Genomic DNA, 60,948 nt, shown 5'->3' with positions numbered 1-60,948 from the left:
TGATTAAGGTCTGTGTGGAGATAAACTTTAACCAAAAGTATGCTTTATGGAGATCGAGAAGCAATAAGAGCTTTTGGGAATGGCGCAGCAATTAATTTGGAGTCGCCATCTTGCCAAAGGATTTATAGCCGGGAGGAAGAATGGACTTGTTTTCAGACTGCATTCCTAGTGAATCTCCTCAGAGGTTTTGAGAAAGGAGGCAGATTGGTGAAGATTAATGATGCTAAGACTGTTTTGATGTATGGAAGTGATGTTATATGGAAAATGTCTGGATATGGCTACTGGATAAAAAAAAATATATCCACGCAGGATTACAAACTGTTCTAACCAGCTTGCGGAGATTATCAGAGGTCACAAAGAGAAAGGAAAAATATATGAAAATAACAACAAGAGATGTGGAAAGGACTGGATAGTACTGTGAACATCATAAGGTTAGATTTGTGGACATTAAAACAGCAGTAAGAAGCAAGAAGTTGATTGGATCCCCTTCGGAACTTGAAATATGGGTACCCCCAACAAAAATTTAAAATTCCACTGTGTAATTTGGAATATATGTAATTTGGTTTGATTTGATGTGATTGGTCGGTTAATAAAAAATTATTCTTAAAAAAGAAAGAACGAAAGAAATGCTTCTCCAAAAGTCTCAGGCACTTTTCTTTCCTAGCTCTACTTACCTGAGATTCTGTTACCTGGAGCAACCAGGGATGTAACCTTTTATACATGAAGCATTTCGTCTCACTTTGATTTAGGTTCGATATAAGACAGGCAATAATTAGATCCCTAGCACAGATCTAAAATTACCTCAGTTGACTTCCTGCTTTCTTTCATCAACCGCAAAACAGACCACAAAAAGATGACAATTTCTTTGGTGGTTTTGGTGAGGCTACATTGACAGAATAAACCAAAGTTTGCCAACATCTACTGTGCCATTACCACAACTATTTCCTGTTTTAAGGACAAAAGGAAGTCATGGTGTCTTGTCACACAACACCACTTTGTAGAAAGAGCTGGCAAACGCTTAATTAGTGGCAGCTGCATGCTAAGTCTTCCTGGCCAATAAATTACTAATATACGTTGATCCTGAAAAATATCCTTATTTATGGTCTGAATGATCAATGTAATAATAATAATGATTTTTTTATTTATACCCCGCCTATCTGGCTGGGTTTCCCTAGCCCCTGTGGCCGGCTTACAACATATGCGTGTTTTTAGATGCCCAGCTTCCTAAATAATCTATTCATCTCGGCAGTTATCCATTAGGTTGGATTCAGCATAAATACTCCAGAACCCTGGACAGGATTGTGTTTGCTGTCTTAATTCTCAAAGGGTGCAGACTGAAAGTGTGTCATGGGGGGGGGGGGGAATGAACCTTCCCTGCCCATCCTTGCCTCTTACAACCAATTTTCAAAAGCTTTTTCTCGTGAGGCTCCCTGACCAAAAATGAAGTAAGCCCTATTGGGAGAACAACGGCTTTTAAAAAAGTGGACAGTGAGAAGAGGGTTCATCTCACTCACTCACTCTGAACCCCTCTCCTATTATTATTATTTTGTGGGAGGGACTCTTTTACGTCTGAGGCCTACATTCCCTTCTGAGCAACTTTCCACAGCTAGACATAAAAGTGGACCAAGCAATGAATATCTGTTTTACTTTTGTATACTAGGCTATTTTCTGCATGCAATCACACACACACACACGGTCATCTCTAGTCTAAGCAAGCGAGAGGCATTATTAGAGTTAAAGGACACATTCAAGCCACACAAAAAAAGCTTCAAAGCAGGGGCAGTGAGGCCTGTGGCCTGTGGCCTGGAGACCCATTTGTGTCCTCTGGAGACAGCTGGGAGCCAGATAGGTTTAGAGGGGCAACATCCAGCCCCTGCATCTGAGGCGCCACATCCCTATTACAGAGAACCAGGTGAAGCCAGATGTGGCTCACTGTTGCTGAGTTGGAAAGCCGCGACAACCTCCTTCCCAGTGACTTCACGCGACTCCTCTCCCAAGGGCTCTTTCTTGTGCCGCTCAATCCCATTTTTCAGTCCCCTCCCCTTTTCATTCCACACATATACCCACCCGCTGCCAACTGGAAGTAACTCCTGGACTCTCCTCTCCTCCTACAGGAGTACAGTGAAGTAGTACATAGCAAAGAAAATGGCTCCAAGTTGCAAGAAAGGAGATTCTGACTAAGGAAGAACTTTCTGACGGTAAGAGACGTTTTACAGTGGGACGGCCTCCCTCGGAAGGCGTGGACTCTCCTACTTTGGAGGTTTTCAAGCAGAGGTTGGGTGGCCATAAATATAAATATAAATATAAATATAAATATAAATATAAATATAAATATAAATATAAATATAGGTCAATTAGACAGGTAAAACTTTTGTGGAATTAAGCACTTGTTGCTACTTCCTCTGAGCATTTTTAAAAACACAGTTATGACCTTCCCAACATTTGGAGACAAGCTGTCTGGATAGCCACTGAAAAGAGATAACTAATATAATTTACTCTCACTTTTCAAGTGCTGGTATTTAGATTCTTCTTGTTCACAAGGAATCAAAATGTTCATAGCTTTGAAAAGGAAGATCAGTCCTACATAGGGACAGAGATAGGGATTATTAAGGTTTGATTCTATTGGCCTATTGACACTATAATTATATAGCTCTAAATCCACCTCTCAAGTACCATTTTTTTCTCCACAGCGTGGGGATAATCCCATCATCACAACCTTGTGAATTAGGATAGACTGAGAGGTTCAGTTTTATACTGCTTTAACTCTTTTAGATGCCTCCCCAGGACCTTTTTGGTGAAGTGGCAAAAATGTATGTTACCCAAAATTATGTCTTAAAGGTACCTGTACTTTAATTTCTTTTCAGCAGAGCCAATTGCACTTCTCCAAATGTTGTGATGCAGTTCACCAACCATAAAATGCACACAAAATACACACATATTAGAGTAAAGTGCACTAAAAATGTGCATTGGTGAAAATAGCATACAAAGGTGTGTTGTATTAGGGGAAATTACTTGCAAAGGTGCAAATATTAGGCAACACTGGATTCAAAGACGTGTAAATTAGGAGTAGAAATGTGAGTGAAAATAACATACAAAATGCTGTGTGGTTTTCTTATTTATAAAGTCACAAGCTAATGAGGAAATGGAGAGAAGACTGGAAGAACAAGAAACAGAGAGAAACCAAAACTGACAAATTTGTCCTTCCCTTGAGTTCAGTGGGGCCTACTCCCAAGTGTGTTGCCTGCACATATCAGTGTGCCCAGTCTCAGTAAATACCTCCTCAAAAACTGACTATACATGAGAGACTGTTTGATCCTCCAGCTCCATTCCTGTCTGACGCTTAATGGGGTGGGTGGCAAGGAGGTATGACCGTTTTGTGGCCCTGTCTGCTCTTGCGGATGTGGCAGCCATTTTGTGTTTTGCTAATCACCCCACGGCAGCCATGTTGTGACTGCCGCAAATGACACTTTCTCAAAACTCTAAATATGTCTACTGGCCCAAAAAGGTCAGTGACACCTGGCATATAGGATTGCAGGATAAAGTTGCAAAGCTTTGGACAATTACTTGGGAATCCCATTGAACACGGCAGAACTCCTGAGCTACACTGCTCTTGCAAGTAGCCTGCTTTTCTGAGCGGTTTTAGGCATCTTGGCCACAGGGTCATATTTTCAGAACCAGCTGCTGACTCTGGAACAGGAGCATTAGCTCTAACAGGCTTTTTTAACCTCTGAAGATCACATCTTGGTTTCCATAGGATGAAACACAGCTGCTGCTGTGGGGTCCCCCCCCCTCCATTCATTGGCTATTAACAACCTGCAGTTAATGTAAACTTGGTTCATGTTGTTTTTTAGAACGTAGGCCCCTAAAAAAGTAGCCTGAATTTCATATCAGGCAGTCAACTGGGTTAGAATAATATTGCCGCAGCAGGCCACTGCTGACTAAGAATGCTTTGCTTAGCAGGGCCCCAGGTTGTTCCCATCTCAGTGATGTCATTTGTTATCCTGTGTGTTTTTATCTTAATTATTTGCCTTCTTCTCCTGTTGCCTCCTGCCCCCAACTCCACATTTCTGTGTGTATTGTACCGTCAATCATTCCTGGCAAACTCTGGCAGGCAAGCGTGCTTTTCAGGATAATAAATGAATATATTTTTAATGATATTAACTGGAAATAAGATAATGAAACCAGAGCCCCAGTTCACAAGCAACATTTTCCCTTTGCTCAGTCTGTCTTTGCTTACATCAAACAAGGCAGCAGTCTTGCTCTGGAATGCGGTCGTAACTGTACATGCTTGGAAGTAAGCCCAAGACCCTCTGAGAGATCTCTGGGGCCCTGCTCCTCCTTTGCTGTTTCTGCCTCTTTACTCGCCCTCTCAAGCATGTGAGTAGTGAACAGAACAAGGAGAAAGAGCAGATGCTCCTGCTTCCCTTTGTATATTCTTTTGGATAGTGATGCAGATGGGCCTGGCCCTACCATTAGGCAAAGTGAGGCAACTGCCTTAGGTGACACATTATGTAGGGGATGGGGGGGGGCAGCAGTTCCTGCCTGTTTCTCCTAGGCCTTGCCTGCTATTGCTGTGTTGCCAATAGGGATTGGGGAGAAATTTAATTCAGTTCACATTAAAACATGAATCTATCAAATTCATACTTTCTGAAGCACAGCCATCCTTAGAAATTCATGCTCATCTGAATTTTGTGGTGCAGTTTTTCAACCAATGTTTACAAAAAGTGTGCACAAAAATGAGTATCTCAGTGAAAATGCATTAATTTAGCAAAATCTCTTGTAAAAAGATGTACATTAGTCAAACAACATACCAAAATGTGTTTCTCACACTAAAATGTTGATCCTTTTGATGAGGGGGGATTCTTTAAAAATTTGCAAATTTCTGCAGAAATTTGGAGAGCTGAATTTAAGGTGGGGGGGGGATGAGAATCTGGCAGACCTGAAATTGGCAGATCCTTCTATCTCTAGTTACCAAATAGCTTGCCTTTGGCCACCTAGTCTGGCCTGCTGCCCCAGATATCTCATAGGTCTCTCATAGACTCATAGAGTTGGAAGGGACCCTGAGGATCATATAGTCCAACCCGCTGCAATGCAGCTGTCCCTTAAAGGGATTGAAGCTGTAACCTTGGTGCTGTCAGCATCACAATCGAATGCAGAGGAGGGTTCTATCCTTTCATTAGTGCTCAGCCCAGCCAGCTTGTTTATGTGGAATGGGAATGGGGCACCAGCTTGTCCCTTGCTTTAGGCAGTAAAATGGCCAGCCCTGGGTGCAGATTGGTCCCACGACGGGAGTGTAAGCAAATGAGCATGTGAGACTGTGGCAAAGAGATGGGCCCATTGAGCAAGGTGCATTTATTACAGTGCATGTACAGCCACAGTGCAAAAGCCATTCATGTTTTTTAAAGCACTCAGTCTAGATAGGAGATTGTTTTTAACTCTTCCTGGTATGTTGTCCAACTCTTTTTTCTAACACCGGGTCCCTTTCTGATATTTTCCTGCCTCAGAAATGTCTGTCCTGTATTTCTCCACAAAATGTTTTCCTGCAGTACTCTCCACAGTCCCATTACTGGTCCCTGTCTTCTGAAGATTTGTTGCCACGGCAATTCTTCCTTCATAAGGCCACTTTGAGCAGACAAGCAAATTACTAGCTGCCCAGGTCCAACAAATTGCTGATTTAATGATTGAACTGAATGTTCTTTGGTTCATGGCTTCTATTGAAATATCCTCAGCACACATGCTTATTTTGCATTCTATGTCCTCAATTGCTATGCCTTTTGCAAATTTGTAGTATTATTATTGTTTTAAAATAAAATTGTCATGTTATTGTTTTCTCCAAACTGGCTGGGAGGGTATAAAATAAAGCCTTCGTGTCACATGTAATCAGTGTTGAAATCATACACTGATAAGAAAAGTATAAACATATTTTGAACAAGACCAAATCAATTTCCATGAATTTTGCAAAAACACCAAATACCCCACTGGTTATATAATGCTGCTGTTTATCACCCAGGAGTGAGCTCATCATTCCAATTAAAGGAAACATCTTGTTTTGCTCTGCTATGTTCCACTACAACTGCTTAAATGCACACGTGAACAGTATTTTCCACAGCTCAGAAGCATTGTGATTTCATAAGGCTTGGACAGAATAAGATGCTCTGGACTGGGTCTTCCTGGACCAAAGATGATGAAGGCATTTCAAGTTTGTTCTTCATTTCTTAAAATATACATGTTTAAAAACACACCATAAGCTTTCAGTCCTTTCTAGCCCCCAAATTACATGACGGACAATCAGCCACCCCCTCAGGGTTCCAAAGAAATAGCCTAAGTTACTCTACTAATGCCAAACTTGCAACAAATAAGCATGTAAATACAAGAAAAAGGGGAGTGCACATCAGATACATAAAGAGGAGGCAGGAAAGAGATGGTAGTGGAAGCAAAACGTAATTATCGGCATATGGCCAAACAAGGCATTGCAAGGGAAACACAGAATTCCCAGCCCCATATTTCTTTCCCAACACTAATGAAGAGGCTGGGGGCATATTAGCAAAGAAGGATTTGATGAGCAAAATGAGGGTGCTGAACTCTTTACCACAACTGCTTATTCTTCCCTGCAAATGCCCTTCTTGGTCCCGTGGAAGTGAGCATCACTAAGAAAATAATGGGCTCAGGGCAGGGTACCTGCAAGGGGAAATCGGCAGGCATGGAAAGGGTTAACTACCTCCACCCTAATTCCTTCGTTCCTTCACCCACTTGCTGGTCCTTTTCTGTAAGTGCCTACACATTCCTATTATCTCGACAAACACAGGATTGGGATTGCACATGTGCCCAAGTAATGTCTGCAGGTTGACTCATAGTTTCCTTCCAGAGACTGTCGCTATTTTTTAGCGGGATCCATCCCAGTTGCACAATTAAAGCTGATTTGGAGCTCTTGTGAAACAAGCCCGTTTCCCGGTGTGGATGGGTGGGGGGAATTGACATTTTGCAATAAGGGAAATGCACTGGAAAATGTTAGGATAATTTGTGTGGCAACGTCATCTAACCTCCCCAAACAAATCAGAATGAATGCTCACTAAACAGCCAACATTGTCTAACCTCCCTGCAAACCAATCGGAATGAATGTTCAATAAAGAAGTCATCTGTAGGAACCCATAGACAGACAACTAAAAAGGTGTAGGGCTGCCTGTCTCCAGGTAGACAATTTGGCCTTTAAGGACTGAGCCTAAGGGCTCCAGAACCACTTGGGGCAGAGGAAGTGGAGGCATAACCAGTAAGAGTAAGAGAAGAGAAGAGTATATGGATAGAGAAACTGCCACCAAGTCCTTTGTGTCATCACAGGGGGCTGTGAGACTTATACACAGAGCAAAAACATGATGAGGGCATTGGCACTTCATTAGGGGCGCTGGATCAGGACCTTTCCAGTCTTTCCAGCCTTTGGTGCTAGTCCTGCTTGGGTGTTTACCTATGACCAAATAAAACCACAGCCTCATACGAAACAGGAATATTCACTGGAAGCCTCAAATACCGAAGTCCTCTTTCTACGGTTATTAAATTCATTCCTTCACCATGTTCAGCCATTGGAAGCAACTCACTTTGCAGACACCAATACATAATCCACAGAATTTCAATAAATGCAAACCAACAATGTGTGTTAGGCTGCCATCCTAACCCCACATACCTGGGAGTAAGTGCCCCTGAATTCAATAGGACTTACTTGGTTAGGATGGCACTACTGAGGAAATATCTACTGCTCTCTGCTGGCAAATGGAGGGGATTGAGTTTTAGCAGCTGTTGTGTGAAGGCCTTTCCAGACTTTCTAGGCATGATAAATGGGCTGCTGTTGTCCATTTGGGGCTTACAGTCCAGATGTCTTCCTTTAAATTTGCATGGTGGTATTGGTAGCACTGAATGCTCTGTTTTGTTTATTAAGCTAGGAACATTTTATTCTTCCCCCAAATGTTGTATTCTTCCCCAAGCTTAGTGTTGTGGTGGTGCTGTGAAATGTGGCTCCCTGTCATGGGAAACTTTTAACTATGCCCAGAAGTGAGACAGCTCCCTGATCTATGTTTGTATATTAAAATATTAATTTTTATATTCATTTGATACCCCACCCTTCCTCCTGAAGGAGCCCAGGGCTACAAACACACAAGAGATTAGACAATCAATGCATGTTTAAGCTGTTGGAAAAAGAGGCAGAGGGCATTTGTGCCCTTTTAGTTAATGCACATCTCCTCCCTCAAATAATCCTGACTCTGGTTTGTTAAGGGTTGCTAGGAATTGTAAGGAGTAAACTACAGTACCCAGAATTATTTGGGGTAGGGTGGGAAAACATGCTTCAAATGTGTTTGAATGGTATTGTGTATGTGTACCCAACTTTATCGGGACACGGGTGGCACTGTGGGTTAAACCACAGAACCTAGGACTTGCCGATCAGAAGGTCGGCGATTCGAATCCCCGCAACGGGGTGAGCTCCCATTGCTTGGTCCCTGCTCCTGTGCATAGGTACTGCTCCAGCAAGAAGGTAAACGGTGTTTCCATGTGCTGCTCTGGTTCGCCAGAAGCGGCTTAGTCATGCTGGCCACATGACCCGAAAGCTGTATGCTGGCTCCCTCGGCCAAAAAGCGAGATGCGTGCTGCAACCTGAGTCGGCCACGACTGGACCTAATGGTCAGGGGTCCCTTTACCCTTTACCTTTACCCAATTTTATACTACCAGATTACCCAAGCAAATGGCTTTCATTGGCTAACTACTCTCAGGAAAAGTTTCTCACATCTTACACCATTAGGCTGCTGGTCCATCTGCCAACTGAATACTGCTCTCCAAGACTTCTGCCCCAACCATAGTTGAGAGATGGAGAAACACTGAGGATAATCTCATGAGGCAAAGATAACTAGTACAGATGGGAGCTGTAGTGTAAGCCATCTGGATGGCACCAGGTTGATGAAAGCCACCTCAAACTAAATTTATTTTGAGCCTCAGAAATTAGTTCTGTTACTCACAGAGTATATATTTAAAAGGGACGCGGGTGGTGCTGTCTGTTAAACCACAGAGCCTAGGACTTGCCAATCAGAAAGTCAGCGGTTCGAATCCCCGCAATGGGGTGAGCTCCCGTTGCTCGGTCCCTGCTCCTGCCAACCTAGCAGTTTGAGAGCACATCAAAGTGCAAGTAGATAATAGGTACCGCTCCGGCGGGAAGGTAAATGGCATTTCCGTGCACTGCTCTGGTTCGCCAGAAGTGGCTTAGTCATGCTGGCCACATGACCCGGAAGCTGTACGCCGGCTTCCTCGGCAACCCCAGAGTCGGTCACGACTGCACCTAATGATCCGGGGTCCCTTTAACTTTTACCAAATATTTAAAATGTGTTGCTTTTCCCCTAAGGAAAGCATCCACTATTCAATAACATATTTATTCAATTTATATAATAATATATTTAATTGATGACATTTTAGTACTGCTTTTTCAGTTCCTTTTTCCAGTGCCATTTTGGCGCTTGCTTCTTCCTGCTGCCCTTTCCCCCATAAAGTGGTTTACAGAAAAATGGGTATTGTTGAAAACAGACCTGGTTTTTATTTTATTTTTTGCACTGATGTTGATTCTGTCCTATTTCTTTAACAGTAGTAAGAACCACAGTGTTTTGGATCCAGATCTCCAGTCTCATCCCCGACTGACAAACTGCATCTGCTCTCCAGAAACGGCCCTGAAATGTGGACATTCTGTACTTTAGGGCCCAGGGAGAGCCGCCTGTTGCCAAACAGGTGCATGTTGTCTTCTCCTATCTTGACAATGCTGTCTTGTGCATGGAACTGTTTGCAAGGAAAGACAGAAAAATCCTAGGCAAAAGCTGCTGCGCTCACCACTGGCAGAGGACACTGTGCTTTGCTAGAAGCAAATATTTTTCTTATTAACAAGTCAACGAGAAGATTTATTATTGTTGTTATTTCATGCAAGTTCAATTAGACAGAGGACAAGGCTATCAACTGCTACTAGCCAAAAGGGTTAAGCACAGCATGCAGATGAAGTAGTTGCCCATTCTGTGGGTCATTCTATGTGGCTGAACGGGCCATCTTGTATCTAGAGCCCAGATGCATGCATTCCTGCCACATAATTAGCAGTGGATAATGTTTTGCTACCCTAAGCAATTCATCTTCACAGCAACCCTAAGAGGTAGGTAACAGCATCCTGTTTAGGAATTGTGTGTTGAAGAACTTTGCTGCTCCTTGACAATTTATCTGGGGTTCCTCAATGAGAAGATCAGATAGTAAATAGCTAAAATATTTATTTCAAGGGCTATGGATGGCTAGAACAGGGTTTCCAGCTGTTCTTGGACTACAGTTCCCATCACCCCTGGTCCTTCTAGCTAGGGATGATGGGAGTTATAGTCCAAAAACAGCTGGAGACCAATGTTTGGGAAACCTTGGGCCAAGAGGGTCCTTTCTTGAATGAGCATTGATCAGTTTGTTGCCAAGCCGAATAGATGTCGTAAAACCAATGGTGACTTGCAGAGCAGGTTTGATGTGGGACACTTCGAGTAGTAAAGGATCCTTGAGGCTAGCCCAAGATAAAATGGTGAATTAGCACAACATGTATGTGTGACATTCTTTTAATAATGATCAGCATGTATCAAACATCTGGGGAGAGAATGCAGCCAGAGGTCAGTGTGTTAAGAGCCATTATTCCACAATCTGTGCACAATCTGGGTGTAATGCTTGGTTGGGGATTATGTGAATGTATGTTGCATCCAAAATACATGCCTTTTTGAGCTCTGTAAGTGCAACACACTAAGGGTGTGTTCACATTATCGCCTTAGAACGCAGTGTTGTCATCCCCTCCCCAAGCGTAACTTGCCAACTCTTTCCCCTCTAGCTGTTCATGTCATAAGTTAGGAATGGCTTAAGGACTCCAATTGGTGTGAAACTGCTTTGAGAAACGGCAGTATTTCGTATCAAAGTACATATAAATATTCATTTTTTGATAACGTCACGTGAACGTGGGTTTTAAAAACATGTACTGGAAACACAGTGATTGCACTGTATGAACAAAGAGCAGATAAGCTCTGAAATCAAAGCAGCATTTGGGAATCGGTACATATATTGAGGAGAATCAAGTAGTAAAATGGTTCCTGTACTGTACCTGCTGCAGGTGGGAAACCTGCATTAAAAAAAAAAAGTTCCACACAAACCTTACCACCTACATAGAGCTGGCCCTACTGTTTGACAAAGTGAGGCAACCACCCCAGGCAGCAGATGCTGGTGGATAGCAGCAGCAGCTGCCCTTGGCTGTTTCTCCTAAGTCTCCCTAAGCATTCTCCTCTGTTGCCTCTCTTGAGCCTCCTATTGTGGACTCTGTAATTGACTGCTAATCTGAACTCTCTTGCTCCAAAACTAGCCAGTGGTTCTGACCTGGAGAAGCTCACATGTATGGCTGAGGTTTTCTGATGAATGTGTTCATTGTTCCAAAACCCAACAGGGGCAACTCAACTTCCCAATTTCTAAACCAAGAATTGAAGCTCAAGTCTATACACTCTCATGTTCTTCTCTGCCTGCCATGCACTGCATTATTATACATTATAACTGCCTGCCATGCTTCGGAACTTGATGCAGAGTGCATTAGTAAAACTGCTCATAACAACTGCCCATAATAATTTCCTTAAAAAGCAAAAAGCACCTTAAAGGTAAAGGTAAAGGGACCCCTGACCATTAGGCCCAGTCGTGGCCAACTCTGGGGTTGCGGCGCTCATCTCGCTTTACTGGCCGAGGGAGCCGGCGTACAGCTTCCAGGTCATGTGGCCAGCATGACTAAGCTGCTTCTGGCAAACCAGAGCAGTGCACGGAAACGCCGTTTACCTTCCCGCCGCAGCGGTACCTATTTAACTACTTGCACTTTTACATGCTTTTGAACTGCTAGGTTGGCAGGAGCAGAGACCAAGCAATGGGAGCTCACCCTGTCGCGGGGATTTGAACCGCCGACCTTCTGATCGGCAAGTCCTAGGCTCTGTGGTTTAACCCACAGCACCACCCGCATCCCAAAAAGCACCTTAGCAATGTTTAATAGAATGTTCTATATCATAATGGATCTAGTTGTGTATTAGAGAATTGCAGTCATTCAAACACATCCAGTTACATTTCATATTTGTGTGGGGGAGGTTATTGGGGTTTTTTGGTCATTATGGTAAGTTTTTTATATTTAGGTATATCATAAATTGTCCTGTGATCTTCGGATGAAAGGTGGTATAGAAATTTAGTTATTATTAATAATGATTGATCCAGCTGTCCCCCAAATCAATAAAAATCAATAAAAATACATAGAAAACTGAGATTCTGCCCCCCCCACAAAAGGCCTGCCTTCCCTAACAAAAAACCTGGCTATGCCCATGCAGAATGGGCTAGCCTTTGTAGGATTGCCCCTATTTTATTGGCCCTGTTTCTAGGCTTTTAAGATCAGCCTGATACATAGAGATACCTATTTATTTATATATAATTCTCTAACCAGTGTTTTTAAGTGGTGACTAAAAAATTCTAAATTGCAAGCCTGTCCTCTGAAAGTGAGCCTGATTCAATTGAATTACTTCTGAGTAGACATGTTTAAGGACTGAGCTATAAAATGTTGCATTTTTCCTTAGGCAATCTTATGTGCATACTTATTTCTGGTTGTAAGCCCACTGAATTTAGTAGGACTTCTATGCACGGCCCAGCTGTATCACTAAAAAGAGATGTTTGATAAACATACAAAATATTAAGATAAATGTTGCTTGAGAGGAATGCTTGGTAAAACTTTGCTTACCAAGACCTTGGGATTAGGTTACTGACAGCTGTATTCCCAATTACACCCACATTAACACCCAACCAATCCATTTGTGACTCAGTTGCTGGCACTGCCTCATGTTACGAGAATTCAAGATTGGCTCCAGAGTTATGTAAGTCAATCATTCTGTCTTGTAGTACAACGCTTCAACCAAATACTTAGGGTATAAGCATAAGAGCAGAATCAAGCAGATAAGCGATTCATTTGCGGAGGGAAATCACTTCAGGAGGACAAAATTCCAAAAGGATTACCTACTACTCTGTTCCAGTTGTGCATGTTTCTTTGCAAATTGCTATGCTCTGAAAGGGCAAGCCATGTTCCAGCAGCTGTTTGACAGTGGCTGATCCTTTGGCGCCACCTGCTGATATAAGGAGGCTTGGGCTGTGTACACATTACCAATTGCTCTGGCGCACTAACAGAGAGTTTGAAGCAGTCTGCACATGACATTAGCCACAACCCTTATCTATCCGGTAATTTCTTAATACTGCTGTTGTGCATGTTCAAGGAAAAATGCGTCCTTTTCCATCCAATCTGAAAACATAAGCCACATTCCCTTTGCAATTAAGCTGAGGTGTGCACGTTGGAAAGTCATTGCACATGTGCAGACAATAACTTAATGAACAGGAGAAGTCTGGTGGGGAAGCCAAACAGGCAATGTACATCAGGTGAAGCTATCCCCACCCTTGCTCTGGTGTGGACAGCAACATGCAAATGTGAGTTGCGACAGTGCAGGAGAAAACAACCTGGCAGCCTTTTAAGCTACCAACATGTAAATAGCAGAGATGGTTAACCTGGTGCCTCCAGATGTTGGACCCCGACTCCCATCAGCCACCGCCAGAATGGCCAGGGATAACGGAAGTTGACAGCTGTGGTCCAACACCTGCAAGTTAAAGGCTTTAATAGGAATTCAGGCTGAGGATGCTGAACATCATGTAGGTTGATCACTCCTTGAAATCATTGTTCGAAATGCACATAATTCTAAACACTTTGGCACACCCTGTTTTGATCCCCTCTGACTGAGTCTGCAACCCCATGCATACTATGTGGGACTGAACTCCATGGGACTTTTGAATAACCATGCAAGGGACCCAACGGATTAGGTTCCGCCCCGCCCCCCATTGACAAATAAGGAGCCGTTTCTTCTGTCCTAATTGCAGGTCTATGGAAGGTTCCAGGGTGTCTATGGAGATGAAAACACCCTCTTGGCAGTGTGCTACCTGGCAACAAGGGCCTGGTAGCAGCTGGTGTTTTGGTCTGTTCACCCAGCAGCAGAATCTGTAGCTCTGGGCTCTTTCTGAGCAGGAGTAGCAAACTTGGTGGGGGGCAGTGATGTGAAATGAGAGAGGTTATTGTGCTTCCTTTCCATCCATCAGTAGAAGAAGAAGAGGAGGAGGAGGAGTTTGGATTTGATATCCCGCCTTTCACTCCCTTTAAGGAGTCTCAAAGCGGCTAACATTCTCCTTTCTCTTCCTCCCCCACAACAAACACTCTGTGGGGTGAGTGGGGCTGAGAGACTTCAAAGAAGTGTGACTGGCCCAAGGTCACCCAGCAGCTGCATGTGGAGGAGCGGAGATGTGAACCCGGTTCCCCAGATTATGAGACTACCGCTCTTAACCACTACACCACACTGGCTCTCCAAAGAGGCACTCAGTTCACACCAATAGCCATAATCCATTGCCCTGACTTTATATTTAATGATGGCTACCATCAATACCATTTTTGACAGGCTAACCTGCAATCTTTCGAATTATGGTGCTGGAGGAGACTCGAGAGTCCCATGGACTGCAAGATCAAACCTATCCATTCTTAAGGAAATCAGCCCTGAGTGCTCACTGGAAGGACAGATCCTGAAGTGGAGGCTCCAATACTCTGGCCACCTCATGAGAAGACTCCCTGGAAAAGACCCTGATGTTGGGAAAGATGGAGGGCACAAGGAGAAGGGGATGACAGAGGACGAGATGGTTGGACGGTGTTCTCGAAGCTACCAGCATGAGTTTGACCAAACTGCGGGAGGCAGTGGAAGACAGGAGTGCCTGGCGTGCTCTGGTCCATGGGGTCACGAAGAGTCGGACACGACTAAATAAAAACCTGCAATCTGTATAGGAATACAGGGTGAAACTTTGGCTACTCCTTTAGCCTCTCCACTGTATCAAAACCTCTAGCTTATTTGTAAGGGTGAACTAAACAACAAAGTCTCTGAAATAATGGAGAAGGGCAGCATTTTTTTTAATTATGCAAGGACAAACTCCCATCCTATAACCCGACATTAAAATAATTCTAATATTCCATAAAATGGCACAAAATTCCAACATACCAAATCCTTACTTTTATCCAAGCTAGCTAACTTGTCCATTTCTAAAGATGGGGCTTTAGAAACATAATGCTACATAGTCAAAGTAATGGAGGTCACCTTCATGAGTCAGGAATGGATCCACTCCTGTGGTCAGGCTCTCAGCTGCTTGGCCTGGCACAGCTGTAGTAATGGCCTAGGCTCTTCAAAGCCCAACTCCAAAATATTCACAACTCTGACAAGCATCATCTTGACTTTTTTATATGAACAATCACCTATTTTTTGGGGGGGGTAGAGAAGAACCTTCTGCTACAGAGCATGCCTTCATGAATTAGCACTTTGCTAAACCAACCCAGACCATTTCCTCTGAGAGCAACGTCTCACGACTTGCTTAAGCAGGAACCAGGAGAGAGGTGATAAAATCTGTCATAGAAATGAATGGGTGACTAAGAGCCCATAGTCAGTCACCCAACCCAGGAAGGCAGCATTACAGGTTTAATCAGATTTGAGGTTTGGATCATCAAAAGACATTTACATTCCCAAAGGGGTGGTGTGTCTAGCTAATGCAGCACCACCTAAAACAAATAAGTGCTTTTATATCATATGGCTCTGAAACAGCAGCACGTCACAGAAACTCAGGCAATCTTCCAACAAGCGAAGGGAAGAAACAGCCATAGGGGTGGCTAGCCTGTGATCCTCTAACACAGCGGTTCTCAACCTGTGCGTCCCCAGATGGTGTTGGACAACTCCCATCATCCCTGAATTCTGGCCTTGCTAGCTAGGGGTGATGGGAGTTGTAGTTCAACATCATTTGGGGACCCACAGGTTAAGGCAGGCTGCTCTAACAGTTTGTTGGACCAACTCCCACCAGCTCCAGTCAACACGACTAATGGTCCAGGATGATGGAAGCTATAGTCCAGGCATTCCCAACCTTCAGCCCTCCAGATGTTTTGGACTACAATTCCCATCATCCCTGACCACGGGTCCTATTAGCTAGGGATCATGGGAGTTGTAGGCCAAAACATCTGGAGGGCCACAGGTTGGGGATGCCTGCTATAGTCCAACAACATGGGGGGGGGGCACAGGTTCAGCAATCCTGATTTTGGATGTCAACAACTACAAAAATGGACTTATGAGGGCTTTGTGCTGCTGACCTGCAATATGTGGCCAGTATTTGGAAAGCAGGACAATGGCAATAAACCTAGTAGAAGCAGCTGCTCTTGTACCTCTTTTCAAGCTATTTTTGCCTTTGTACTTAGAAAAGAAACTGACCATCACTTTTTACAAAAAGGTATTTAATGACCTTACACATACAAAAACGAACATGTAACAAAAATACCAGTTATTGATACTCGACCTAAGCCGAACAAGTTTAGATTGCTAGCATTTCAAATATACTTCAAAGAATGCAAGAACAATTGACCGGAGGTATCCTATTTGTTTTTAAATTAACCTTTCACTGCATGCACGAGCCTAGCGCAAATAGTATTTTCAACCTGCAGAGATACTACCTGCTATGGGAAAAACACTCACATCATAGAAGGGTATTCACATTTTATATACGGTAGTTACTGTAACAAATGCTCAGATTCAGCTCCCAATAGCCATTCACTATAATGAACTTAAAAATTTAAAAGGTAGGTCTGGTTAAAAAGAGCCATGCGAGGTTCCCCGTTCCATTTCCCCCTCAACAGAAGCCATGTGCTATCCACAAGCAGGAGCCAGCTCCAAGAAAACACTTATCAGCTTGTTTTAGCAGGCCATTTCAGAGTCATGTGCAAGCACAGGGAATCTCAGGATGTTTCAGCCATCCTTCCTTGCTCTGTACCTGTGATCCAAAGTTCATCACTGCTGGCCTGCAGTGAATTTTGAACACACCTGAGAGAAAGTGGCAATGCTACCAGTTATGTGGGTCACTTTTCCTGTGATTTAGGATATACCTACACCACAGAAATTTGTTTAACATCCCCCCTTCCCACAGGGTACCATAGGAATTTGTAGGATCTGTGATGGGGATGAGAAACACTCACCCAACATCAAAAAATATTTGACGGTGCAGTAAGGGAGACTTATGATTTAAAATGGTGTTAGTGTAGATATATCCAGAATATGGACCAAAGGGCCTCCTTATCGTTCCAGTATTTCTTTCTAAATTCAGCTTGCTTCAGCTGAACCTTCCAGTCCTGTAACTCAAGTGGAGACTGAAGCAAGTTAAGTGGGAAAAATAATCCACTGCTTCAACTTTTCCCTCCATAGCCTCTCTCAGCTACTTACTCTGGTTTTAAGTCAAAGCACACAAAAAAATCGTATTTAATACCAGCTCTTACATAAATCAGACCTACTATATTTGGAACACAGTGAGATGCTATCACAGTGGACCCATCACAGTAGAGAAAGACTAAATAATAACAATAATAAATCATTATACGAAAGGCCTTCCCATGCTCCATTTAAAAAGTTCACAGTTACATGTCATGTAGGTATGGCTAGTTCCTTTCAGAATGTCTGGCTGATCTGGTAACATGCTCCCAGATTCAAATCCTAACAGTAGCATGTCACAAGCATTACATTCTAAGCAGTCAAAGTAGTTATTAGTTAATTCTGCCCTTTGTTAAAAGTTCTAGATGGTCCAAGACTGGAAGAAATTTATAAGTAGGAAATCCACTGATTCCATGTACTTCAAGTACTGGTGTACCCTTGCATAAAATGGATCTTTAGCACCTTTCTCAGTAGGGGGAGGGGAGAGAGTACTGTTCATTAAGTTACCTTGATCAATCAGCTGAATTCCTAAGTCACATCAGTTAATCATTTAGCTACCCATATTCTGACGGCTGTTCCACAGATGCTGGAGATCATACATTAATACATTCATTTGAAATAGGAGAGTTCAAGTTCAACCAGACCACAGGATAATCTTTAAATTGTAAGAAACTTAGTTACTCCCCACTCTAACTAAGAATCTTGTAAGATTCCCAGCTTGGATTATGAGCTACTTCAGAGGATTTTTAGCAGATCTTTGCTAGCAGCCATTGTTCTTGTATTTTCCATTATAAAGCACTGAAGAGAACCTTCAGTGTAACACTTAAATAAAAAGTAGTACAATTTAAAAACAAAACAGAATATGGTCATGTGAGATCAAACGAATTTTCCAAACTGAAATTCTTCATATACTTCTATTGTCCTTGATCATGGCTCAGCAAGGAGTTAGTATCCTTATCGGTAAAAAGTCTTATCCAGATGAGAAATGTGCAAGTAATAATTCACGCAGATTCCTTTTTTTGCATCAACGATTTGCCAGAGGCTCCCACATCTTGACTTATTTCAGCTCTCCACAGTCAGTGATGACAATCTTCTTTGAAGGCTTCCCGCTTTTGGAGCCAAGGCTCTCGATTTTTTTCACAATCTCCATCCCTTCTTTCACGTGGCCAAACACAACATGCTTCCCATCCAGCCTGCAATACAAACAGGAATAATGTGCAACGGCAAAAGAAAATAGCAGTATGAATGGGAAGGAATCTAGAATGAGTTGACTTGAAACACGGGATAATTTTCTTCTTACTGAAAAGGTTTTATTCCATGCCAGAAACACTAAAAAAAAAAAAAATCACACCAAACCAGGAGGAAGCTTAGCAATCAGCTTGGCATTGAGAAGCCACTGCTGTTAACATCTAATCTCCAGCTGTTTTTGGACTACAACTCCCATCATCCCTAGCTAGCAGGACAGGAGACACCAGGTCTCCTGTCAAATCCCAAATATAGTGTTTAGCCTAATCAACCAAACAGTTAAGGCTCAGAACCTGACATGTGCTAAAGCTACCAAATGCCACCAAGCAACTCAAGGCATTTTCATTCTTATATACTCATTATGGGATGTGTTAGTCAAAGTCACTCTAGCCCTCTAGCACTCTCTGACTTGCATATTGCGTTGATTCACCACATGTGACGATGGGAGTGACTTTGTGCTCATTAAGTGTTTGACTAGCAGGCAGGAAAACATGATGCAGTGCTCTGCCTGTTTTCCTCCAAATATGCATTAGGCATGTAGGAAAGTTACGTATGGGAGACAGCAATGCTATCTACTCGTTGGCAGAATTAAATAACCGTGTTGAGGCTTGTACTTATCTGACTCTTCTCAGTATGGTATACAAGATGTATATAAGTACATATTTGCTATTCCTATTACAGGTGCACCAAAACGTTTATAGGCAGAAATGGAGCTTTCTAGGGGTGTGAATGTTTTCTAACCCACATGTCTCCTTTGTAGCCTTTATACTGGCTTTTTATGGCTTCCCCTCATCTGCTTTTGCATAACATGGCATCACCCTCATTCTGAATGGGACCATTATTCACAATTAACAGAAGAGTTCTACTGCTTAAGGTATTCTAATTTAAAACCAGAGCACTTGAGGAGGAGCACAGCTCACTTCTAAATGGAAATTAGCCGGAGCCAGTGCAACAGCTTTTGTTGTTGTTGGCATCAGTCTGTATCGAGAAATTGAGTGTGTTGCTGGGAGTGAAGTCAAAGCACTGCAATAGCAGTGTCCTTTCCTGGGGCGCAAGCCTGGGTAGTGTGTCTGGAGGTCCTAGGCTGCCCAGACAACAAGAACCCCCTCTTGGCCTCACCGATGTGGTTCAAAGGAAAGCAGAGCAATACATTTGGCACCAGCTTGGCTGCAGGAGTTGCCAGAAGGAAGCGTACAAGGCGCCATTCAACTGTCTTAGGGACTCCACTCTGGATTTATGTAGGATTTGCTACTTAGCCTTTTCTTCTCCCAAAGATATCCCACAAGGCAGAGGAGGTTTAGGATCAGAGTTTTCCTTCTCCTAGACAGGCTACCTTCCCAGGTTGATGATCCTCATCTGCCTCTCACTTCCCTCTAAAGCAATGGTTTAACTGCTTATTAAAATGTATAAAGCTCCTAAAGGGCATTTTCACATCCTATACAATTCCATTTGCTTCCATCATGCTCCTTAGCAAGGAACACAAACATGTGCAATTTGCCAAGCTTTGAGAAAGCCTAGTTACAAAAACAAGCCCTTCCACATGTGTGTTTGCAGAATGCTTACCAATCAGTTTTAGCTGTGCAAATGAAGAACTGAGATCCGTTAGTGTTGGGTCCAGCGTTGGCCATTGAGAGAACACCTGCAACAACATCAAGACAGCACTGTAACTTCACTGTACAAGAACACAGAACAAAAAAAACCTAACAGGCCATTCAAGGAGTTTCTGCATGAAGCCTCCTCTTTGTTTTAGGTCCTGCATTTGAAAAAAACAAGAGAATGCTATTCCACTGAGAGTTCACAAAACATGCCATTGTAAGCATGCAGTAAAAAGATCTGATATTGTACTGAAGGAATCAGATGCTGGCTCTGGTTTATGAGAGAATTTCCACAAAAGGGACCAATTAATTCTATCCCCTTTGCCAGGAATCCAAGGTTACCTCTTCCCACTTGTCTATAAACCGGCCGACTCTATTGCTTTTTGACAAACAAATCCTAAGCTCAGCTTGGCAAATGGCAACACCACACACATAGCCTACTCTAATTAAACAATGTAGATGTTAAAAGGATGAATAGCATATCCAAGACAGAATAGCCTATCAGACAGAACTGCAACTTAACTACTACTTTTGATGAGGTAATTCTGAGGATGAAAAGAGCATATGAATATTGCCCTGTGCCATCTCTTTCTTTTGCTATTGAACAAGAGGAACAAACTCATGCAGTTTTGAGCTGTCAGGAAATCGTGGCTGTCAATTTCAACACAACTAATAAGTGACAACAGTTTCAAATTACCACTACCTGGCTATAATATGGCGTTTTAATTATGCTTGTTTAAAAGCTCTGTCCTAGAACTTGAGACTTAACAATGCCAATGCAAATAAATCTTTATCAGATTTCCATAATCTGCTTCAGACATTGGCGTGAGGCCCAGAAATGCCCTAGTCATTCTCAGAAGCTGGTCTTCTGGCTCATGAGCTTATCATACAATCAACAACTTCAACATAGGCTTGGAAATTCAAGCATGGGCCTGCCCTACCTCCACCATCCCTTTCTGCAAACGGAACATGCAAAAAACCAGAAATATGAGAAGGGAAACTTTGCTTACCAGGTCCAATATGTTTAAGGGTGAAGTTTTCATCAGGAAACCGACTACCATATATTGACTTGCCACCTGTTCCGTTGTGATTTGTAAAGTCGCCACCCTGGAAGGGATACAAGTTTTGTCAAAGTACATACACATAGCAACATATGCCTGTTCTAGCTGACTAACTTATGGCCAGATAGTACAAACAATACAAAATACTGTATTTAAAGTAGTTTTAAACATCAGAGTTGCTAGCGCCGCAGGGTGGTTAGGAGAATGACCTACGAATGAGGTGAATTCACACTTCAAATCTCACTTCAGCCTTGGACCCACTAAGCCAGGCATAGGCAGATGTTTTGGGACTACAACTCCCATCATCCCTGACCACTGGTCCTGTTAGCTAGGGATGATGGGAGTTGTAGTCCCAAAACATCTGGAGGGCCGAGTTTGCCTCTGCCTGCACTAAGCAAACCTCTATCCTTTGCCTCCCACCTGCTCCAACAGGGTGAGGCAGCAGTGGGATGGGGGCTCTGTTAAAGTGCTCCCCCCCAGCTAAGAGAGCCCCGAACCCCGCTCCTGCTTGCATGAGAGGAGCAGGATCGCAGCTGCTCAGTTGGGAAGCGCGAAGCCTGCCCTTCCCAGGGGGACTCGGGGCTGGCTCTCCTGGGGACAGGAGCTCAGCTGTGGCAGTTTCACCCAGCACCTTGCCAGCTGGGGCCAATGCAGCTTTTTTTCATCATCACAGTTTATTGCCACACCGTGACGTCTGGCTCGCGATACACTGTGATGTTGAAAATCCAACATCACACAGCCCTAGCTGTCATCATTCCTGACCACTGGCCAAGCTGGTTGGGGGGTGATGGGAACTGTACTCTAACATCACCTGGAAGGCAACGGTTTGGGAAATGCTGGCCTAGATTAATGCACCTACAAGGACTTTGGAGCATCACACAGCAACAACTTTGCACCCCAGGAAAGATCAAAAACTGCTACTGAAAAATCGCATGCTTGGTTTGTTGTCACAGGGTCACTGCCGTCATGCCCCAATGAAAAACTAGTACACTTTCATTTAGAGGAAAAAAGGTTCCTAAGATGATTAACAGTGGCTTATACTTGGAAGGAACTGGGACATAATTACATCAATACCTTGGTTATACCTGAACAAGTGTGAAAGCACACCCTATAATTTAGGAGCATTTAAATTGTCAAGGTTCAGTACCTCTAATTTTGCCAATTAGCTACGTCACGGTGACTTCACATTTTAGTTATGAAATGACAGGCATTCATGTTACGAGTTTAGAAGATGAATGCCACAATCTTAAGAGAGGCTTAAGATCAGGTGCCTGCTTGGAGAACTTTACATCATAAACTCAAAATATTACTCCTGAGAATCTGTGGGAGGGAGATAAGAGGCAGGAGTTAGGAAGAAGTTTGTCATAGATACTGTGACACAAGCACCTACTGACAAATATTCCTTCTTATTTCAACACTATGAAGGAAGACTATTTGCATGTAAGAACTACTCTTTCCCTTCGACATCACGTCCTGCAAACAAGGAAAATAGACACTTTGGTTGCAGCCCATCATTAAACAGCTTAGATATTTGTCCCTAACCAGGCACCACTGTCAGTCCTATGCTGCCTTAGATGAGGAAGCAAAAGTACGCAGCTGTGGAAGAAGGCAACATTATTCCAAAAAAAGAAGAAGGGGAGAAAGGTTTAAGGCTTGAGTAGAACAGGAACACAGATTGTTTGGTTTCCAAGAATGTAATTATTTTAAGGGCTTTCATCTCAAATGCATTCAAAAGCATTTGGCTACCTACATAGTTGAAATGCACCCACTATGTGCAAGAGGAAAAACCACAATTCTCTAGGCCACAGCAAAGAAGATACTCAGATTTAACTTTGTCTCCTTTCTTTAAATCTAGGATATATAGTGGGGAAACTGGTGCCTCCTTCTGTTGTTGAACTGCAACCCCTATCATCCCTAACCATTGGCCATGCTGACTGAGGCTGATGGAAGGTCCAAGAAGATTTGGAGGTTCACAGGTTTTCCACCATTCTGGGTGTAACTAAAATCCTTTGTGGCTTATTTACAGAAATTTGGGACACATCTGCATCCAAATTAGAAGGAACTGCCACCTCACACATGCTACAAGGTAAACAGTTTGCTGACTAGCTAATTTAACTGCAATTATACAACAAAAATGTATACTCTTTCCAGGTTTGGTGTAGTTAAAAGACACCTGTGATATTTCTCTTTCAAATATTTATTCTATTAATGCAAACACTAATGAAGATTATGATGTCAGAGATCAGGAACAAAAGATATACTTGCTGGTTTTTCTCCTACCAAAGCTCATTACAATTCCACACAAACAGTCAGCCCTTTTCCTAACAAATGGCCCCTTTAGTGAGACAGCCATTTGTTTTAGCAGAGGTAAAACAGACTAGGATTGTTTTCATAAGGCTCCCCCAAAGCAAACTGGGCAACACCTGTTATTTATTCATATTAAACAATGATTCTCTAAACATCCACAGTACCAACTTTCTAGATGTGTAAGTCTTTTCAGATGCGGTGTTGAAATAATACTCTGATATACCCGTTTCCTGCATTTGAAATGCCACATATTGGCAGAAAACACTGCACCAGAGATGTAGTTAACAAACAGCACCCTATCCCCAAACATTGCTTAAACTGCTTGTGGAGTATAGAAATCGTGAGTATATAAATCGTGGAGGTAAACACAGGAAAGGGAAATATTGGGATCTGCCTATCTCTTCATTTAACTTAATTTTAACTACACCAATCACAGCTTCCGGACTTCACTCTAAATTGCAGCTTATAAAGTCCCCTCTTCGCCCTAGTGAAATTCACTGCTATTTGCTGCACCCACCCAGAGGTCCTTGGAGAAAGGACACAACAGAAAACAAAAGGAAGTAATACATTTCCTTCCTTGGGAAATGAAGGTGTCAAGCCTGTTACTGATGCTCCATCTCTCTCTCTTATTTGATTGTACCTGGTGGCTGGAGGACAGCACTTTGAGCAGTGATTTTCCTTCAAGTCCTAGTTTAGCCAGTGGTTGACAAAGTAACTCTCAGCCCATTTTCCACCCCCCTTTTATTTTGATTTGCATGTCTGTCTGCTGGGACTGACTTTCAGCAGATTGCCATAAAGGCCCTGCCCTGCTACATATTAAATCCTGACCCTGATTCAGGTAGTCTGTGAATGATTTAGCAACCAGGTTATCCATGAACATGCAAAGTGGATCCCTTCTTATAGAGCTGAACTCCTAAGACAGACATCTCTCCACAGCTGGCTGAAAGAGTTCACTCGCAGAAGCTGTCAGTTTGCCTCCTGTAAGATGCTAGCTCCACCACCCAGGTATACTGACTTTCTGAGAATTCACAAGATTATTACATGGCAACTTGACAGCTGCTACTGCTGCTGAACACAGGGATACAATGCAAGAACTTTCCAGTGCTGCAGCAAAGGCTTTTCCTGGAAATTGCATTTCTTCCAATTACACCTCAGTTGCTCTTTCAAAACTTCAAGTGGCTTAGTAGAAACCTTCAGTTTAATTACCTGGCACATGAAAGAAGGAATCACTCGGTGAAAGGTGGATCCTTTGTATCCGAAGCCCTTTTCTCCAGTGCACAGCGCTCTAAAATTTTCTGGGGGTGGAAAGGGGAAAAGGCAGCGTTGTTACTAACAAGGAAGCTTGACAACCATGGCAAAACACTTTGTACAGCTATACAAGCAATGAAAACACAATCCATCCAATAAAGTGTGCTTCAATGCAATGTTCTGAACAAATTTTTAGGAAGGTTTTTTTTTTTTGGGGGGGGGGAATTATACCAGGGATGTGTGCAATGAATCCTACATTTACTATAAACCATCTCCTGCCACTCCTGGTTGCTGAGATTTGCATACCTGAAATCTGTAAGGGCAAAAGGGCCTTGACATTTTAGGCATGCAAATAGCTGACATCAACTCTGTGCAATTTCGCAAGCTTCAGCGGAGCTTCAGCTTCAATGGAGAACCTAAGGAAAGGTGGCAAACTCATGTCTGGACTATACCGCTTCAGGTTGTGCTGGGAGGCTGACATGTCTGAATGTACACAGAAAATCAGGGAGAAAAGGTTATTCCAGGTAACGCTTCTCTCCAGGGCGCTAGTTTTCCATATGCATTCCATCATGTCAATCCCCAACTGTAGACCCCAACTCAGAAACAGGCTTACCACCTGAGGGGAAAACAGGTTTTGGGGTGCAATGTTGCACCTTGGCACTCAGGCCTAAAGATGGCCACAGCACCCTGTTCCATCCCTGTTGCACAGACACTTCCTGCACCACACACTAAGGCAACTCTAGAAGGGTCAGGACCAAGGCATCCCATGAAGAATGAAGGACTGCAGACAACAATGAGTTGTCAGCAGAATCCTAGTGCACTTGCTGGTAATATTTTAGGCATACCATGAAGCTCTTGATCACAGTATTGTTGTTTATTCTTAAATATAGTTGCCAATAGATAGGCACTATACAGCTGGGCTGCAATTACCCTTCTTGGAAATTCTTACTTGCCTCTAAAAAATTGATAGTTGCTATGATTTAGGGATTCTTTGTCTTCTGCAAGAGGGAAAATTATGCAAGCACACAGGCACTCTCCAGGAAACTCTTGCACGTGCAGGATTCCAATATAAAAAGATGCTGGATTTGGCCCAATATTTGCACAAGCTTATCATCTTAATGCATTTTTGCACAGCTAAAAATCAACAGCAATGAAGTGATGGGCACACAGACTCACAGAATGATGAGAAACTAGGGCTCACAATTACAGCTGCTCAATTAAACATGTACCGGTAGGTCTACATGAACTTGATTTAAAACAATCCTATAAATGTCTACTTAGAAATTAAATCCCATTGAGTCCAGTGAGGTTTACTCCCAGGAAAAGTGAGTATAGGATTGTAGCCTTGGTCACGTCATGAGTTTCTATGAAACAAGGACGTGAGTGCATGTTCATACAGATAATGTTCCTTTAAAGCTCTATGTCCAAGCAACCCTTTTTTGCTCCAGAGCTTGCCCCATGAAAACCCTCTCTTTAGAGCTCAATCAGAACAAACAGTAATCCATGGAAAACTTGAATTGATATTTGCTCCAACTGAATGCTAAAAGAGCTGGTTTTTGCAGGGAAAGCTTGGGGCAAAAGAACAACAACAACAAAAAGCAGCTTGGACACAGAGCTTTTTAGAGAGGACATGTGCCTGGAAACAGCAAGGCAAAAGGCAAGTGTGGATAAGCAAACAAACCAAGAAATGAAAAGATCAACATTGGGTAGGAGCAGAGTATAATCAACAGAACTATTCAAGTGAAAACTCAAGTTTATGTAAAATATGAACTTTGCTCGCTCAACAATTCTCATAATTTTAGGATTCCAAAAAGTTGGGAGTATATAATACACAAAACCAAACCTGGAAAGGATCTGTGCTACAAACAGGGAAAATAAAGTGAAAATTTTTTATCTCCTTTCTACTCCTTCCCTGCAACCACCTTGTTGACTGTAACTTTAAGACACTATTTTTGTTTCGGAAAAAGCATTTCAATTTTCCTTCATTTTCTTACCAACATTACATAACCCTGAAAATTCAATAAGGAACTGGCAAAAGTATTGTCTTACCTGCAGTCTTTGGCACCACATCAGCTTTCAGCTATTAGGAGGAGAGAGAGAGAGAGAGAGAGAGAGAGAGAGAGAGAGAGAGAGAGAACACATTATCCAATGTAATATAAAATATATAATCCATTCTTTTTTTAAAAAAAACAACAAAAAACAAAATACCACAGTATTAGCTAAAAGCAAAAAGATCTAACCTGTACCAAGTACTTTATAATTCTACGATTCTATGAAAAATTAGTCAGCTCAGCAGAATTACTAGAAACCAGAGCTACACCAGCATTTACTTCCAAATTCTCTGACACATTCAGAAAGCCTATTACAAACAGCCCACAATTTAAAAAAAACAACCCAGTAGTTTTGGTTTGAAACAAAGAGGAAGGGCAAAGGGCAAGAAATCTCCATGTGTGAAGATCTACACGCACAGCGTAGAAATTTCACAACATGGAATTTCACTGCATTATATCCTTTCATCAGTTAAGTACTGTAGATTGCACTGGAGAAGGAGTTGTTAAAGATGCTTGCAATTACAGAAGAAGCAGCCCTAGCTCAATGTATAACTTTTTTTATTCTGAACACCCTTGCCTGTGCCCTGCTTGCTTAGCATCATGTGATGTTGTCTGTGAGCCTACTCACAATCACCTGAAGGTGTCATTAGGTCAATTTAATGACACAGGGTTTAACACTCATGGTTCTTGGAAGCGATCCTGCATGTAATTGCTTGTGGAAGATTACAATGGAATGCTTCTCCCACATAACCTTCCCAAGAGATTCCCATATGCATGACTTGGCAAGCATTTAAGATCATCTTCTAGAAAGGTACATGGAAAAAAGAAAGGAGAACTAATTTTTATACAATACCATCTCTGTGCATATGAGCTTAATCAGATCACTGACAGTTACTTCAAGTGTGAGCTGCTCAGACCTGCAGCCTACAAGTGTAGCCTACTAACATTTTTTTAAAACACACATGCCTGATTTCCAACACGTCTGTGCTTTTGGAAACCTCAAATTTGTGAACATCGGATTTGGGGCACAGAGATACTATGGAGTAAAAAAGAATTGGCTCTCAAAAAGCTTCTGCTCCTGTTTACGTGAAAGTGATTTTGACTTGTCATGTGCAACCACGCTTGGAGATAGCCTTGACATTATAAAGGGTAGCGCAAGGATATCTCAGAAAAAATTATTAATTGGATAAAAGTTGCTGCACCTATTTGTCTTTTCCTATCATCTCCATAAATATCCTTGGAACAATTTAGTGTGATCAGATCACAAGCAAGCATTTCCAGACCGCAGTATTTGTACTACCCTTATCATAAAAGGTATAATGGGCATACAATGTAAGAAGAGCCGGCTGGACCAGGCCAAAGGCTTGTCTAATCCCACATCCTGTTCTCACAGTGGTCAACCAGAGATGCTTGTGGGAACCTGGGGAGCAGAACATGAGCCCAAGAGAACTCTCCTCTCTTGTGGTTCCCAGCAGCTGGTATTTGGGAACCCTGCTGCCTTTGACTGTGGAGGTAGAGCACAGCCATCATGGCTAGTAGCCAGTGACAGCCTTTTCGTCCATTAATTTGTCTAATCTTTTAAAGCCATCCAAGTTGGTGGCCATCACTACCTCTGGGAGAACGAGTTCCACAGCCCACGTGCTGCATGAAGATGTGCTTTTATCTGTCCTGAATCTCCCAACATTGGATGCCCATGAATTCCAATGTCAGACGGAGAAAAACCTTTCTCTAGCCACTCTCTCCATGCATAATTTTAGACACTTTGATCACATCCCCTCTTGCTTGCCTTTTCTCTAAACTTAAAAATCCCAAATCCCGCAACCTTTCCTCATAGGGGAGTTGCTCCATCCCTTTGATCATTTTGGCTCCTCTTTTCTGATAACACGTTGACTCAGATAGGAATGGTTGCTTTGTCTGAAAAATCAGTGGGGACTTGGATAGATAAAAGCATGGCCCTAGCTAGTACAACATCAACTTCACTCCTATTTCCCACAAACACTCAAGTCCTGCAGTTTGCGCCTAATATTCTGAAGATTATTTGGTCCGAAAGAAAACATCTTACTTGCTTCCCCTATTCATTTTCTTTAGGACCAACATTGCAACCATGTTTCTAGTGTATGTAAGATTTGTTGTCCAATAATCCCTATTGGAATATTAAATCAAAGACTCCAGGTGATGTCAACAATAAGTGGAGTTAAGTCAGTGAGGGAAAATAGCATCTCTCTTTGGCGTACCTGTGGGATCATTGCTATACATCCTGAAAAGAGAAGCACCCTGAGGTCTCCAAGCAATATGTGAGGGATCAAACACCTTCAACAACTTCTTTTAGCCTGTCCAATACAGTTCTCCCCAAAATTCTATTACACGGATATCACTTTCTCCATTACTCTCAATGTAAGCCACTAAATTAAGCTTGCCAAAAGAATTCATTTCAGACCAGCAGTCCTTTTGGGGAGGGGATTCTCTATCCCAGAAAAATCACCTTTAGAATAGATAAGAATTCACAATTCTAATAAAAATATCTTTCCCATTTATAGGGCACATGCCCGAACCTGAACTTAATTAATTCCTGATTTGTGTCAAGTTGTCTTGACACAAATATGAGTTCATGGTTTGTTTCCTACTATCTCAAATTCAAAAGGTGCCATCCTATGGCTGTGTCAAGCTCTTACAGCAAAGGTTATGCAAAGAAGGGTTCTCTGTAGTTGCCAAATGTTACAGAATTCCCTTTTCTCTGGAGAAATGCCAATATCTCAGTTTCTGCCTCCAGCAAGTAAACTTCCCTCAAGAGAACTCTGTTGAGAAGGAATGGGGTTAACTTTTATCTTTTAATCTTGGAATATACTTACTATATTGGCATCAACAAATACATCAAAAGGGGATGAAGGACCCATATTTTCATCAACTAAATTCTTAATTGCCAAATCATGTTTACAGTTCATTTGCTTAGAACAAAGCAGGTTGATTTATTCTAAGTGCCCTTGGCTCAAGGAGACATCCCAAAAAAGGCACCTTGAAAAAAGCAACGAATAGTCAAGGCTACACTGTTCAGTAGTACAAAAGCTTAATGCATATTCTCTAGGTTGCTATCTTTGGGGCCTCATTTTTTTCTGAAGAAATTCAACAATCTGAGTTAAAGAACTTTCACCCTGTTTGTTTTATAGACGCAAGAGCTTTGCTGATGGGGAGGGAGAGAGGGGGCGTTAGCCCTAAAAATATTTAACAACCGTACTGTAACAAGCAGACTGTAAATTCAACAGGTGGTGGTGACTTTCTTGCCTGCTCCTTGCAAAGTGAGAAGAACTCCCTTGCAAGCTGCAGAGTTTTGATAAGTGTCATTGGATCCCTTACACAACAACAGAACAGTGATGTCCGTTAGCAACGCTGATACAGGCAAAGCTAAGCCCCTGACAGTATAACGGTTAGAGAACTGGATATGGGGGCACAAGGGTTCAAATCCTCACTCAGCCATTAAGTTCACTGGGTGACCTTGGGCCAGCCACCGTCTCTCTGCCTAACCCACATCAGGGGGTTGTCGTGGGGATGAAATCGGAGACGGAGGAGAACCATTGAGCTCCTGGGAAGAAAAGGAGGTCTCCAAATGCAAGTAATAAATAAAAAAGTTCGGCTGCCCTCCCCGAAAGGCTCCAAGGGCACCTCAGGGACGCGGGAAGGCGCCAACCCCGCGCCCCCCGCCTAAGGAGCCCAGGGAGGAGGAAGCGGCGCGTACCTCCAACACGACCCGGCCGAGGGGCTGGTTGTCCGCTCCCACGTCCAGGTAGACCAGCGGGTTGTCGTCGCTGTCGCCGTCGTCGCGCTTATGGTCGCTGCAGGCACGGCGGCAGGCGCGGCTCAGGGCGCCCTCGGAAGAGACCTGCAGCAGCAGCAGCTCCCCGGAGGCAGCGGCGGCCCGGCACTGCTGAGGCTGCCCCAGGAGCAGCATCAGGCGGCGGGCAGAGCTGAGCGCCAACATCGCGGCGGCTTGCCGGCGCGGAGGAAGGAAGAAGGGAAGGACGGACGGACGGGCAGGCGGCACCAAGCAGCAGTCCTCTTGCGGTGGCTGGAAACGGAGCCAAACTTCGGCGCGGTCACTCAAAAGGCAGGCAGGCAGGCGCGCGTGCGTCTCTGTGCGTAAAAGCGCCCGGAACTGAACAGCCATCCGGCGGGCTCGGGCCCTTTTTAAGCGCTTCCTCCGCCTCCGCAGCGCCCCCAGAGGCGGAAGAGGGACGCACAGGGAGCGCGGCTGCGTGAAAGGCGGCGGCAACGGCGCTTCATCCTTCGTGGCTGATTAAGCGCTTCGCCAGGGTGGGAAGCCCGCTTCTCCTTTTCCGCTTCTTCCTCCTTCTCTCTCTCTCTCTCTCTCTCTCTCTCTCCTTTTCTTCACTGCTACTTCTCCTCCTCCTCCCTCACTTCAAATACTGAAAACCTTTAAAGCGACGGCCCTGTCCAGGCGCTCAAATTCCTCCTCGGGCGCTTTCGAAGGTATTGGTGGCCTTTGGCAAAAATCCTGCGGTTGCAGATGTAGAAGGGACCCCCGAGGGTCATCCAGTCCAACCCCGAGCAACAAAGGAATCTCGGCTAAAGTAATCCACGACAGGTGCCCCCCCCCCACGCTTATAAACCTCCAAGGAAAGAGAGTCCTCTCATCTACTGCCGCAGGTTGGTTTTGTGAGGGTGAAATGGGGCAAAAACAAACAGTGGCAAAGACACCTGAGGAAGCCGGTTGCCCATTACTAAAACTTTGCGCCTCGCTCGCCCCCTTAGTGTAGGGTAGAAATGGGCGGGAATGACAGCAGGTGCTGATAATGTATGTAATAGTAATACACAGGACTTTTTTTTTTTAAGCCGGAACTTGCTAGAACTCAGTTCCTGCATCTCCCAGGTGGGAGCCATTACCGTTATGAGAGAGCAAGGGAGGCGTTCATGGGGAGCTCCAGCACCTCTTTTGCCGGAAAAATAGCACTGGTAATACGTTATTATCATTATTATTATGTGGTGTAAACAACAATAACAGAAAGTTAGAAGCTGTACAGAAGGTGGGCTCTTACAGTCTTAAGTTGGGCAGAAAACAAAAAATGGCCACCGTCTTTCTAGGGCTGCCAGCTTAAAGGGCGGGGGGGTGCAGCTCAGGAATATTTTTTTTTTGAGGGGGAACATAAATGTAGAGATGGGGAACCAGTAGCTCTCCAGCTTAGGGCAGCCAAACTGTTAATACCAAGTAGGCCGCAATAATCTTTTGCCAGAGAAATTGTGGGCCGCACATTGCCTTTTCACTCTTTTGGGGTTGGGCTGGAGCAAGGCCAAAATGTGACCCCCCCCACTTGCCCTCAAGCTGCCTTCCCAAAGCTGGCAAAATGAGGGACCTCAGGCTCCCCATCTCTGCCTTAATGCTTCATTGAAAACAATTAAAAGCACGGGAACTTAAGACTTTCAAGCCAAATGTATTCAGGCTCTTTTTTTACCGGCAAACTCTTGACCTTTTAAGAGCTGCCTACCTGACAGGCAGAAAGACAACTGGAGCAGCTTTTTCAAGGAGTGGTTTTGATGTATTTACTTAATTTGTGTACTGTGTTGTGGTGGAAAGCTCAAAGCTTATGCCAGAAGAAAAAGATGGCAGCTGAAGGCTACATCCTTTAGAGTTTAGACCTTTGGTGCTTTGTCCCCACCACTCATATTTTTTTGATTTTTTTTAAGGACTGAAGGGAACAATGGTCTTGACTCTGTGCAGAATTGCTTTCCTTTGTGAAGGGGATGTTTCCTTGTCTGCATGGAGATTTTCAGGCATGACTAGGTTGGTAGTGGCTCTGCATTGGCAGAGGGATGATCTGGTATAAGGTGGCAGTCAGTTTCTCACTAGAGTGGGCGACACTTGGCTCTGCACTGGACTGAGTGGCAGCCCAGCAACTAGGAAGCCGACACAGACATGAGCAGTCTTACTAAATGAGCCTTTTCTTGAAGGTGAGGGGGGAGAGACTTTGTGCTGGCCATCAGACAATGGCTTTTTCCACCTGCCTTACCCCCACCTTCCAGCCCTAGCAGCCTTTCCCAGATCATGACTTTAGGAACAGCAGAAGCAGCTGGGAAGAGAGGAGGTCAGGATTTTTTTAAAAAAATAATAATTTTATAAGTTGTGTGTATAAGTTGTGCTGCTCAATTTGTATTGTGTTATGCATGGTGACTTGCTGTTATTTTTTATTGGTTATAGTTTAGAAATTATTGTATTAAGAGTGAATTTCCGTTTAATTATTATTTGCTGATAATTTTTATTGTGTACTATTGCATTCTAATAGATGATTGAATATTACTCTATTTCAGGGGTCTGCAACCTTTAAGACAAAAAGAGCCACTTGGACCCATTTCCAAAGAAAAAACAAACTAGGAGCCGCAAAACCATTGCGACATTTAAAACAAATATCTCTCCAGAGCCGCGATCTGACAGTGGGTGGGAAGGTGACGTCGGGACAGTGCGTGACTAACGCACGCACCGCCCCCATGCGACGTCACAGCCAGTACAGCGCCCGCCACAGTGGGGAGTGTCGGGGCGCACAATGCGCCTCCTCCCCTTGCTAGTATCCGCCCCGGAGCCGCGGCAAAGGTGTAAAAGAGGCACATGCGGCTCCGGAGCCGCGGGTTGCAGACCCCTGCTCTATTTCATATATGTTGTTTATTTTAAAGTTATGTTTTTATTATGACATTTCTGTGTTGGAGCAGATTGTTATAAGGTGTGTGGTGTTTATGGTTTCTTCAACTTGTGAAATTGTAAATGAAGCTCTCAAAAGGTACTAGCCAAGCAAGAGGCCCCTATAAATGATCTCTTCCTCAGCACACCCCTGTCATCATTGAGAATATCAAATCATGTCAACAATCCCCACCCAACAGATGGGAACCTCTCAGCTTGCCTGTTTATTTTGGTTTTATGTACCTAATCAAAAAAGAAAGAAGGGGAAGAATTATTAACTATTTCTCCATTTTATGTAGGAAAATACCCCATGCTGTGTTTTTTAATTGTTTAGCTAATTACATTGCAGTGGTTTCCCTTGACTCTACTATTTCCAGGTGAAATTATTTACATATACTTTCTCCATTATCAGGGCTAGGCCCAGGGAGCTGACCAAACTGTATATTGGACCTTTTTGCCTGGAATAGTGAATTAAATGGAATTTGAAGATATCGTGAAGATTTTGTGAAATATACGGTGTATAAAGGCTGATTTGTGCCTGTCATTCCGTGCATGATGAATCCCTTTCCTGTGCCTGCCGAGAATGCTGTGAGGGTTAGACAAGGTTGCAAGAGCAGTGCCTCTTGCTGAATTGGGGCTGTGCTTGCAGCACATCACATATAGATCGTATATCAGACAATTACTTGTTTGGGAGTTGTGGGCTCTTTGTCCCTGTGAGAGTTGGCTGTCTGATTGACGCAGCTCACATAGTGTTTAAGATGCTTTGGGGAAATGTCATGAGCAGACTAATGATATGTTATACGCTAGTGTGAAGAAGCACATAGTTGAGAGTAAATAGTTTCTAATCATCACATGATATATGGCTGCCGTCATTTAAATATGTAAGAGGCAAAGCCGATGATTATCTGTTGTGATACAGTGTTTATATAGAGAATAAATAAGTGAAACGTTCAGGGCTGTTTGTGACACAGCTGTCTGTGACGTCATGCATTTTCAGAGCGCTTCACAAGGTGTTCCAGGTGCTAAAGCTCTTTCATAATCTTTTCAGTGATTCCTCTTCCTTACCAAGGTAATGATTTGGAAATTAGCCATGTAGCAACTACATTCCATTGTTATAAGCCGCCTTTCCATAGAATGGAAAGTTTCATTCAGGGTTTCCAAACTTGGGTCTCCAGCAATTTTGGGACTACAACTCCCATCATCCATAGCTAGCAGGACCAGTAGTCTGGGATGATGGGAATTGTAGTTTGAAAATTGCTGGACACCCGAGTTTGGGAAACATTGATTTAGTTTCTTATGCATTGGAATGACCAATACCCAGCCATCCTCTGTGCTCAGGTTATAGGGTTAGGCTTGAGATCAAGAAAGACTTTTGAAATATGTTTCTTAATTTTTTAATTACTTATAAAGGTTGACTTAAAAATAGCTGGAGACGTGTGTTCCATATATCAGAAAGTTGTATGTGAGTACAAGATGCATGAATTCTAGGGAAGGTTCCAGAAGCTTTGCTCTGTGTGGCTCTTGAGCTAATATTTAACCAACTTCATAGTCAATGTGTATAGGAAAATACAGCTTTAAAATGGTCCTTATGGCAAGGACATCTGACACACTTGGGTCAGGATTGGTGCTTTCAGAGAACTTTCTAGCAGTTTGCTGTTGTGATTCATCAGTCTCTTCTTTAAACATGTAGTTTACTTCATTGCCCCTTTCCATTTTTAAAAATGTATTTTAAGAAGTTTTTTTATCAGTGACAGTGACAAATTTCATGTATTTTAAAACAAGAACTCCACTGTCAGTTTTGTTTAGAAATTATTTGATAGTCTGTTTAAATGTACGTATTTATATCAGTGCCACATCAGAGTACTGTACTGATACCAAAATTACTAGAGCTTTCATAGGGATATGGTGATTTATTTTATTTATGTCATAAAATTTGATTGTAAAAAACCTTGAAGCAGTTTCCAAAAAGAATTAAATAATTATAAAATACAGTTAAAAGCAGCTATTTAAAACTTTAAAATTATAATCGGTGATAAGCTTAAAAAGGGTTAACACATGTGTAAACATTCTATATGGTAGGCTTGTCTGAACAAAAGTGTTTTTAGCAGGCACCAAAAAGAGTACAGTGAAGGTGGCTGCCTGATGGAGTTTGCCTGCTGTTTTGCAAATTCAGGGCATCAATTAGGAAAAAAACATTGGTTCTGAATGGGGGCTCCTTCCCTATGTTCAGTGAAAATTCACTCGGATTTGCCAGCGTAAAGCCTACATGGAGATTAGACTATTCCCAGTCTTTATTTTGAGTATTCATTATTTGTTTGCAGGGAGGTTATACAACATTGAGGATTCATAATGGTTTGCTTGTGCAGTGTTTATCCATCTTTTTTCAGTGCATTTTCCCAATGCTCCCCAAACCACAAAAAATCCTTTAAAAAAAATAAAAATCGGATTTGTTGTACCAAGGCAGCAGCACACTTTCAGGAGTAATTTGGGTGGGTGGCATAGCAGAGCCAATACTGCTTACCAGTAGGGAGGAGGGTGATAGGACCATTGGGGGGGGTGTCAATGCTGTGCCCTCCTCACCAACTCCTGTTGAGTGCTTTAGTTCAGTTTTATTGCACAAACCTAAATTTCTAGTACATAGAATCATAGAATCATAGAGTTGGAAGAGAGTACAAGGGCCATCGAGTCCAACCCCCTGCCAAGCAGGAAACACCATCAGAGCACTCCTGACATATGGTTGTCAAGCCTCTGCTTAAAGACCTCCAAAGAAGGAGACTCCACCACACTCCTTGGCAGCAAATTCCACTGTCGAACAGCTCTTACTGTCAGTAAGTTCTTCCTAATGTTTAGGTGGAATCTTCTTTCTTGTAGTTTGGATCCATTGCTCGGTGTCCGCTTCTCTGGAGCAGCAGAAAACAACCTTTCTCCCTCCTCTATGTGACATCCTTTTATATATTTGAACATGACTATCATAGCACCCCTTAACCTCCTCTTCTCCAGGCTAAACATGCCCAGCTCCCTTAGCCGTTCCTCATAAGGCATCGTTTCCAGGCCTTTGACCATTTTGGTTGCCCTCCTCTGGACACGTTCCAGTTTGTCAGTGTCCTTCTTGAACCGTGGTGCCCAGAACTGGACACAGTACTCCAGGTGAGGTCTGACCAGAGCAGAATACAGTGGCACTATTATTTCCCTTGTTCTAGATGCTATACTCCTATTGATGCAGCCCAGAATTGCATTGGCTTTTTTAGCTGCCGCGTCACACTGTTGGCTCATGTCAAGTTTGTGGTCAACCAAGGCTCCTAGATCCTTTTCACATGTACTGCTGTCAAGCCAGGTGTCACCCATCTTGTATTTGTGCCTCTCATTTTTTTTGCCCAAGTGCAATACTTTACATTTCTCCCTGTTAAAATTCATCTTGTTTGTTTTTGCCCAGTTCTCTAATCTGTCAAGGTCGTTTTGAAGTGTGATCCTGTCCTCTGGGGTGTTAGCCACCCCTCCCAGTTTGGTGTCATCTGCAAATTTGATCAGGATGCCCTTGAGTCCATCATCCAAGTCTTGATAAAGATGTTGAATAAGACCGGGCCCAAGACAGAACCCTGTGGCACCCCACTAGTCACTCTTCTCCAGGATGAAGAGGAACCATTGATGAGCACCCTTTGGGTTTGGTCAGTCAGCTAGTTACAAATCCACTGAGTGGTAGCATAGTCAAGACCGCATTTTACCAGCTTCTTTACAAGAATATCATGGGGCACCTTGTCAAATGCCTTGCTGAAATCAAGGTAGGCTACATCCACTGCGTTCCCTTCATCTACCAGGCTTGTAATTCTGTCAAAAAACGAGATCAGGTTAGTCTGACATGACTTATTTTTCAGAAATCCATGCTGACTATTGGTGATCACAGCATTCCTTTCTAGGTGCTCACAGACTGTTTGCTTAATGATCTGCTCCAGAATCTTCCCTGGTATTGATGTCAGACTGACTGGGCGATAATTATTTGGGTCCTCTCTTTTCCCCTTTTTGAAAATAGGGACAACATTTGCCCTCCTCCAGTCTGCCGGGACTTCGCCTGTTCTCCAGGAATTCTCAAAGATGGTTCTGAGATCACATCTGCCAGTTCTTTTAATACTCTTGGATGCAGTTCATCTGGCCCTGGAGACTTGAATACATCTAAACTAGCCAAATATTCTTGTACTATCTCCTTAGTTATTCTGGGCTGTGTTTCCTTTGCTGAATCATTTGCTCCAAATTCTTCAGGTCGGGCATTGTTTTCTTTATCGGAGAAGACTGAGGCAAAGAAGGCATTGAGGAGTTCAGCCCTTTCTGTGTCCCCTGTTTGCATTTCACCATCTTCTCCTCTGAGTGACCCCACTGTTTCTTTGTTCTTCCTTTTGCTACGAACATACCCATAAAAGCCTTTTTTGTTGCTTTTAACCTCTCTAGCAAGCCTGAGGTCATTCTGTGCTTTAGCTTTTCTGACTTTGTGTCTACACGTGCTGGCTATTTGTTTGAATTCCTCTTTGGTGGTTTCCCCCCTTTTACATTTTTTGTGCACATCCTTTTTTAATCTTAACTCAGTTAAAAGTTCTTTAGATAGCCACCCTGACTTCTTTAGGCACCTTCCATGTTTCCGTCAAATTGGTATAGCCTGACGTTGTGCTTTTACTATCTCCCTCTTAACAAACTCCCAGCCATCATGAACTCCCTTTCCTTTTAGCATTACTGTCCATGGGATCTCACCCAGCACTTCCCTAAGTTTTATGAAGTCGGCTTTCTTAAAGTCAAGAAATTGAGTCCTAGTATGCTTGGCTGCTCCTTTCCGCTGTATAGTAAACTTCAGAAGAGCATGATCACTTGCGCCTAATGATCCTTCCACTTCTACCCCACTAACCAGGTCATCAACATTGGTTAGGACCAGATCTAAAATGGCTGTTCCTCTTGTTGCTTCTCCCACTTTCTGGACAATGAAGTTGTCTGCAAGGCCAGTGAGGAATCTGTTTGACCTTATGCTCTTGGCTGAGTTTGACATCCAACAAATATCTGGGTAATTGAAGTCCCCCATTACTACTATCTCCCTTCCTTTTGCATGCTTGGCCATCTGTTCCAGGAAGGCATCATCTATGTCCTCCGTTTGGCTTGGGGATCTATAGTAAACTCCCACCACAATGAGGTCACTGTTATTCTTCTCTCCCTTAATTTTGACCCAAATGCTCTCACTTTGGCTTTGAGGTTCTAAATCTTGGATCTCTTCACAGGTATACACATCCCTGACATATAACGCCACTCCTCCTCCTTTCTTGTCTGGTCTGTTTCTCTGAAACAGTATGTACTTAAATCTCTCCTGCAAAACACTGAGAGTCTGAAGGTGACCAAAGTCTGCATTGCTTTTGTAGTCAGTATTGATGCAGGTAAGACATGGCAAGAGATGCTGGCTCTTGAATAAGTGGAGTAGCAGTGATGAAGCTCTGATGTCAGGGAGGAAGTGATACAAACCAGGGAAGTAAAGGTGTGCATGAGGTTCGGCAACTTGAGAGCTGCTCCCAAAAGGTAGCAGGTTTGAGACTACCGTCCCTGGATCTGGGGCGGAGGGAACAGTGACAGAGATTTGAAAGATGTGCAATAGGAAGCCTGTTGTACCTGAGAAGCATGATTCACATCTGCATTGTACTCTGCTTTTGAATGAAGAATTTTTCAAGAATTTCTGGAACTGTGATAAATCTTTCATACGCTTAACTGTAATGGCAGAGTCCATTATCATGGCGCACTGTTACTCATGTGACAGAGTAGCCTCTCTTTGACTCCACAACACTGTCTAGTAGGAAGAGCCAGTCCATTTCAGTTCTTACCACCTTTTAGAGGTGATTACTGGTGTTAATTGCGTCTTCCTCCACCACCCATTGCTCACATGGGTTCCCCCTCATTGATCAATTGCCCTTTTAGCTGTCAGTCACCCCAATTAAACAGCATAAAAAATGGCACCGCACCCCCAGACTTTGTTGTTGAACTTCAACCAACTTCAGAGGCTGCCCACTGCAGAAGTGACCATAGATGCAAGTCTTTGTTACGTTTATTTGCCTAATGTAGGACTAGATAGTTTAATACTAGATTACAAGTGGATGGCAGCAGGAAGAGATGATCATGGCAGGACACCTGTTGCCATTGGGCTACTTTACGGGGTTTGCGCTGAAACAGCATGTTGCTGTTCATGGAAGGAATATAACGCACAATTTATGTGAATATGCTGTAATATCGTTGCACACCACCGCAATCTCCGAGCAGTGTGAGATTTCACGAGTTTCAGGTTCTCATCTGGGGTTCTTGTTTCCTTTTGGGAATGCAGCATAGCAGAGTCTGTGGGCCCTTTGTGATATATGGTTGATTTATACATATATACAACCTGGGTCTATGAGGGAGGGGTTTGCAGCATCAGCACCCCAAGGGGGTCTTGATTCTCCCATAGCTGCAGCCTTGGATTCAAACAGAGACTCTCTAGTTTTTTGAGCTAGCTGCCTTTCTTCTATTGTGACATCACTCCTAACCTCTCAACTCTAGCTTTATCTGTTGTGGGTAGGGGGCCCTACCAATTTTCTCTCTCACCAAGCCCCTTTGATCCTTTAATGGTCCATTTCCCCAATGGCAATCATTTCATAAGGAGGCTAGCCTGGCTCAATTCCCTTTTAACATTTTCTAGATCCAGGGATTAGCACCTCAAACCTTGATTAAATTCTAACACTTGCTGAATCTGGGAATTATAGGAGCCCAGCACTCACAAACTCTTAACACTGTGCATGTGGTTGTACAAAGTAGCAGCTCATATCTGCATTGAAGGAAGGAGCAGAGGAAGCATGTCTTCCCTTGTGGATAATTGCCAAAATATGTATATATGTGAATAAATTTTCTAAAGCTTACTTCAGGTCTAATGGGCAGGATCCACTGAACCAGTTTAAGCATGCCCAAGGTTGTCTTGAGTGTGCCTACGGGCACATTTCTTTCTTTCTAGGCATGTCCCATGCCATGCCATAAGCTAGTTTTGAAATTCCTCTGATTGAAAAATGTTTTTCTGTGCTATATGAAGGGCTGCTGTTCAAGAAATACCAGCCCAAAGATTATTTGGGCACTTGAAACTTTTGCAGCTTCTTTGGATCCTGGCTTTACATGATAAACCAAGAAGAACCTTACATTAGCTTAGGTTTACAAGATGCAGCTCAATTCTGGAATAAAAAACGATATTTACTATTATGTAACTAGTTATATGCCTTATCCAAACTGTGGGTGATGTTCAGCATTTTATAGCTTTTGTAAACAGAATAACACAGCATGCTGCATGGTGAAATGTTTTGAGACAATTTCTAAATTATTTTCTCCAAGGAAAATATTTATCCGCTTAGGGCGCCGTGCCAACCCTTGGCTGGCAGCAGATGGGACTGATGTAATGGTGCAGTGCATGTTGCAGATGCTCTGGGGATCTGCAGGATGGGATGGAAGGTGTCCCTTTGATGTGCCAGCTCCCAGGCTGTTGCAGCAAAGAGGCCTAGACTGGGCCCACTGCTGTAATGTGATGGCAGCAAAGTCCACACAGGATCCAGTAGAACCGATGGTGGCCCAGTCCCAATTCTGTAATGCCCTGTTTGAGTTGCTTCCGCTAGGAATGCCCTCTTTGAGTTGCTTCTGCTAGTGGTAGCTTCTGTCAACTATTGGGCAGGCAGAATGGGTCACTGGCAGTATCTGGCAGAACCAGGTAGGGCTGGGAGGAGAGACACGTCCAATCCCACAACAGATCGGGGTGGGGCATTGGATTGTTCTGCCAAACTACACAAATGAGAAATCTAGCTGTTTCAAAGATGAACATTTTTGGAATTGTGACACTATCCCCCAAAGTTAGCGAAGAACATTCAGTCGTATTCTTTCAAACCATTTTAAATATTTCACAGAATCACAGAACTGTAGAGTTGGAAGGGACCCTGAGGGTCACTTATTTCTCTATATAGTGTACCTTGGTTTTTAAGAACTATTCGGTTTACCAACTCTGCAAAAGTAGTGTCCTGGTTTGAGAACTTTACCTCGGTCTAAGAACGGAATCCAAACGGTGAAGGGCACCGGCGGTTGGAGGCTTCATTAGGGAAAGTGCGCTTCGGTTTAAGAACGGACTTCCGGAATGGACTAAGTTCATAAACCGAGGTACCACTGTATGCATAACCATTTAGAACATGCTCCCCACCATGCAAAAACTAAAACAGAGCTCTTGACTCTTTAAAACCAAGTATGCAGTTAAATTTGCTGAATTATTAAGTTAACAATATTAAGTTAACTCTGAAAGTTGCATTTCACATGAGATTAGTACACTTCTGTTTTGCCTCTCAGATGACAAGCCCTAAAACCCCGAAGCTTGGGTCAGCCTCTTTCTATTAAGGATGTTGCTTATTCTGCTCTAAAAAGGTATCGGATTGGCTTCAGCAAATCTCATAAGACACCTTGTATAGATACAGACCGTTCCTAATTTTATAAATTTCATTTCCCACCTTAATGATGTTTCTTGGGCCCAAAACACTTTGGAGTAAGAAACAACTTGTGGTAAAACTGCAGCTGTTCTGGCCTCTTCCAACATCAGCACCACACACACACACAGTTTCTGGTCAATTTGCATAACCAGTTATCAATGTGGGAAGAGGAAGTGGTTTCCTTCCTGTGTAAGGTAGGCTTTCTTTGAAGCTAGAAACTCTTGCAGCATTTTTGAAAGGGAGTATTAGGAACAATTAGGAATCATTCTTCCTCATCCCTCAGAATTTGATGAATGACTATGAACCTGCTATCTGTTACTGGAAAGTCACTAGAAAATCTAGTACTGCATCATGCCCAACATATTGCACATAAAAGAGCAATAAAATTGAGTGGCACCTATATCTCAGAAGGAACCTTGACTTACATCATTTTGGCTACAATCCTAACACCAATTACTTGAGAGCAATCTTGATTGAATTCAATAGGACTTACTTCTGCATAGGCATGATTAGGATTGTGCTGGAAATGTTGAAAGGCAAGTCCAATAATCTACTCTTCCTCAGCCCTCCAAATTTGATTGAGGACTATGATCCTTCTACTTGTTACTGAAAAATCACAAGAAAGTCCAGGACAGATAACTCCCAACACAAAAAAGGACAAGAAAATATAGTGGCACCTATGACTGCTCAGAAAGAAGCAGACCTGCATAAGTAAATGTTGAAAGGCAATTCTAATTAGCCCCTCTACATAACAATGCCTGTGGAGAAAATTGCTACTAATTCTTATACTGACTGTACCAAATGCTATTTTTCCAATTGTAGAGGGAATCATCTCTCACAATAATTTAGGTCCAAATTTAAGTCCTCAAGCTGAGTTTTCAAAAGAGCCATGCCAATATGGAACAAAATGTCCTGAGGAATTAATTCTCATAACAATCACCTGCCGAGTCATGTGGGAAAGCTGTCCTCTCCCATGTGGCTTTTGCACTTCTGTGATTTGTGTTATGAGTTCAGTCACGTTGGATGTTCTCAGTGTTTTGGAATTCAGGATGCTAAGAGCATTATATAATGTATGGAAACTCAGAGCTTTTGTGATTGCTGGATTTGGCTGGTTCTAAACTAACCAAGATAATTTAAGAAAAGTCCAGGGGCTTAATCATTCAATAGAAATGTGGTATAGAAATCTCTGCATAAATTAAATTAATATCTACTTGCACATTCATTGGTGCATAAAGAAAGCTGGTATGACTTTTCAAGTGCCTTTAACACTTGTGTAACAGACAGAAATTCAACAGGCACGTATTTTCTCAGTATGGAAGACACAGCAATGTCATATCATTTTCTTGTTGAATTTCTATGTCTTACGCAACTATTAAAGACACAGGAAAAGAGAAGATTATAACTAAAATAATTCTTACAGATTTGATCCGTAATAGTGATTGCTTTCTTTTTAACTGCTGCTATGCTAAACAATATCATTAACAACTTTCTGGGTTGTGCTTTGCTATCGGTTTGCTATAATTTCATCTTCCCTCTTGCCGCCCACAAAGTTTGATAGAAAGATGTTAATTAGATAATCAGTTTTAAGATAGGGCTTTACGGTAACATCTTGGGATCACCTGCTTTTCAGAGGTGAGATAGCCACTTCAGCCAATAGATTTTGAGTACCATGAAAGGTGCCAAACACATCTGAGCCATGGGGCACAATCTACCAGGAAGAAATGAAGAACTGTGCAAAAGCTTGTTTCCTAGTGTGGTGGGATGTGCTAGTTGAATTCTCCTTTGTGGGTAGCAGTCTGGCAAACCTTTATACTGCTTAACAAAGCAAGCCCTTCCTATAGGACATCTTTTGTAGTTGGAACTGTGTGAGAGAATACTTTAATTTGGAACTTGCTCAATCTCACATGAAAAACATCAATTAAAAATAGGCCTCAGTTAGACATTTCTGGGGAAAGCAGTGCCTAAAATTGTTTGCTTGTCTACTTTCTACAAGGTAGTTCTGCTTGCATCTCAACGTGCAACCTCTATTTAACAGAAATGACAATAGCAGAAACCAATGTATGTCTGCTTGCTAATGCCAGCTGTGACACACTCATACACCCTCCCCAACTGTCTCTCACCAAGCTCCTTTGATCCTTTAATGGTTAAAAGAATAGTAAGCAGTGTATTTCAGATACACATTAACACCACGATGGCACGTGCTGGTTACCCGGTTATCTCATAACCTGTTCTTCAGGTGTGTGTAGGTTAGCACTTGTAATTCAAGAGCGCTCACTGAACTAATTAGCAAGCTGCCTTAGGCATTCACAGGTTATGTATCATCGTTTCATATACCCATAAAATGAGGTTGTACAATGGAAACTATAGACTAACAAATTAAAATAAATACTTTTGGAATCCTTTTTTTTGGTTCTCTGGTTGTAGGCATAGGAACTTTTAGAACAAACCAACTTGAACATTTAAAATGTAGGCAGCAGTGCCCTAAGGATGTTTACGTCAAATAAAGTCCCAGTGAGTTCATTGGCATTTCGTTCCTTAAGACTGCAGCCCAGTCATAAGCAGGTATGATGCGCTGACTTTGAGTTCTAGGCAGTACTACCAGAATGAAACTGAAGTCGTTTGTGGATTTCCAGTTTCTCACTGGGAACACCCTCTAACCCACTTTGGCTTCCTATTACCAAACTTACTGTTGACATCCTTGAGGTAAATCACAAGAGAGTCTCAAAAGATTCCAAAATGAAGTACCTAAACTGAAGTAAGCATCTTTTTAAATTTCTTTAAAAATGAATGTTCCTTAACACAGAGACACACGAGACACTTAAAAGGCAACCATCACAACTGGGATAGAAGAACTCAAGGAAGGAATGGGGAAAGGGAACAATTCGTGGAGTGGGGCAAAGAAGGGGGTAGGGGGATAAGGCCAGGGGTAATTTATTGAGTGTGGCGTGGTTAGCGTGCACTAACTGTGTTGAAATTTGTTTAATTCCAGGTACTGTCAAATATCTCATCGCACATCTCTTTGCAAAAATGTCTCTTCCTGCCTTGCTCAGAGTAGAAGGTAAGTGTCCTGCTTCATCTTTACTTTCTCTCAGAGTGAGAGGGCAAGCATGTTCTTAATCCAGCAGTCTAAGAGTAGGTACATTTCTGATGTTTAGTCCTTTCCATGGTCCTTTTTGATTGTTTGTATCTCTAATGCTGCATAGTTTGATATTTTGATTATTTGCTGTAAGCAGCTTTGGGCACAACTCAAGGTGTGGAAAAGTGGCATATAAGTGAATCCATCTTCAGTCTTTCTTCTCCCTCACATGGCTGTAAGCCTGGGGCCTCTTGCTCCTCACTCTGCTCGCTGTCATCTCTGTTGCCAGCTTCACTGCCTATCACATTTTTGGGAAGAAAACCTCTGCAGCAGGGTGCTTGCTGTCCTTGTATAGACTCCCTACTTATTCAGAACCCAGATCTTACACAGGTAGAGGCAGCAGCTTCCTGCTGCACAAGTCCCTTTCCCATCATGTGGCAGTCAGTGAAATGGGTGGAAAAGGTGGGGTTCTCCCCCTTATTGTCCTGTGAGGCTTGAATGCCAAGGAGGGCTTTTGCAGAAACATATTTTAAATATCAAGAGGCCAACTTCTTCAGAATTTGAATCCCAAACATACCCCATATAATGGTGGTGAGGTTAATGAAGCTTCCAAAATCATATGTAATTAACCTCCTGCATACCTCTGTCCAGATTTTGTACTGAAGAGAATTAGGTCACATGAATTAATATGCCCAGTTCAGAACCACATCTCCAGCAGATGCTAGCTGTTATGGGAAGGGCCGTGGCTCAGTGGGAGTGCATGTTTGCATGCAGAAGATCCTAGATTCAATCCAGGGCATCTCCAGGGAGCCCTGGGAAGGACTCTTGCCTGAAGAGCCACTGCCAGTGAAAACATCCAGAACTAGATGGGCCAATGATCTGACTTGATATATGTCCACCTGGCATGGTATCATATATTAATAGCAGTCTGTTATCTGAGTTGCCAGGGACGTGGGTGGCGCTGTGGTCTAAGCCACTGAGCCTCTTGGGCTTGCCAATCAGAAGTTGGCGGTTCGAATGCCCGCAACGGAGTGAGCTCCCGTTGCTTGGTCCCAGCTCCTGCCAACCTAGCAGTTTGAAAGCACGCCCCCCCCCCAAAGTGCAAGTAGATAAATAGGTACCGCTCCGGCGGGAAGGTAAATGGTGTTTCCGTGCGCTGCTCTGGTGTTGGTGTTCTGTTGCTCCAGAAGCGGCTGTCATGCTGGCCACATGATCCAGAAAAACTATCTGCGGACAACCTCCAGCTCCCTCGGCCTGTAAAACAAGATGAGCGCCACAACCCCAGAGACGTCTGCGACTGGACTGTCAGGGCTCCTTTACCTTTTTATCTGAGTTACCAGTTCTTATTTAACCAAAATAGTACCACCCATGCAGAAGAGGGAGGGATCAGTATGCTTGAGAGAATTAAGAGGTTTGCAAGAACTATGCAAACTCTTGGGGTGGGGGCAGTTAAGGGGGTACTTAGAAAAACAACAATTCCAAAATAGTATAATGAGGACTGAGCGTGTTGAGTGGGCAAAGAATTGACAGTCCTGCTGCCACAGGGAAGAGGATTGTCAGCAACTGGAGGTGGGGGCAAGAGAAGAGGATTGATAGTGGTGGGGTCCATTGGCCAGACCATGCTGAGGACCCCTTGAAATCTGGCATCAACCCTGCTTCCTGTAGTGCAATGAATCTTTCCCATAGCCTCCTTTGGTATTCATCAAGTAAATATACAATTGTGTACATAATAGGCATAGAACATGATCATCATTAGGACCAAGCATTATTATAAATACCAGATAATGAATTCCAAGACCTTGCAATGCTATTTTTAAAAAAAGAAAAGTAGGAGGAAGTTCAGATTTACAAAACATTTGCCCACTAGTCCATCCATCATTTTCCAAATTTATTTAAGAAAAAAAATAACATGAGCAAAAATGAGAGTACTTTCAGTGTTACAAGAAAGTATATAAATGTCTAGCAATAGTCAATCTGATTTTTTTAAATACAAAATAACCACATGAACACCTAATATACAGGTTTCATTTGAATACATATTTATTAGATAAATATTAGGTTGTCACATCATCTAACTACATACAGTTTTTCAAGACTAAAAATCACAATTATTTTTTTCTGACCAGTTTTAAAGTATGAAATGATTGCATTGTACTGTACATACAATGTACAAACAAAGACAATGGCCATTTTTGCATGTTAATTCCGATTGTACTTTTTAAAATTCTCCTCTGATCACAATATCAAAAAATTGTACAAAGTATGAATTTGGTTACAATCTTTTTTATTATTTAATCCCCTTATTTTCTTCATTATTTTTGTAGCACCCTAAAAATACACAGGTGATAAGACTAGTACATTTAAGCTAGTTATTACATGAAGGGAAAAACAAAAAATGCAACAAAATTCTTTTCACAAAGGATCCAGAGTATATTACAAGAAGTGAAACAAATGTGGAGACTTCACAAACGCTAACAAACAGGATTCATTTTCCACATAAGATGGAGCTTCAAGCTTTATTTTTTTCCTGCGAAATAAAAACAATGCACATTCCAAGGAAAATGAATGCATTTCTGTTAACATGTCTCTATTTGCCATTTACATATGTACAGATGTCCCTGGAGTCTCCACTGCAGACATTAGTGTGTTTTCATAATCCTCTAATAATAATTAATAATAATAACAACAATAATAATGTCTTGGCAGTAGAAGTATAAATCTCTGTGGGTTCTTTTCCAGGTGGGTGTCTCTAGGGAAACAATTAAAAAAACAAAACCCCAAAGCAAATGCCCCTGAAACAAGGATTTTTTAAAAATAAAATAAAAAAAAACCTTTGGTGATATAATTTTGCCCTTCAACACAAAAACAACTAATTTACAGGACAATCCTATGTATGTCTACTCAGAAGCATTCATCAGGGTTTTTTCTCAGTTAAGTGTGCATAGGATTGCAGATTTCTTAAACAACACTATACCAACTTGGTGGGCCTTGTTTCTGAGAAGACATGCATGGGGTTGCTATTTATTTAACAGGTTTTCTCCACATTATAACATGATGGCAGTGAGCAGATAAGAAAAAACCATCAACCTTTTTTTTTGTTTTGACTATCCTTAAACAGTCCCAGTAATTTAATAAGATGCTAATGTGGCCACGTGAGAAAGTAAGTTGGGGGCATTCTGGGTTGACTTCACAAAGGCTGCCTCTTTGATAAATATGCCCTTTGATAAACTATTACGCAAGTACATGGCTAGATCTCAGCATTTGCTTCTATCCGTTCACAAACACAGCTCAGGTAGCCCTTGTGCATAGTCAATCTGTCTCTTTCTACTAATCAGTGGACATGAAATCCACAGCTGCCAAAATGTGCATTTAACTGTTACTTGAGAGAAGATTTCATCAAATGATAGAAAGCCTTATTATACCAAATATGTTTGTCTCAGGTGAGTCTCACCTTACGCCTCCTCAACAGGAACCTTTATATAACAATGCATTTTGATTGCCATCAGCAAAAGCTAAACAATTTTGACTTTAAAATGGTTCCGTTTCCAGTTACACAGAAAACCACCCCTCAATTTTCAAGTAACTAGTTTTGATAGATGCATATCTAACAGTGGAGGAGCAATGCTAATAAAATAAAATAAAATTCAGTGCTAGAAGCTGAACAGGCAAACGCACAGTATATGGCTTAACATAGGCCTTCACAACTTATGATCCATCAAACTGAATGCAACCCACCCACCACGTATTGTAGCCTACCAGGTGCTTGACTAACAACATAACAACTCTGCTGGAGCAGGGCCAAGGTGCGTCTAGTCTACTAGTCTATTAGTTTTTCACTAGTGGGTCTCACCTGATCTGAGGTGTGTCACAACAGGAGCACTATCACCATGCAAATATATGGCAAAAGATTAAGAAATGGATCCCCAAATGCATGTTTGAGGTCCTGGGTCTGAAAGGTTGAAGACTACTGATAGTCCATCATTCCGCTTTCACAGTGGCCAATTAGATGCCTATAGGAAACACACAAGCAGGACATGAGGACGGCAACACTCTCCTCACTTGTGAGTTCCAGCAACTGGTATTCAGAGGTATTTTTATTTATCTTTTTTTTTTTCAATAAACAGTGGAACCGGAAGCTTTATTGCACTACTGGTGGGCCACAATACATGGCTACGACAAGTGTGTGGCATTCGGTTTAGAGCTCATAGATTGTGTGTGAGAGGCTTTTTTAAAAATTAAGAATAATGCGTCAAATTATTAGCCTTAGCTGCTCATACAAATGATTTCATTGATTATGTAAATGATGCAGCAAAATGGTGCAGGGGGAAAGCTACTAAAAAGAAAACAAAAGAAAATGGAAGGAAGCTCTAGACTTCAGTGTCACAGTGGTGTCCCATCTCAGTTGTGCCACCATATAATAGTTGTGGCACCAGGTGTCCAATAATAAAGATCCTTTGCTATGTATATACAGGATAAGAAACTATATTCTGTACTGCTTTCCCCTCTTCTACGCACAGGCCAGCAACCTTTTCAGAGGGATGTAAGTGAGAGCCTTAGAAATAGCTTCTTTGCCTACAAAGCAGAAGTCTAGGGTGATACAGGTTAGGACAGTCACGCAACAATTTCTTTGCTGGGCTGCTGAGGACACTGGCCAGATGTAGAATATTTGTTGAAGAAACTGATAGGGCTAATTTATCAGAAGGAAAAATCGATGCTCCCTTAGTCCAAGAACCCTTTACAAAAAGAAAAAAGAAAAAAGACCCGCTCCCCCTGACTATGTATTTTAAAAAGACATGTATATCCAGATCGTGAAAATGTTGAATATAATAATCAAAGACAATACTAAAATATTCACAAAAGGTATTTACAACAGCAATTCTTAAAATAATTGATCTTGCATAATGAACAGCGCTTCTCTTGAAAAAAGGAACAAAATAAAAACCTCAATAATAAGGGTGGGGAGGGGAAAGGTAAATGTAGGAACATCTCTACATAAAATGTTTACAAATTCAACACTCCTAACTGGAAAATAATATAAGAACTAAAACTGCCATTTCCTGTAATATCTACAGCAGGGTGCTGTCGACTAGCATATATATATAACAAGATGCAAATACAGCAGTGGTGGTAGATGCTAAGAACAAATGCTCAAAGAATTTACAAGCATGACTTTGGTGAGGAGAGCAAATTCAGAATGGAATGCACAGGTCATGCCATTCGCAGAGGGCAAGTTGGGTGGAGTTTACACACTGAAACCAACACGCAAGAGTTCCATCTGGCACAAAATCGAAAGCCTACTGCTGAAATCAAAGATGGGACGATTGGATTGGATTCCGAACAGGGGACGAAGCAATCAAGGTGTATTATCCACAAAAAAGCAATATTCTGTACACAGTAGGCAGAAGATGAAATGTTGGCCCGCAAGGGCAAAGTTGGCACACATGCACGTCTTAACACACAGGTACTATACAAAATTTATAAAGAGAGAACGACGGAGAGGACGCAGAAATGGGCCCAGAAGTGACTGGAAGCTCATGCAGGAGGGAAGCAACCACATGAGAAGCACAAATACCACGGAAGCATTGTGGCACGAGAGCCTGCTGTACGGTGGTACCAAAGGAACTTACTGTTCCCGTGCCCATTATCCTTGGAAATATATTTTTTGAAAAGAAGAGGGAAAAGGTCCTGGCAGCTAAATGATACATTAAAACTGAAAAAGAGAAACAAAAAGGCAGAGCCACATAACACAATTTGGAAAATGCAAAGCAAACCATCGGAGGGTGGGGGGGAGAAATAAGGAGACTCTTATTGCAAACGTCTCCTTCAATTCCAAACAATTGTGAACAGTTTTCCCCTCTATCTCTCTCCCCGCCCCCAAATATCTTTAAGTGAGAGCTCTTTTTCTCCACACTTTTGCTACATTTTCCTGTTAGGAACTGAGCAGTGATCTAACTTCGCAGGTTACAAAAATCGAAAGCTCTTGGTGATGGATCAACGGTTTACAGTTTTTCTCTTCTCCTACTTCATATGTGAATATGGTCTGCCCCCTTTTAATAGCTGGCTGCTTTATTGTCACAAAAGGCAGTAATCTGAAACCAAATCCCTTAAGAAGAAGAAAAAAAGAAAGGGAAAGAGAAGGACAGAAGAAAACAAGGTGTCCACGTATCTGTGTCAGAGCAAGGTAACTAACCTTCCTCTAAGAATAGTAAAAAAAAAAGAAAAAAAAAGATTGCTACGATTTAGAAAAGCACGCTTGCCATACCCTGGAGATTCACTGGACTCTTCCACAATGGAGAAACCACTGTCTTAAGAAACAGATGCCTCCCTTGGCTGCATTTTGTATTTTTATCCTACTTGTGACATCTTTATTGGTTTTTTGTGCTTTTTGGTATTTGTTTTATGTTTCTGAGTTTGTTTGGCTAGTCTAAATGTGCTGCCAACTAAGTTTTGTCCTTATTGTGTCCGACAGAAGTGTACTGGGAGAGGGAGGGAAGGAACATAGTGGAACAGACAATACAGCATTAGGGCAGGAGGGAGAGAGAACTTAATGGAAGAACACAAGTTGGAAGGACTTTCTGAAACTGGTCGCTTAGCATAGTTCTGTTGCCTTTCTTCCCTTGCTGAGACTGGTTTCTACTGGGCTGCTTCTCTCTAGGCATATCCCAAAACTCTTTTATCTCTCTGCATAATTAACAAGTGAGGTTTCCACAGCTGCACAATCGATCTGTGAAGTAGAGTGGCAGTCTGTGAGGTCACCACCTTACTGTCCTCTTGCTTTTCCCCACCGCAGTTGATGAAGCTTGACTCAAGCAGTTCTGAGATGAAGTTAAGTAGGGAGTGTGCACCATTTGCTTAAGTTGTGAGTTTGTCCTTGTGAAAAAAGGGATTCCTCACCGTGAAGCTACAGACTTGTCAAACAAGTGTGAGGTGTTGGGGGACAAAACACAGAAGGCTTCAGTTGTTCTCAAAAAGAGAAAGAAGGTCATCATTGCTATTGCTTGGTAAGTCAGGAGGATCCAAGTATGAAAGTAGCTCATCTGGATTCGTGAGTTCTGGAAGCAGCTGGAAAAGAAAGAGGAAATTTTGAAGGCAGCAGCATCATCACAGGGGCGAAGTAGCTGGCAAATGGCATGTTTTTCGCTCCACATTTGCTGGCAGATAAAGCTCTCAAAATGTGTCTGTAAATTTTCTTGATGGGTAGAGAAAAGAGTCCTTTATATATGATAGCCAGCCTAATTACAGGAAGAATTTCCACTCCAGTGCTACATGGCTGTTGGCATTGCGATCCTCCATGTAACTGAAGCGTTATATGGGCTCCTGTGCCAAGAAACACTTTTCTGAGTGGCCCCCTCCCTACCATATAAAAAATTCTCTACACCTACAAAAAAATTGCACGTGGTGCGGGGAATCTAGCTCAAATCTCTCTCCCTAGCATGTTGCTTTGTATGCACAGGGGAGCTTTTCATGTGGCAGAGCATTCAAATATTCCCTCCCACCTGAAAAGGTGCAGTTCAATAATACACAGGGCTTCTGCCCATTTGTTTTAGCTCTAGGACACACTGACATGCCTTGTAAGTTATTTTGTGCCAAGGTAGTACTCAAGCCGAGATGAGGTGGTACAGCAGCCTCACAATATTATGGGCAGTTTTCCACTGTGGTCAACGTATCTTTGTCAGCCACTCTGAGAGCCTTTACAGGTGAAAAGCAGGTTAAAAATACTGCAAATAAATAAATATGGCATACAGATAATGCAGCACATTCTGTAAATGGCATCTATGAGCTATCACTACCTGAAAAGGTTAGCATGTATATAAGATGGTCTGTAGGGGTTTCTTTGAAAGTCACACACAAATATTCTGCATTTTAGTTTCAGCTATGATACTTCCTAGGAGAAAGTGTAAATACCATGTACAGATTAATATGCTATGTTCTCACAAACAATCCTATTGTTGGAAATTCAGAAATGGTTTGTTTACCCTTTGGGTTCTATTTCTGAAAAGGTTAAATTCCACAATCACTCGCCAACTAGTTAATATAGTTAAAAGTGAATCAACGCTGCCTGGTGTGACTATGTCCAGTTTAGCTAATATAATCTGTTTCCTTTGAATCATCTGTACTGTACCTTACAGCATTCCTGAAATACATGAACAGATGTAAGTCAGATACCTGTTGAATGAAAATATTTCTACTCTGGCTTGACAGCGATTCAAAGGCTTGCAATTATAATTCATAGTGTTGTCTTTGGCCAAGGCCACAGAGACTGTAGCTGTATAGTTGTCATAGCCTTCACCAACAATCTCATTTGTTTTCAGGGCACCCAAGTGACCAATATCCTTGGACAAGTAGAACGTAAGTTGATATGAAACTCTGTGGGTTTTTTGGCTGTAATGAAACCTTTGTATGGATGAGAATTCCCCACCCCATTCTGGAGCACTTTCCTACAAAGTCTTTTGCACACATGGCTGCTTTTCTTCTCTTTTCTAAGATGTCCTTCTTTTTGCAAAACCTGTTCCTTTGTTGCCTATAGCTTATTTTGTCCTAAATAGCAATAGAATGTATGGTTTTCTTGTGGACTAAATGGCATCTCCTCCTCCTAGGAGGGAAATGCATGGTTTCTATCGCTAGGTGCCAAACTACAGCACAACCTGGTAACAAGCCTTACCATCTTAAAACACTAGTCAAGAAGGGAGAATCATTCAGATGTTCCCATTCAGAAACAAAACACATTTAAAAATGGAAACTTATACAGGTCTGCTCCCAGACTCAGCCACAGATTTCAACGTTCTATGTCTGTCAGAAGAAAAATCTCTCTACCACTCAGACCTTCAGCTTTTTAACAGCTGGTTGGCCCAATAAATTATAGAACTATTCCATTCTTTTTGAAAATCAAGCCTGATGACATTTAAGTCTAAATAAATAATTATTTATTAAAGTGTTTTAAATAAATAAAGTAAGTAAGTAGCTGATTGCTCAGGGGTGGTATTCAACTTCTAAACCCCATCCCTTTTTAAAATGTATGTTAGTCAGATAAGTGCTATATAAACATCAATAATAACTAAAATGTTTTGTGGCCTATTTCTCACAGAGAAAGCTTTTTTCCCCCAAACCCAGCCCCTGCCTACCCACCCTTGTCAAGGGAAAGACACCACTTGCGTGACATGGAGTCTGAGTTGTCAGCTGTAGTGAAGAAATGCAAGAAACAATGCATAAAATGAGGGCATGTGCTATGAAAGCTGTTCCCTTCTTTTATTTTATTTTTTTATTTTATTCCTGCAGAAACTCAAGGCACATTCTAAAGCAAGCAGATGAGAGAATGACACAAACTTACATCCAGCGAAGGCTCCGGCATGTCAGATGTCCCCTGCCCACCAGCCTGACCTTCTAAGGCTGAGGAGGGGTTAAAGGCCAGGTCATTGTGTGGATGGTTGCTAGGAGCGGCCTGGGGCGGCTGCCGGGACGGCTGGGTAGGAGGACCGCTGTGATGTAATGGCTGCCCTGACTGGCTGCTGGGATGAGGTACGTGCAAACCTTGCTGCATGGAACTATGGGACTGATCAGTGCTGCCGGGGTGAGGGATCTGCGGAGGAGGAAAGAAGCAGGAAAGGAAAAGTGAGGCTACATGGTACAAGGCTCAGAAATGGCAGGGGGAGGAAATAAAATCTTTGTCACTCTAAATTACTTTATCATTAATGCAAAACTCATATTGCAAAATGCTAGGCTTGGACAGGCGTTTGCCGCCAGGGGGGAAATAATGTGCAGGATCATGAGCCCTCAGAATTTAGGAGGTGCCAGTAAAAATAAAAAAATGCATGGGATAAAAGGTAGCTTGGTAGGGGACCAAAATTCTCTTTATCCAGATCCTGCCCTGAAATTGTTAGGATGGTGGAAAAGATGGAAGTATACATTAACTTTCATAACACAGATCTTAATCATCTGGGAGGAGAATGGCTTTCTGCACATTTCTTTTGAGTGGGCAAACAATCAGTTCTGCTGTGGTTTTCATTTAGTCACGTCTTCTGGGCAAAAAGGCATCCCCATCAAGAAGCAGCTCTTGACAGATGTTTCCACAGCAAATTCACCTTAAGCCAACTGAAACTGAAACTGAAACATGGCATTTCATGTAGTTCTCATAAAAATAAAAATACCCTCCAGATAGTGCTACTGGGCCACACACAGAGATTAATGATTATGCGTGTCTGTATCTAGTGAAACATGTGTGTTTGTTTCCTCCTTTTGTCCAGGCCTCCTTTTAATGCCAGAGCATGCCTTGCAAACTGACTTTAGCACCATGGAGAAAAATAAGTGCATGAATAGTTTTAAAGGATGTCCCTACATTCAGCTGACATAAAGATGCAAAAAGATAGCATGAGCACAAAAACACAATGCAAATGAACAGGAAGTGCAAGAATTCTAGAACACAGCAGACGTATTAATAATATAAAAGACACTTCTATAGTATGCAATTAGTTAAATTTGGTTACAATAAAGTTGTTTTAAAACTATCAGAACACTCAAGTAGGCATTCTTATATTTTAAGCAACTGATCACTGCAGTCTATACTGCACCTATTTTGAGTTATCTTGGATGTGCCAGCAGAGGTTAAACTTCTAATTCCTTCTGGGAAGAAGTTATTCAGTTGTCTATCAAAGAGATATCACTGGTGGCATTTACTCATTTAAGGGACCCAACCACTTTCAAAGACTAGGCACTAACATGGACTACTTGCTTCTTCCAACAAATCAATAAATTGAAAAGTGTTGGGAGTATGATGCTAAAACTGAGATCTGCATCCTTAGAGCAGCACCCATGTGCTCTGATATACCATGCTTGGTGATGAAAAAGTGATACTAGGAAACAAACTCAAGTAGCAGGGTGGAAGTAGGTTTATATAATGCTGAAACTCAGTGCTTCACCAAATTATTTATTTTTAACAAAAACATGATCATATGAGAATATTAGCTGCATACAAATACAGGGGGAAGATACATACAAATACATTGGCCACTTTAGCATCAGTTCTTTTCTTCCTTACAGGTGAATGCTGCAAAAGTGAAGACTTCCATGCTCTCAGGTGTGAGAGAAGGCAGCACGTGCTTATGCTTCTCCATATTCCAAGAACCCAGCTCCTGGTGAGCCAATTTTTTGCTCTCTACTTTCCAAAGGGATTTAAAAGAGCACAGAGGCAAATAGCCCCATTGCACATGCAGACATCTCTAAGACAGCAACATTTAATTTGCCAGTTTCGTTTGGGGTATATAGTACCTTACTGGCTGATTTATCATTTCATACCCTGGTAGACAGTTTCCATGCTCCCTTCTGCCATCACCTTCCCTTTTGATTTCTTTATGTGGTTGTGCCCTCCCCTCTATACTTGGAGGGGGGGAGTTCAACAGACCTATAGCTTTTCCTTCATGCCTCCCTCTGCCTCACACACTTGAGGAAGTCAAAAGGGAAGGGTGATAGCAGTGGGACCTCACATCAGTACACAGAGAGGGAAGAATACAAAAAGTATATGCTATCATTTGAGAAGGCACACATGGGCCAATACCCCATATTACAGTACACTCCAAAATGGCCTGCTACTTAGATCCTTTCCTTCCCAGTCAAGGCTGGAAACTGAGGAATCGGGTATCTGCCCTTGCAGAAGCAGGAAGATAAGAGATTTCCTTTACTAATCCACCAGTACAGATGCTGATAAGCTGGGAGGTTTTTTAAATAAATAAATAAATATAAAAAACATTGGGTAAAGAACATTTTTGGACGGGCAGAGTAGTAGCACTTCATATTTTTTTTCCTACTAGACCCCCAAGATATAACAATAAAAGCCAGGTGTAAAAGACGTAGTTGGAATTAAACAGGGTGCCTCTGAGCTCTTTCTGAATCTAAGGTTTTGTTTTCAGGAAATTAACAGAAAGGATGGCTTTCTTCATTTTATTAGCCTGATATACCGTATTTTTCGCTCTATAGGACGCACTTTTCCCCCTTCAAAAATGAAGGGGAAATGTGTGTGCGTCCTATGGAGCGAAGACGCCATAGCCCTGCGACCCTCTCCCGGCTGGAGAGGTGACGCGCGCCTATGGCAGGAGCCTCCATAGGCGCGCGTCACCTCTCCAGCCGGGAGAGCGCGCGCGGGGCGAAAGAAGCCCCCCGCGACCCTCTCCCAGGTGACGCGCGCCTATGGCAGGAGCCTCCATAGCCGAGCGTCACCTCTCCAGCTGGGAGAGCGTGCACGGGGCTAAAGAAGCCATAGCCCCGCAACCCTCTCCCAGCTGGAGAAGTGACGCGTGACTATGGCAGCAGCCTCTCTGCTGCGCCTTTCCGCTGCTCCCTGACCTGCTCTTTGGGGCTGGTGGTGGGATTCCCCCCGCCAGCCCCAAAGAGCAGGTCGAAAGGAACCTGAAGCCTGGAGAGCGAGAGGGGTCAGTGCGCACCGACCCCTCTCGCTCTCCAGGCTTCCAAGGTAGCCGCCTGAACGCACCTTAAACGGCACCTTGTTTTAGAGCGGGAAAACAAGAGGGGGAAAATTCTCCCACTCTCTGTGCAGCGCCTCCTGCCGCTTTGCTGAAGGGGCGCTGGGCAGTGAGCGGAAGAATTTTTTTCCCTTGTTCTCCCCCCTCTAAAACAAGGTGTGTCCTATTGTCCGGTGCGTCCTATGGTGCGAAAAATACGGTAAGTAGAAGAAATGGGCTTGTTCTTGTTGAACGTTTGGGAGTGAGACATTTTTGCTGATCTAGTGCAGATTAGGCCTGGGTGATCTATCGCCCAGGACTGGTATGAGGGCAGATCGCAATGGTGGCTGAAACTGCCACCGCTCCTGAGTCCCTCTCTCTTGGCGTTGGTAGCAGAGGGACTCGGGAGCGGTGGCGGTTTCACCAAAGATATACCGCTGAGTGAAGCTGCCATCACAGTCTGCCCTCATACCAGCACAGAGGGAGAAGCTAGCTGCATCGGTGAGGCGTGATACAGCTTGGCTGAGGAGTGTGTCACTGCCCTTCCTTCAGCCAAGCAGTTTTACGGAGATCCTTACCCACCACTGGCTTGCACAGGGGGTGGGGGCTCAATTAAAGTGCTCCTGCTCGCCAACTGAGGGAGCCCCGTCCTTTTCCTGCTCACAAATGAGCTCCCTCAGCTGGGTAACGGGTTGCTTCGTGTCCCCCAGCAGCCTAACGGAGCCTCCAGCTTGTGCAAGCTGGAGATGGGGGGGGGCTCCCTTAGACTTCTGTGCCAAGGCAGCAGGTCTGCACTTGAGGGTGGGCTAGGTCTTTCCTCCCAGGGGAAGGCAGCCAGGCGGTGCAGAGGCTGCTGGGCCCATCACTTGCTAGCCCTGCTCCACAAGGCGCAGATAGAGTGGCTTGCACCCTGTGCCTTGAGGAGCGGTGCTGATGCTGGGAGGGAGGCAGCCTTGCAAACAGAGCCTGACAGGCGTGCACTTGGCTGCAGCCACCTGGCTGATTCCCTCCATCCCCAGTGCCTGGAGCAAGCTGTACTGGCCTCAGCTCCTGGCCAATGCAGCTTGTTTCTCCCTCCGTTTCAATATTGTGATGTTGAAAAGGTGACATTGCCCAGCCCTGGTGCAGATCACCTACAGACTTACCAGTAGGGCAACTATCTACCCACTAGGACTGGGCGATGTTGAAACAAGGTGCATCGGCCCCGGCTGGTGAGGCGCTGGGAGAAACTGCCTCAGCTCTCACGGTGGGAACTGAGGAGCGTCTTGTGGGCTGGGGAAAATGCAGCTGCCTCCCGCCTGCTGCTCAGCTGGGGGGGGGGGCGGAAAGCCCTGGCTTCCCAGCTGAGGGATCCCAACCTGGAAACTGCACTTCCCTCGACAGGGAAGTTTAAAGGAACCTCACCTCCGCATCAGAGCCCCTGCTCTGCCTGGCTGCCTTCAGGCAGTGCTCCTTTAAACTTCCCTGTTGAGGGGAGCGCAGCCATGGAGCCCTGCACCTCCCTAGCTAAGCAGCCCTCCAGCTCCTGTGCAAGCAGGAACTGGGTTGGAGATCTCTCAGCTGGGAAGCAGGAGCACTTGAATGGAGCCCGCTGGCAGCGGCTTCTACAAGCCACCAGCAGGTTGGGGACTCTGTAAAACTGTGTGGCTGAGCCAAGCAGTTTAAAGAAGTGGAGGGAGGAACAAGCTATATTGGCCCCTCACCCAGGCAGCTTGTTTCAGTCTCTGTTGTTATGAGGGGCAGACCACGGTGACGGTTTCACTCAGTGGTATATCACTGAGGAAACCACTGCCACTTGAGTCTGTCTCCAGCGCCGGCAGCTTGTTTCTCCCTCAGCCGGGCGCTGGAGGCAGAGGGATTCATTGGTGGTTTCACCAGCGATATACAGCTGAGTGAAACCGTCATCGCTGTCTGCGCCTCATACTGGTCCTGGGCAATATATCACACAGGCCTACTACCCACTCCTGTTCTAGGCACCGTAGGGCTCCTTGGTGTGACTCACAATCCCCAATTTAGGAAGGCCTGATATTTATGTAGAAAAGATGCTTATGGGAAAACAGCTTATTTTTATATTACCTTGTAGCAGATGTAGTTAAAGTGCAGGTGATTCTCGAAACAAGGTTTCTTCAGAAATCTGTGATTGGTTAATTTATTACTGACTGATTTATCATTTCATGTTTTAAAATTATGCCATTGTTCTTTATGCTAGTGTAGTAGTTTTGCTTTTAATAGCTGTCAGCTACTTTGAAGACTTGGCTGGGCATAATTTTTAAAAAAGAATTCATTATTTCACAAAGAAGAAACTGAGAAATGATATTACTTACAGGCTCCTGCATGGGGTGACTGAGAGGTTTGTCAAGAGCTGCCATGTTACTGGGCATGTCTGGAGGGTGTGACAACTGAGGAGGCCCATGCATGAAGTCATTCATAGAAGTTCCACCAGGATTCCCGTGTGGAAAATCAAAATTGCTGTGACCTTGGTAACTGTTACCTAGGCAGCAGAAAGAGAGGGAGAGTTACTTTAAAAGAGTACTTCAAATCCACACCTTTACCCAAACGCACAATGTGATCGTTGTACAAAAATAAGAGATAAGAGCTCTTTATATAGGAGTTAACAACATTACTGCCTCTTCATAGTCTAATATGTATTCTGATACACACACACACACAGAGAGAGACATTATATAAGGCAAATATATAATAAATAAACCGTTGACTTGTAATGTGACTGCTTGCCTAACAAATGATTTCTGTGGAATACGTTGTGTTCAAAAAGCGGAACCAGCATGTGTCAGTTAAAAAGAAAAGTTTCAAAGGCTGCTTGCTCAGGCCATCTAATAAAAATGAAAATATAAGGAAAAATGGGATGGAGAAAGAGATGCAGACAAAAACATAAACCCCACATTTAACACACACTGAGGTATATTCAGCAGTGTCTTTATCTCCTCTCCCCCCGTTACTACTCCTGAGCTGGCCAACTGTCCCTCAAACCTATGCTAAAGGTCTGTGTCTTTTTTCTTGAGCGTCTCAGTTAAATCTCTTAACTGCAATGGCAGCCCTTGTGGTTTAAATGCTGTGAACTAGGAACAGAACTAAAACTGCTAAGTTATTTCACATAAGCCACTGAACAGGATCATGTTGAGCTTTGAAATAATAGGGCAGCTTTGCAGCTTGCCCAGAGGGGATACAGTTTTGTCAACTGAAGAGCAGCAGCTTTACAACAGTCAAGCCAAAACAGAGTTTGATGGGACTTGAAGCATCTGCATCATTTGCTTTCCGGCACAAGCTCAATTTGAGGAGAAATTTAATCTCAGAGGAACAGAAGTCATTAGCTGCGTAAGACTATTTCTTGGGGAAGCGGAGGCTTTGATCTGTCATGTAAATACAGCAGAGC

General features: G+C 43.0%; 2 protein-coding genes and 2 long non-coding RNA genes across 26 annotated transcripts in view; 2 read left to right on the top strand and 2 right to left on the bottom strand.

The window, feature by feature from the left end:
* Positions 1-1,517: 1,517 nt before the first annotated feature.
* Positions 1,518-29,419, top strand: LOC310706659. Of its 2 annotated transcripts, XR_014526021.1 has the most exons (5): positions 1,518-2,198; positions 9,614-10,162; positions 23,276-23,335; positions 25,939-26,029; positions 29,393-29,419. It is a non-coding gene; the product is annotated as an uncharacterized lncRNA (long non-coding RNA). The 2 variants fall into 2 exon arrangements; XR_014526022.1 differs by lacking the exon at positions 29,393-29,419 and having other exon boundaries at positions 1,529-2,198; positions 25,939-26,600.
* On the bottom strand, positions 16,368-31,082 carry PPIF (peptidylprolyl isomerase F). Its single transcript, XM_083502853.1, has 6 exons — positions 30,586-31,082; positions 26,854-26,884; positions 24,763-24,851; positions 21,199-21,295; positions 20,157-20,232; positions 16,368-18,541 (listed from the first exon to the last, which is right to left on the bottom strand). Exons 1-6 carry the CDS (start codon positions 31,012-31,014, stop codon positions 18,406-18,408), a joined length of 858 nt encoding a protein of 285 aa, XP_083358979.1. The 5' UTR covers positions 31,015-31,082; the 3' UTR covers positions 16,368-18,405.
* A 16,039-nt stretch (positions 31,083-47,121) lies between these two features.
* ZMIZ1 (zinc finger MIZ-type containing 1) overlaps positions 47,122-60,948 on the bottom strand; it is a 375,034-nt gene continuing 361,207 nt past the window's right edge. For 20 of the 22 annotated variants that reach the window (XM_083502435.1, XM_083502427.1, XM_083502426.1 and 17 more), the window contains 3 exons: positions 59,879-60,045; positions 54,434-54,682; positions 47,122-52,167 (listed from right to left, as the gene is read on the bottom strand). In XM_083502435.1, coding sequence (XP_083358561.1) covers positions 52,060-52,167; positions 54,434-54,682; positions 59,879-60,045 — 524 coding nt within the window. In that variant the 3' untranslated portion in view covers positions 47,122-52,059. The remainder of the gene's footprint in view (positions 52,168-54,433; positions 54,683-59,878; positions 60,046-60,948) is intronic. The other 2 variants (XM_083502431.1, XM_083502432.1) reach the window with 1 other exon arrangement.
* The window catches only part of LOC310706631, a 12,947-nt gene continuing 1,097 nt past the window's right edge, over positions 49,099-60,948 (top strand). Inside the window, exons 1-4 of the long non-coding RNA XR_014525962.1 lie at positions 49,099-49,193; positions 53,418-53,454; positions 54,382-54,621; positions 56,140-56,234. This is a non-coding gene — a long non-coding RNA (uncharacterized lncRNA). The remainder of the gene's footprint in view (positions 49,194-53,417; positions 53,455-54,381; positions 54,622-56,139; positions 56,235-60,948) is intronic.

Source organism: Podarcis liolepis, assembly GCF_965112155.1.
Source record: "Podarcis liolepis genome assembly, chromosome: 5".
Taxonomy (NCBI): Eukaryota; Metazoa; Chordata; class Lepidosauria; order Squamata; family Lacertidae; genus Podarcis; species Podarcis liolepis.
The sequence above is the reverse complement of the archived record's forward strand: the minus strand, read 5'-3'. Positions and strand labels throughout refer to the sequence as shown.

Coding starts and splice junctions, on each gene's coding strand:
- PPIF (XM_083502853.1), bottom strand. CDS start 31,014: ATGGCTGTTCAGTTCCGGGCGCTTTTACGCACAGAGACGCACGCGCGC. Junction 24,852..26,853: donor TGTGGTGCCAAAGACTGCAG/GTAAGACAATAC, acceptor TTCCACCCCCAG/AAAATTTTAGAGCGCTGTGC. Junction 20,233..21,198: donor CCTTAAACATATTGGACCTG/GTAAGCAAAGTT, acceptor ATGTTGTTGCAG/GTGTTCTCTCAATGGCCAAC.